Source organism: Dromaius novaehollandiae, chromosome 2 (genome assembly GCF_036370855.1).
Source record: "Dromaius novaehollandiae isolate bDroNov1 chromosome 2, bDroNov1.hap1, whole genome shotgun sequence".
In the NCBI taxonomy this organism is placed as follows: Eukaryota; Metazoa; Chordata; class Aves; order Casuariiformes; family Dromaiidae; genus Dromaius; species Dromaius novaehollandiae.
This window is the reverse complement of record NC_088099.1, coordinates 45,588,354-45,660,442: the sequence shown is the minus strand read 5'-3', so window position 1 is coordinate 45,660,442 and position 72,089 is coordinate 45,588,354. Positions and strand designations below refer to the sequence as shown.

Here is a 72,089-nt window from a genome sequence, read left to right as displayed (position 1 = left end):
CAACTCCGTGATTCTATGAAATGCAATCTGCAAGTTCTTGTAGAAAAACTGAAGAGAGTAGCTAACAAACTATTGTTTTTCAGCTAGAAATAGTGGAGAATTTCTGAAGCATAGTGTCAGTGAAAACCAAGTGTTTTCATTATCACAAAAATATTTCAGAGAAACTTTCCCTTACTAACTGTTTTTCTTGTGTTCTTATATTTCTGTGCTTTTCCTAATTAATCTTGGCCTCAAGGCCAAGGGCATGCACTTACACTGATAGTTATATACATAATATGTATATATTTTGTGTTCGTTTCTTTCCCTCTATATCTCCAATTAAGCTTCAAAATAATTAATATCTATGACTGCATTTTAAACACTGCTTCTCATTCAGATTCTACAGTGTCCTGAGGAATTTAATTACATGTAGAAACAAATGAAAAATTGAATAGGTCAGAGAATTTTGTATGGGCTACAACCTAACTGGAACACACAGGAGGACAGATAATATTTTACAATAATTCATCTTGAAGTTAACTGGAGTGTGGTAGAACATCTTAGCGGCAAGTACAGTCTAAAATGTAATTTATTGTCCATCAAAAGTTTGAAGAGATGATGTCTACCTGTTTTGGTAACTGAGCTAGAAAGCTCCATTTCTGCAATTACAGAGATACACATAGTCTCTTTGGATTTCAGCAGAACACCTATATATCTGATTTATTAATATGTAAAGCAAACAGTAATGGAGGAAATAACAGCATTTTGATGGCAAAAAGGCAGAAACAGTGCTTGAGAGTGCTTGAGATGTAATCTCTTTAAAAAAAAAGGCAGCAGCAGAGATCACAAACTGGCAAACAGGGTCAAGCAATAAATAAAACTTCAGTTCTGTCCATGTTCAAGAACAAAAGTTGTTTAAACATCTAGCAAGAAATATGTCAAACTTCAAAGAGCTGGTGTCAGACATCATCCAAAGATATAAGGAAGGAAATATGACTCTGAACATCAACATGCAAATAACAAAACCGCAAGCTTTTTAGCTCCGGCTGTCAGTGGGCTTACTAAAGCTGCCTGTTCAATGTGGCACTTTAGTTATATTAGAATATATGGCCATCATTGATTCTGGGTATGTATTTCATTTCACTGTATTGAAAACTATTTGCAACAAAAGCTGTTTACTGCTGTTTTTTTTGCTTGCTTTTTCTCTATCCTGTAATTGAGTGAAGTTCCATGTACATGTGGATTGCCATATGCTACTAGCTGAGAGGCATTTTTCAAATCAAGTATGAAACATAGCAAAAAGAAGAGATTCTTAATGCAAGAGGAAAAGTTGCAGGAAAATGATGGCTATGATGGCTTTTGTCTTATCTACTCTTTGATGACACCCTATAACACCTCATTCTGGAAGTATTTTTTTGGCTGAATCACTGATATTTATTAATAAAAATGTCCAGTTTTAAAAGCTAGAGATATTTTAAAAGATCATGTGGCACAGATCGTCTGAGCTCTGGAACAGGTTGCCCAGAGAGGTTGTGGAGTCTCCTTCCTTGGAGACAGTCAAAAGCCGATTGGACACAATCATGGGCAACCTGCTGTAGGTGACCCTGCTTGAGCAGGGGGGTTGGACTAGATGATCTCCAGAGGTCCCTTTCAACGTCAACCATTCTGTCATTCTGTGACACATATGTATCTCAGTACTAACAGATATTGCCAGTCACAGAAGCTGACTAAAGGACACACCATGCCTGAATCTCACTGTGACACATATGTGGCCTTGAGCATATATTCTGCCTTGCACAGTTCTAATAAGAGGCTGTAGTCCCTATAACTCTTCTTTTTCTTCCTCCTGCCCATTCATCCATAAAAATTACTTGATACTATGATCAAGTGATATCCCATCATTTCTTAAGCAATGCATTGATCCTTTCAAATTATTTTACTTAGTAACAGTGAGGAAATGTTGGGGACAACACTCTGGAAAAGTGTCATCTTCATCCAAAGCCAAACTGATTAGATGAATAATGCTATTAAATATTACTGTAGATCTTTCACTTTTCATTCTCAGCTTCCTTTGCTTAAATGAGATACAAGAGATACAATCTTTATTATTTCTTCTATGTGTTCTTACTGTACTATTTTGGAAGGCAAATCTCAATAATTACACTAAATACTAAAATAGCTCAGTATCCACTGGCAAAACAACACCTTCTGCTGGTTCTTCAGTCATGTGAAGTTGCCAAACTCTCAGTGCCTTCTATCTTATTATCCTAGGTAATATTATTCCTTCTCTAGTTGGAAATGTGTACACTGCCAATTAAAAGAGCATACTTTCCTTTTGCTAATACCACTGCCCGTAATTAGAAGTTTCGATGCTTTTCAGAGTAGATAAGACAACAGTGCATCTGTTTAGGAAGAGGTTTATTTACTGTTGCATATGTGAGATCTCAGTAACTATGGTCATATGATTACCAAACAGCAATTGCCTTGGTCAAATGGCTCCTCTGTCCCTGACTGACTTCAGATGGTTGGATTGCTTCTTGATAGTCTCCTACTTACTTTGGTTTAGGAAAATCCAAATATTTTAGTTAGTGTTCTTTTATTCATAACCTCCATTACATATGCTAATGCCTGTTAGCTATCTAATTACTGCTCTTAGTTGCTATTTTAGTTAAACATATGACTAGAATTAATCTGTAACAATTTAATTACCGAACTAAAGTAATATGAAAGGGAAAAACTTGTTAATCTACCCCTTATTTCACATACCAAAGCCAGAAGCAAATTATACCATTTTCTTATTTTGCATATATGTCATTTTTGTGCAAGGCTTTCAGTGCTGTACTTTCAGTGGCTGAGATGCAAATATTTATAAAGACTGAGGTTCTGGCCTATGGTATAAGTCAGAATATAGTTAGAATATACAGATCTTTGCATGCATAGTAAAGTGACCACAATTCTGTTCTATTTTTCTATCACTCTTTCTCAGCTCTCTGTCAGGAGGTAGTAATTATTTTCTTCAGCTGGAGATATTGTTTCAGTTAGCCCTCCTCCTTTACCCCAGGTAGGATGGCTAGAATTGGGTTTAAATGTCAAATCTATGTGAAAATTTTGTCTACTGAAGAGTACAGTTTCCATTAATTCAGTAGTGCATATGAAAAAATTACATGTCATTGGTGATTCACACATTGCCTTTGACTTCTGGTTCATTTTGTAGAACAAACCAGTGTATTTATCAAATAAAAACATGGTCCAGAGCAAAGATATCCATTTATTAAATGTGATTATATCATCAACTGAGACATTGTGTATACAAGGCAGTGACAGTGCAAATTGAGGCAAGAGGGCAGGTGATCTTGGTGTAGTTGCTTTGCTCCTTGTTTTAAAACATCCAAGTTTTCTCTGCCTTCAGAAAAAACCCCAACCCTAGCAGAGCAACATACTTTCCAAAGTTTTCTTATAAAATAAATGTTAATAAGATAATGGTTATGCTAATAAAAATCATGTATAACAGGATAGTGTCTAAAAGCTGGACTTGAAGTGTTTCTGTGGGCTGGCTATCAGCACACTTCAGTACCTTCAATTCTCTATACATTTTGGCTAATATGAATGTTGGTCCAATATATTCTTATTAAAAGATATTACTGATATTACTGTCATACATTTAGAATGTGAATACAAAAAATGGGTGCACACACATGTATGTACGTCCTCACCACAGCTTCACATACGCGTAATTCTAGTTCCATGAATTTTGAATCAACTAGACCATCAAAGCTGAATGTCTGGAATCAGAAACAGACCATTTTTATTAATGCAAACAAACTCCTTCTGTCTTTGGAAAATAAACCTATAAAGACCAAACTGTGTAAATACACACTTCTGCTCCTCCAGATTTCAGCTTAATTAACTTTTTCCCTGCTCTTCACTGATAATTACCCTCCGTTCCTATTATAGAACCAAGGAATCTCTATGAGCTGTAGCTCAAGATCGCAGGCACCACGTGATTGTGTCTGTGCTTTAGCAACTATTTAGTGACAAAAGGAGTAAGCACAAATGCTTTTAGGTGGACAATTAGGATTTATTCATTTTCCAGTATCTTTACATGTATCTTTGGGTTTTTATTTATATTTCTCATCACAGTTACCATCCCATTTATATTTATATAATCCAGACCATTCCTGATGAAGAATGGCTTTCAGTAATTAATCTGTTATTAGTGGTTCTATGACCATATGGAGTCATCTAAGATTCCCATACAAAAAGCAGTTCCTCATTCCAGTTCACCATCTGATCCCACAACCAATTGTACTGATAAAAATGAGGGTGGCATCATAGTCCAGAGTAAATAGCCTGGAACAGAGGAGACCAGTGCTGCCCAGTTTTGTGCTGCACATCAAAATATGATCATGCAGTCGGCCACCTCATGACATGTGTGACTTATTTGCTAAAGGATCAGTAGAACATCTTGCAGATGATCACATGTAAGTCATCAGACCATACCAAAGGGGAATTATAAATTGCTGTGTTCAGCCCTTGTCAGAACAGTTCTCCCCACAGGTAAGTCAGGGATTTTAGATGCCTTTAAACCATTGGGTAAACCACGAGCTGCTTATTTTAATAGGAACAAATTAAAAGCTTTTTGGTCACTCATCTTTCCTTTCTTTTTTCTGAAATGATAAACTACTGAAGTAAAGGAGGCAACTGCCAACCAAAATCTAGATCCTTAGATGGAGTTAGAACAAGAAAGTTCTTCCAGGTGTAGGGAGATAAGGGAAACTAAACTATTCACATCACAGCCTATGTACATTGTTGTTGTTGTTAAATAGTGAAAAAAGAATTCCTGTACTGCAATCAAATGCTACAAATATTATCTATGAGAGTGCAGGCAGGATTAGTACCTCAGAAAGCCTTGCAGCATATAATCACGCTGCAGGCCTCAAGATAGTGCAGCTTTAAATGAGTGAGCTCTCTATACTGTATGGTAGTCTGCAGTGTAGACATAACCTCAGTCTCAAACTCTCTACAATATTCACCAGTTCTGATGTCCTTCTTGTCCTGTTATTTCTGCTTCAGATACCATTTTATTTTGCGTAACGATGTTCATTTATTGAAATATATGCATTCTCCTATTACCAAATGCGTTAACGCCATATCGTGAATAAAAGTGATTCAAGCGATGCTTGAATACACTGTTAAGAGAAATCCTTCTTTAATAACCTGCTTATGCCTTGCACGTCACTCATCTGGCTCTATTTTAGTATGCTTCCAGTATAGAGGAGCTCTATTCTCATTTCTGTTATAGGGGTGCTACCTCCTTTCTGCTGCCTCTGTATTTCTCCCCTCCTGATAGTGATTACATTCTCTTCCAATTACCTCAGTACTAGCCTAAAAAGACATCACTATTTTCTCTTTTTTGGAATGAGTACATTGAAAAGCATGAAAAAGAAACCTACGCTGACAAGAAGACCAGGTGTTTCTGTCAAGCTTTTTCTGTGAAACATTTTCAGTTTCAGCAGAGCAAAAACCAGTCATTTAAGCCTACCTATTTTTTTGCCATTTATTTTTAGAAGGAGGGAAGGTAAGGAATTGGTTTGCAAGCCAAGTCTTATAATCAATTCATCTCCAGCTTATTCAGAAAGACACCACAAAAAGAGGAAGAGGGGATACTGTGAAGAGCTGGAGGAAGCAGGAAGACTCTAAATATGGGTACATCTTTTGCATCTTTTCTATTTGAAAGGTTTTTATTAACTCTAGTGTAGGCGTAAAAATGTTTAAGCGAGTCAGCACTTCCTTCATTAAAGATTAGCAAAGGAGAAAAGTGGATGAGGAGCTGCTACAGCATTTCAGCCAGGATTAATCCACAAGTCTGTCCTGCTTCTTGTTGTAGCCATAAGACATCACATTCACCATTATTTTGTTATTGTATTTTCTTCCATTAAAAAAAAAAATCATATTACTCTCCAGTGAGTGTACCTGCTAATTCAGTGCTACCTTTCCTCAGGATGATCAGTTTTCTTGAAAATGCCATCTTACTTTCCTTCACCTACAACACAAAATTTGATCTCTGAACAGTTACAAGCATTTCTTCTCAAGGGTTCCCTCCCAACCCCTTCAAATCCATTCATAGAGCAAAAAGTAGTGCACTTACTCCAGGAAGATCCAAGATCCATAACACATCCATCAATGCTTTCTTGGGATCATTTTTTCTCGAGGAAACAATTCAGTGTTAACACAGTCTATCGTAAGATCTCAGCCGAAATTGCACGCTCCCTTGGTACAAGTGGACTGCTCATGTAGGTCCACAGCATGGCTTCTCTTTCTACATACCTGTCTTAAAAATTCCCTCAGATAATTTCTTCCTTGGGTTCTTCTGTTGTAAACCTGGCAGACATAAGGTCCCCAGCATACATCCTTTCTCTTATCCTGAATCTTCTCCAATATGGAAATTCTGAGCGTGTGTGTGTGTGTGTGTGTGTGTGTGTGTGTGTGTGTGTATGATGACAGAATTTATAAATAAGAAAAGATTAAGTGTGAGGGAGGAAATTAATATGTCTATATACATATATATGTGCATGTGTATGTATATATACATTAAATCAAATTGATGCTGATGGTATTCGGCATTTCTGTAGATAGAGATTCACATGCACAAAACACATATTTGAATTAATGTAGATCAACTCCAACCTGACGCAGCCAGTTCAGAACCTGAGAAGTTACTTTATCCTCTATTTGATTTTTACTTAGTTTGCAACATCTTTTTATCCCACAAGTAATACTATTTTAGGTAGAAATGGGGCCATTAGTTTGCTTATAGAATGCTAATAAAAGTTAAGAACTCTTAACAATAATACCATTTGCTGGATGAAAAATGACCAATTAAAGTTTCCATCATTTTTCCCTTATGTGCATATGGATATGTGTGACCATCCCAGTGTTCAGTAAAAAAATGTATAGAAAAAACAACAATGAAAAACATTTTAAATCAATGCCATTCTTGGATAAGAAATAGAAATAAATTGATTCACTCACTTTCCTGACAATATCCATATGTAGCCATAAGCAGTAACACTTTATTTACTGCACTCTCAGATAGCGTTTTAGAAAAGGTTACTGACTTCTGCAGTGATACTATCCACTAATTTTGAGCACTGCAATACAAATTCAGCCTCCCAGACTGCCTGAACTTGTTCTAGTAAGCAGGCCTCACTGGAGTTCTGTGTTTATTGTATACAATTTTTTCTACTTCATTAATTTTTTTTGATCATTCAGTGTTATCACTAGTTCAAATCTGGCAGACAGAAAAGGATGAGGCTTTGCAAGTGATACAAAATAACTGAGATACACCATGAACCATCACCTCAGTTGACCTTTTTAAAAAATAGTAATGTTTTATTCCCTTTGCCCCACCTCACATGCTAGAACGTGATATACAGAACTAGAAATTGGCACAGCAATAGGGGCAGTAACACATACAGATAAAACCATATTTAAGACTTTCATGGGGACTCTTGTTTATCTTTCCTAATCTCTGCTGGTAAAATGCTTTCAACTTCTTACCTCAACCACTGTAGATGAATGCATACACTTGCTGTATGGTGTCCAAGATGTGCTTATTTGTGTGTAATGAAATGGGCTGCAATACTTGGTACATAATGCAGGTTATGGTTTTGATGGGTGTTCTAGGTTTCTGCTTTCCAAATGTATGAATATGTGGTAAATAACCAACAGACTCCAAGACGGATTAATCCATCCTCAGGAAATGAACATGGCTCTTGCCGATCTCTTGGGATACTGGCATTTTCGTAATGAGATGGGAAAAAGGTCTAATTGATAAGCGATGGCCTAGGGAGGGCGCATGGAGCATGCGACACTAGGAGGTGGCTTCAGCAACACCCTGCACCTTTCCCATGCTCCAGAAACCCTCCGGCCAGGTGCTTCAGGAGGGCCCAGACTCAAGCTGAGCCCTGTGGGGGCCAGGGGACCGCAAGGAGGCTGAAGCACTGAACATAAATGCAGTGGAAGGAAGGGCAGGAGCCTCTGGCAGGATTGCACTGCATGTGGGACGGGTAAAGAGCAAACCAGCCCTGAGACCTCCTGTCCTCTAATTTTAGCGTTAAAGCCATTTGTCACATATATTTGTGGTACCACTTTCTATTGCTTAAGATCTTCCCCAATTTAGGTAATTCTCTTCTGCCAGCAAAGAATCCTACAAATGCTTCTCAAACATTGAAGTCATTTGATATTCTGGTAAAATGTCTCCTGAGTACTCATTTTCCTTTTTGAGGCACAGATATTTCATTTAACCCTGTTTTAAAATTATTTTCACTGCTTCTCCCATTTTAGGACATAATAGCTATAGTATTTATTAAGCAGTTTTGCTTTGTATACCCTTCCATAACTGTCATTATATCTTTTAGATATGATTAAAAAAAGCATTATAAAATCATTTTTGGCTCATTTTCTCATCGTAAGTATCCTACTTTTGACTTATTTATATTACCAACTGTGATCCCTCCTCCTTTATGTTCTTTTGCATTTTTATGTTCTTAATGCATTTTTAGTATTGAATTTGCAAAATAATGTTTCAACTTACAACATTTCTTTGTACATGTATTATGAAGACAAAAACACTTTTCCTATTATTTTACTCAACAAAAATCAGGCAAAACAGAAACATCTTCTCTGGGAAGATGCCGATGTACGTGATATGCTCTGCTACTTTTCCATCACATATGTATACATAATACTTTTTTTTCCCTCCTTTTCTTTCTTAGATCTTTTTGGACAGCTTTTCTGTTATGTCTAAATTACTGAATTACTTCTAAAAAACTACAGAAGAAACCACTACCTGCCTTCTCAATCCAATATCTGGTAATGCACAAAAATCTCAGGTATATTTTTCTCTCTCTTGTACTGAAGAAAATAAATGTCTTTGGAACTAGCTTAGTGGTAATGCATTCAGATTCTCACCTTTTGCTTTATTTTGTGGTGCTATTTGACACAAAGCAAACAGCTGATAGGATAATATAGCTTCATAGCTGGAAGAGTCATAGCTGCAAGGGTCACTTAGGTTAGCTGACCCATTGCAAAAGTTGTCCTTTGTGAAACTGAGTTTTAAATGTCTAAAAAGATAGGGCTTCCTTTCGAAAACTGGAGAATAGGGGATTGGAGGACTCAGGGATGGATTGTTCTTTACCCCTGTTCATATGCAATGGGATGTCATATAACAGATTTCACCTCAAATTTTTCTTGATATCAAGGTACATTTTCCCTTTATGAAATTTTGTTTGATGCTTCAGAACTCCTTAATTTTTTTTTCTTCCTTTTTCTTTCAGGCTTCCAAATTGTTTCTGTGTCTCTAACATGGACACATAAACACATTTGTGCTAATGTGTATCTACACAAATACATAGATCTACACAAATACACACACATTTAACCTAAAACAATGACAACCGGGGGGATATTATTGCTTCCCGTAAATGAAGCAAAGAATTAAGCAAAAGTAATGAAGGCTTTTTCAAGCTAAAAGAACATGTTGGCTCAAAAAAAAAAAAAAAAAAAAAAAAAAAAGTACCAGCTATCCTTTCAGCAAGTTATAAAGTTGGGAAATTAGTATAGTTTTGCCTGCTGTGGGGAGCCGTACCTTTGCGAGGCTCTTACAAAAGCTGCTGGCACCAGTCCAAGGATCAAGGTGTTGAGTACCTAGGACTCAGACACAGAATGAAGCAGATTTTTGTCAAACTCTGATAGTTAGTAGTTACAGAATAACTAAAAGTTCCATCATGGAAGGCTTAGAGGTACAAAAAGCAAATAATCTAAAAAGCAAACAATTCAGTTGGGTGAGGTCTGAGCTACTGCCATTTTGATACTGCTCCTCCCATATTGATTAAATAATAATGAATCATATAATGTCTGACTGATGAAATAGAGACAACATCTCTGCTTTTACCTTTGCCATAGAGTATGGTAACCAATGGCAAAGCTTTTGTGAATAAGATTCTTTGTACCAATAAAACTGTCCCTAACCAAGTTGGTATGTTCTTGATCTTTTCTACTCCTGGGAACTAAACCCCCTCTTTGGGACTCGGATAGAAGACCACCAGGAAACTTTAGGTATCAAAGGCACAAGCCAAGTAGTCATGACTGAAGTCTAGATGACAAAAAGCAAGTGAGTAAGAGAGCTGTCTTTGGCCTGGCTTGCTGCTACTGTTGGAGAAAACAGAAGAGCTATCCCACCACTTAGAAAGCTTCATAACCTCAACTGAGATGCTTTTGACCTCTATGTTCTCTGAGAATGAGGACTCCATTTTTCCATCTCTTGATCTTGCCCAAAGACTCAACTGACTGCCTTTATATCAAAAATAAGATAGAGGAGCCACAGGATATATCCTCTGGCAATGTGCAGGCAGCTCAGGGTTTCCAGAATCACAGCAAAGCACTGCCTTCTTTGTAATATGCTCTGATATACACTAGTTGATGATATACACTAGTTTTACCTTCACGAAGCAGCCTCTGCATTCAAAATACCTAATGAAAATCATTTGAGCAATAATCCATCTTGGGTAGATTTCTATTATTGTTGGTGGCCTGCCACACAAATAATTTTAACCCATAAACTTGAATAAACACAAAGACTGCATGTGATAACAATTTAGATAAAAGCTCCAACATTTAAGTTCAAAGATTTAAGTGATGTTATTTGCACAAAACATATTCATGAAAATATATACTTGCATATTATGTATTTTTACATACATACCTAGCCTCACTGTGGAATGCATTTTCCCATAGTAGTAACCTTCTTGTTACAGTCATTTTTGTAGCTTTCAAAATTGTATCACATTAAATGCCAGACTCCTAGTGTTCATATTTTTGTAATTTGTTGTCTTAGGCCAATTCCTTCAACTTCTTGCTTTTTTTTGTTTATAAACCTCTAAGGTAAACTGTTGACTTCAGGTTTTGATCGGTGGTGGTTTGGGAGGCATTGTTAATATAGAAACCATTAGAAAGCCCAATTATGGTCCATTACTCATTTTTAGCACATACATTTTCTGAGTTTTGATCACAGAGGGTTTGTAAAAGTAGAATAAAAGACCTTTGAATAGGTTGCTTGGTGGTACATTGTAAACTTCAATTATTCGTTCCCAGAAACTTTTTTTTTAGTAGAGAAGTGAAATCTCTTTTAAATGCAGCATGATTCAGAAACCCCTACTAAAAAGGTATTAAACATTCCTTCATTAATAACAGTAATCTGGAATCCCAGAGTGCACTGTCACTTTAAAATGTAGACCTAAAGATTTTTTTCTTTCCCTGCGGTCCATTATTAAGCTGAAGTCATTTTATAACTGCAACATTGTAGCCACCACCTCTTCCTGAGAGGGAGGAGGACAGCATGCTGTTAATGCACAGCTGTCACTCACAAACCTGGCTGCAGAGCAATTGGACGAAAGCATTAGTCTGTAATACTCAGAGTTTTCTTCCTCTGTAATTTTTGGCAGAATCTCTTCTTGGCTTCTAAAATACAGTAACCCACCACAACCAGTTCATGGTATAACCATCAAAACCAGACAATTCTCTTTCAGAGGCAGAGAAGCAATTTTGTTTTTCATCTGAGCTTCCCTCTATCACACACAGAGACTGGTAGACTCTCTCCTATGCGTAATGGCTTTTGACAGCCACTGATTTCAGAGGGAAGAGCTTGATAACAGTTTTCCTCTCTCCAAACGTGCCAGTTTTCTCAGCCAGGCAGAGGTTCACAGAGAAGCTGGCAGTCTCCTTCTCTGTTGCAATTGTATTTTGTAAAGTGAGATCATCCAATGTACTTGAAAAATCTTAACTTCCCCGGCTTGGAGTACAGTCCTAGTTCTGAGTGTCAGGGTTTTTTTTGTCCTTTTATTAATAGCTGATGACTGTACTTTTCACCAGTATCAGAAGAGTGTGAGGGAGAGCAAGATGGCAAAAGGTCAGTCAACTGATTTGTTGAGATTCTCCTCTGTCTGCAACAAAATTCTTCTGATTTGGAAGTTGTTCTGAATTCTTCCTATAAGAGCGCGAGTTTGCTAAAAGGACCACACTTCTGCTATCACACACACACACACGTCTTCACACAAATTAACTATTGTAAATACCTTATGAAAGTCCATTTTCTTCCTACCACATGCGCCTCTCAATTTCTAGCTTCAGTGAAGACAGAGTGAGAGGAGAGAGAATGAGAATGGAAAGCATGGGGGGTGGGGGGGCTTTTGTTTAAAATGCAGACAAATCTGCCTTTTCTGCTTGATGGCCTGTAACATTTCCATGTAGTGTACTTTGCATGGCAGAATAGCTACTAGTAATAGAATTTCTCACAGTGGAGGTTAATTACTTTTCAGCTACAGCTAAATAAATTTCCTGTCAAGCCCAGTGACAGGAATATGCCACTGTCACCATTTTTACCCACAGTTTTAATTCACTGTTAATATCTGACACCAGCTTGCATTCAGGGGGCTGATCTCCTGAACGGTAGGGTTTCCCAAAGGAATAGGACAGATTGGCACTAATGTAGTATCAAGATATGTGGAAAAGAGTGCACTTCGCCTCTCCCTCGTGTACTGCAAAGAAGATTAACTGACCTGTCTCTCACTTTAAAGAACAAAAGAGAACCTCACACTGATGAAATAAAAATGACATGGTAAACTTAACCTTAAAATACAGGGTAGAATAGTGAGGTGGCATATCTGGTCTAACCTTATGCTAAGCAAACTTACATAACACACCACCTCCTTTCTCTTCTCCACAGCAATTTTCTTCTGGTCTTTAAAAGCCCACATTTTGAGCCTGAAAATTTTGCTGTAAAAACTGAACTCAGACAATAAACCTTATGTGACAGTGAATGATAGAACTAATTTCTCCTAATTGTCTTCATATTTCTCCAATTAATTCTTTCTTTTTTTTCTTGCAAGAAATTTCTTCTGCTGCAAACAAAATAATGCCATATATCAAGTGTGATATGCATTGAACTACTCTCTTATTTAATCAATACAGAGCCTGATGTGGAATCACATTAGTAATCTTTAAGGACAGATGGCAAAGAGTCGTAACAAGAGCATGCCTAGGGTTTTCTAACCTCAATTCAGGATAATCAGGCTAGAAGGGAAATTCCTTGACTCATTCAGCTTCCCTGATCTGAAGTCACATTTTCTAACATTTTAGTGATTTTCATGATTCTGAGGAAAGCTATATTCTCCTAAATCTGCCTGATTGTGCACCTGAGCTTAATAAAGTATTGTTTTATGCTTGAGACCTAATTATCTAAAAGCATCGTTCCCATTGAAAGTAGTGACTTCAGATGGAGCTGGGCAGTGTATAGTGCATTTAACAGCTGGGTCTGTGATGACATTGAAGATGGAGTCTATGGAAAAGGGAAGAGGAAGTCTAGAACACTGCTTCACTTTAGGGACATATGATATTACAAGAAAAAACAAAAGATAAGTCACAGCTTCTTAGGTATGAGATATTTCACTTAATTCACTGTACTGTTATTTAAGAATCTGGAATGGAATTTCTGGGTTTTTTGCAAGCCACAGGAGGTATCACAGTTTTCTGAATCTCTAAAAAACCCCTCAAAATCCTGGCTGGCAATGCAGTTAAAACAATTGGGTCAATTGAAATAGCTTTTTTCAGAGTATTAGGCTCAATTCTGCCAGTTAAAGCAGAGATGAACTTTTGGCTTAGAAATGAAGTTAGCCCAGAAGGGTGCTATTCAACATAGTTCGAATTTTTGATTCCCTTTCCGAGCTATTTGAAACTGCTTTATGTTGCTTGACTCATATTATTCATCTCAGTGAAATTCTGTATTAGTGAAATGTCAGCTCCTTTGTGGTAGTACATGGGCTTTTTAAGGTGTCTGTAGGTTCATAACAATATTAAAACAGGCACCTTTCTCTCAGAAAAAGTTCCCATGGTATAGCTTCAACCTTTCACAAAAAAAGCCCCAGGCAGCAGGGTACAGCTCATAACTACAACATTGAAAAGATCACAGTAGTGTCATTCAGCAATTTAGAATATGCATGTATACACTTTGGTTTTCACTTAAACAGCCATCAACAACACCTAAAATGTTGAAGACGGATTCTTAATCTGCATTTTGAGCTCTCTGCTTTTCATTATGCTGTCATCCATTGCTGTTAACATTTATATTGAAGCGAAAACTCCACCTACATTCTATACCTTCTGCTTGGAACCTCATATCTTGATTCTGAAGCTTTTATGAGGCCTTAAAGAGAAAACTATAACATCACACAGAAAACAAACAGCATGACCAGATAAGCTCTTGAGAAATCAAGTCTTAACTGTGAAAATACACTGAATTCCATGTAAAGTAAAACAGAAGGTATGTGAGCTGCCTACAGATGTAGGTATGTGATCTTACCAGCTGTTTTCATTTTCCTCCTTAAGCTTCCTCCACAGCAACTGTTCAGAGTAGGAAACTACCACAGAAAGATGTCATCTCAATTTGTACTGTGGTAAGTTGAGTCCTACCTTGCCTGGAAGATCAGGCACAGCTTCCCAGGAGATCCTGCTGCTGTTGAAAATAATTGCCTATGGCTAAAGTAATCTGTTATGAAATGAGTTAAATGCATCATGTGGTCACCTAACAGCAATACAATTTACATATATTGCTTTCATATTTAGCTATTTCAACAAAGTTTAATTAAGACTTCAGCAAATATATACAATTTCTATAAATGAATGAGAAGGAGGCTACATTGGGCACCTAAAATCTGCAAATGCACAGCAATTTGTTTAAGAGAGGAAATAAGAGAGGCAGGGAGCTTTGGCACCTATATTATAGCCGTGGGACTGTAACGAAGCAAAGGTAACAAAAATCTGTACTTGTGGCTTAGAAAGCATCTCCCAAAGACAGTGGTTTCTCTTCATTTTTGATCTTTTTTATTTTTTGTGATTCCACACATGTTCTTATTTCTCACATCTAATATAGCATGCTAAAAAATTATTAATGAGGAAGTCTATCTTCTAATCTTGGCTGCTTTAAAAACATTAGCAAAGGCTGCCATTTATCATCATATTTCTTATTAAAGCTTGGAAGAAAGAGCACACAGCAGTGCATCTTGGAAGTCATAGCTGTGAAGAAAAGCACTTTCTGCTATTTTCTCACTGATTGTGGCTAATGTTAAAATAATTACTGGTAAAGGGTCTCCCTGCTGCTTGATTGCCAAGTTCCACAGTTCTGATGACTTCAGGTTCTTCCCTATGTTAAAACTTTAGTTGGCTTAGTTTGGGCTATTTTATGTCTCTGTCTGCATGTTTTCAGAATCCCTTAACACCTCAAACTCTCTTTCACAGAATCACAGAATCACAGAATGGTTGAGGTTGGAAGGGACCTCTGGAGATCACCTCGTCCACCCCCTCCCTGCTAAAGCAGGGTCACCTAGAGCACGTTGTACAGGATCATGTCCAGGTGGGTTTTGAATATCCCCAGAGCAGGAGACTCCACAATCTCTCTGGGCAACCTGTTCCAGTGCTCTGTCACCCTCACAGTAAAGAAGTTTTTCCTCATATTCAGATGGAACTGCCTGTGTTTCAGTTTGTGCCCGTTGCCTCTCATCCTGGCACTGGACACCACTGAAAAGAGTCTGGCCCCATCCTTTTGACACCCTCCCTTAAGATATTTGTATACATTGATAAGATCCCCTCTCAGTCTTCTCTTCTCCAGGCTAAACAGGCCCAGCTCTCAGCCTTTCCTCATAGGAGAGATGTTACAGTCCCCTAATCATCTTCCTAGCCCTCTGCTGGACTCTCTCCAGTACTGCTATGCCTCTATTGCACTGGGGAACCCAGAACTGGAGACAGCACTCAAGATATGGCCTCACCAGGGCTGAGTAGAGGGGAACGATCACCTCCCTTGATCTGCTGGCAACACTCTTCCTAATGCACCCCAGCACACCTTCTTGGCCACAAGGGCACATTGCTGGCTCATGGGCAATTTGTTGTCCACCAGGACTCCCAGGTCCTTCTCCGCAGAGTTGCTTGCCAGCAGGTCAGCCCCCAACCTGCACTGGTGCATGGGGTTATTCCTCCCTAGGTGCAGGACCCTGCACTTGCCTTTGTTAAACTTCATGGGGTTCCTCTCCACCCAACTCTCCAGCCTGTCCAGGTCTCTCTGAATGACAGCACAGCCCTCTGGCGTATCAGCCACTCCTCCCAGTTTTGTATCATCAGCAAACTTGCTGAGAGTGCACTCTGTCCCTTCATCCAGGTCACTGATGAATAAGTTGAAGAATAAGACTGGACCCAGTACTGACCCCTGGGGGACACCGGTAGCTACAGGCCTGCAACTAGACTCTGCGCTTCTCATCACAACCCTCTGAGCTCTGCCATTCAGCCAGTTCTCAATCCACCTCACTGCCTGCTCATCTAACCCACACTTCCTGAGCTTGCCTATGAGGATGTTACAGGAGACAGTGTCAAAAGTCTTGCTGAAGTCAAGGCAGACAATATCCACTGCTCTCTCCTCATCTACCCAGCCAGTCATCCCATCATAGAAGGTTATCAGGTTGGTTAAGCATGATTTCCCCTTGGTGAATCCATGCTGCCTACTCCTGATCACCTTCTTTTCCTCCACATGCTTGGAGATGGCATCCAGGATGAACTGCTCCATCACCTTTCCAGGGATCGAAGTGGGGCTGACTGGCCTGTAGTTTCCTGGGTCCTCCTTCTTGACCTTTTTGAAGACTGGAGTGACCTGTTCTCCATGACCTTTCAAAAATGATGGAGAGCGGCCTATCAACAACATTCACCAGCTCCCTCAGCACTCGTGGCTGCATCCCATTGGGGCCCATGGATTTGTGGGTGTCAAGTTTGATCTCTAAACGATCTCTTCCTTTCTCCACACTTTCTCTCTTGTCTCCAGGATCTGGAATTCCTGACGGCTGGCTTTAGCAGTAAAGATTGAAGCAAAGAAGGCATTCAGTAACTCTGCCTTCTTGGTATCCTTCGTCACCAGGGCATCAACCCCATTCAGCAGCGGGCCCACATTTTCCCTAGTCTTCCCTTTGCTACTGATGTATTTGAAGAAGCCCTTCTTGTTGTCCTTGACATCCATGGCCAGATTTAACTCCAAATGGGCCTTAGCCTTCCTCATCGCATCCCTGCATACTCTGACAATGTTCCTCTATTCCTCCCAAGTGGCCTGTCCCTTTTTCCACATTCTGTATACTTCCTTCTCCTGTTTGAGTTTTGCCAGGAGCTGCTTGCTTATCCATGCAAATCTCCTGACCCCTTTGCTTGACTTCTTACTCACAGGGATGCACTATTCTTGAGCTTGGAGGAAGTGAATATCAACCAGCTCTCTTGGACCTGCCCCCCCCCCCCCCTTCCTTCCAGGGCTCTAACCCATGGGATTCCTCCAAGTAGGTCCCTGAAGAGGCCAAAGTTTGCCCTCCTGAAGTCCAGGGTTGTGATCCTACTTATTGCCCTGCTTCCTCCTCGCAGGATCCTGAACTCCACCATCTCATGGTCACTGCAGCCAAGGCTGCCCCCAACCTTCACCTCTCCAACCAGTCCTTCCTTGTTTGTTAGTACAAGGTCCAGCAGCACACCTCTCCTTGTTATCTCCTCCACCACCTCTGTCAAAAAATTACCATCAATGCTCTGCAGGAACCTCCTGGACTGTTTGTGCCTGGCTGTGTTGTCTTTCCAGCAGGTATCAGGGTGGCTGAAGTCCCCCATGAGAACCAGGGCCTGTGATCGTGAGGCTACTTCCAGCTGTCTCTGGAAGGCCTCATCGACTTCCTCTTCCTGATCAGGTGGCCTGGAGTAAACACCCACAACAGGGTCACCCATGTCAGCCTGCCCTTTAGTCCTTACCCATAAGCTCTCAACTCACTCTTCATCCACCCCTAGGCAGAGCTCGATACATTCCAGTCACTCTCTCACATAAAGAACAACTCCACCACCTCGCCTTCCTGGCCTGTCTTTCCTAAAAAGCACATAGCCATCCATGACAGCATTCCAGTCATGCAAGCTATCCCATCATGTCTCTGTAATTGCAGTGAGATCATGGCCCTGTGACCACACACAGATCTCTAATTCTTCCTGTTGATTCCCCATGCTGCATGCATTGGTCTACAGGCATTTCAGAGAAGCAATCGAGCATGCAGGTTTCCCAGGAGGGGTGCAAAAGGATCCTCCGTAGTCATGGCCCATACGCACTTCCCCAGCTGCAGGCACCCGCTGGAGGCATCCCAGCTTGAGCCATGTTTTGCTGACTACCCTGTCTCTGTAACTCTCCCCTTCCCCCATCTTTCCTCCTTACCAGGCTGGCCAACCTGTTGGCAAAGACACATGTGCCCTGCTTAGTGAGGTGGATCCCATCTCTCCCCATTCAGTTGTCCATCTTCAAACAGGGTCCCACGGTCGTAGAAACCAAAACTGTGTTGCCAACACCAGCAGCGCAGCCAGTTGCGAACTTGGAAAATCCATCTACTCCTCCTCCCATCCTTCTCCCTCACTGGCAGGCTTGAGGAGAAAATGACCTGACCTGGGCTCCCAGACCCTTGACCACCATCCCCAGAGCTCTGAAATCCTGTTTGACGGTTTCCAATTTGCCTTTGGTATCATTAGTGCCCACATGGAAGAGCAGCAGAGGGTAGTAGTCCGACACGTGGACAAGCCTCGGCAGTCTTTCCATGACATCTTGTATTCAACCCCTGGCAGGCAACAAACCTCTCTATACAAGAGGTCAGGTCAGCAGATAGGTGCCTATGTCCCCTGCAGCAGGGAGTCACCCACAACAACCACTTGCCACTTCTTCTTGTGTTCCTGCATGGCACAGGGTCTGTGGGCCCAGTTGCTTCCCTGCCATGCTCAGCTCCTCCTCAGCCTGGAGGGCACGAAACCTGTTCCTCAATTTGTTCCTCAGCCTGCTCCCTTCGTGAGGGACTTGGCAAAATCAAATCCTTAATGAAGACGCATTGTGAAGGAGCCTGTGCATTCTGGTGATTTTCCTTTCTTTTAATAAAAAAAAAAAAAAAGGATTGGTTAACGTTGATTGAAAATAAAAGAGGAAATGCTATGTGCCAGCTCTGGACTTTATTCCTTGTGCTGTTTTACCACAACCTTGTTACTGGGAGCACTCTGGGAGCAGCACTACTTCAGCAAGGAGCAGCAGCCAAGAACTTCTTCTAGAGAAGCACCCATCCACTGATTTCTGCTTCTGAGAATGTTTCACATTGTAGCTTGAGATTTTTATTTCCAACTGACAGTACTGGATTTTCTGTCTTAATATTGGGGGCTTTTCAAGAGGCTTTTCTTTGACACTCACTACAGTTGTTACGAGCCAAGTAGCAGGAAAAGTGCAACTCGCCCACCAAGTTAACTAACTAATTAATTAATTAATTGAGTCAAGATATAGCAATAATGTATGAATCATTAAGCAAAGTCTCCGAAGGATGTATGTAATTTTCACCAGCAGGCAAATGCTAGCATTAGGATTCGCACAGGTTTAATCCAGGCATGTGATGCACATACTCCCTCTCAATTCCTTCAAAAATGTGGTATGTAGAGGGAATGAACATACAGGGCACCCCTCTCTGTTGAATGTTTCCTTGTTCATGGTGATGCTACTTGTGGCCATACTGCCTATCCTGGGAATACATGTTGGGGCAACATTTCTAAAACCCTCTTAGCTTCCCCTGCTGTCTAAATCTGCAGCTGTTGATAAATCTTAGTCACAAATTGTATGTGTCCAGCCTAGGTTACCATTATTTATTTCAACAGAAAAAATGGCACTTTGCTATGACTAGCATATACTATCACAAAAAAATTCTTAGTATTTCAAACTATAACTATGTGGACAGCATGCACTTTGCAGCAGCTGTTATTTTTCGGTGAAATACCACCACCTATAGAATGTAATCAAGATTCCTGATATAATGTAAAGTGGAAATATAAAGATGGTTGATTATTTTGTGTTAGGTCCAACCATTTCATTCTATCACCTGTCTTTTTTCATCACCTCCAGTGTGACATCCTGGAATGGAGTTCCTGACATGTAATAGAAAGCTGTGGTGAAAACATTAATATGTTCCTTAGTGCAAGCAGTCCATGTTGTCTCAGAAATAAATGGAAAGTCTTCCGACCTTTTCATTTACTTCTGAGACAACGGGCTAGAGAGGAAATATTTTGCCAGCTGTTTTAGTTTTAAATTACAATGCCATGATTGGTTTCATTTCTGGGTCACCCATAGCAACCATTACTTGAAAACTCAAGAACAGTCCTTGCTGCATTTAAAACTCTTTGGGGTTAAAGTCCAAATGCTATAATTTATCTGACACATTTGTTACAACAGTCATATTCACTGCTCTGAAAAATTCTGTTCTTCCTTCCACTGTCTCTCTCTTTTCAATACATAATTATGTGGGTGCTTGACACGAAAATGTCACTTCTGTACCCGGTAAGAGATCAGTCACTGCACTGAAAAAGGTAATTCATGTCATGTACATGCAATCAGTGGCCAAAATAGTATCTTCAGTGCAAATGTATCTTAGGCCAGTACAGAGGTCAACAAAATTGAATTCACTTTGGTCCAATGCGGCAGCAGATTTAGTTTTATTTCAATTTTAATAGTGGCCATCAAGTAACCTAGATATCAGCTTAGTCAGACTATTGTGTGTAAGGGAATCTGTCTGAATCTTATTTAGGAGCATGTAAGCTGAATCTTAAATTTCTTGCATCTTCCTATGTAGATGGGATCATCTGTATATGCATAGCAGTTTAAAGTGATGAAGTTTGTGTGACAAACTACCCTAGAAACAGATGTCTAATTGACTTCTGCACCTATGGCTGGATCCTACTGGTTTTCCCTCTAGAGCCAATTGTCTAAAATAGTCAGGATTTGCCCCTGCAACTGACGGCAAGTGACATGGCAGAGCTTGCAAATATGGCTAAATTCTGTTTCATGTGACACAAGGCGGCTTTGTATGTACAGTCTGTGGGGATCAGCCTACGACCTGTGCTGTGTCTCAAACTATGCCCAGGCACTGTGTGAAAGAGAGCTATTTGGCACAGGCCGCAGCCAGGCCAAAGTGCGTTTTGGCAATTAAACAGTACAGATGATCCTCCACTGGAGCTCACGCCTGCACCCTGACCTTGGTTAATTTGCTAGTGTAGACAGAGCCGTAGAAGCCAGGCAAGCCCCTTCTCCCATCCTCTGTGAGATAAAGGAGGACAGCAGGCAGGAAGAAAGTAAAAACAGGCAGAGAGGCAAACAGGGTAAATTTGGTCCTAAAGCCGAGTTAGTGCTGCATCTTCTGTTTAAGAGGAAAGATCCCATCATGGATCAGTATTACATCACTGGACCCTTAATAAACTGGCAGGAAACAGAAAGTGATTGGATTTCTGTCACAAAATATTCTAGGACAGAGAATCACAAGAAAAAAAATGAAAACTGAGGAAGAAAATAATAGATATTTTTTATGATCATCAAGAAAAGAACACTGATATGTCCTCCTGTATGTTATATTAAGTTATGTTTGGCTGTAAAACTTGACATCAGTGTACGTGCTAATTGTTCTTCAGTTTCTGGTATTATCACTAAAGCCCCTAAAGAAAAGGTGTTCACTAAAAATACTAGTTAAAATAAAGAATGTGGGGAGAACAAAAGTAGAAAAAATCTGTTTTTTTACTATCAGCAAACACTCACGAACTTCCATCATCAAACATTCCCTCACTAAAATACTAAAATTTCTGAATCCACTGAAGTGGCTAACATCATTGCACATTGCACTAAACTAGTGCATAATGGCAATTATCCACTTGCAAACAGTATTATTAATTTATCAAAATATACTTTTTCATTTCTTCTTGAGAACCTCAAATATGTAAACATACAGAATAGACTCCTTCTCCCAAATTAACATCTAGTAGCATTAACTCGGGCTAATACCTCAAGTTATTTCTCTCCCACCACATATGTTGAATTTTGTGAATACTTGGATCAACTCACTCCTTTCCAAAGTCCTATATGTTTCTGAATACCATGACTGAGTATGATCAGCTACGGTGTAATTTTAAACATCAAAGCCAAAGTCTGTCAAGCATAAATTTTTCTTTTATTGAAAAGTTGGATGTGTATCTTAGTTAAATTTCAAGAAGTGCCCTCATGATAGGACACAAAGCTAATGTCAAATCTGGCTGAAGAAGAAAAAGGTTTAACAATAGCATCAAAATAGAATTGATCAGCAGACCTCAACATAATGTCTCCTATCACATCAGCTGCCACAGCCTAGCTGCCCTATATGAGCCACTTGACAGTCTGCCACTGCAGTTACTGCAATATTTATAGCAGCACTGTTTATGCTTCTACAGTTATAGCTGTGTCAGCACTTTAATTATAAACCTTATTTTCCAAAGATTTACTACTAAGCAACAAAAAATCACCCTCAGCTGCAAGTTTGGATGTGAAGTATTCTCAAGTGTACATGTGTAATTTGTACTTAGGATGTGTTAGGCCAGATTCAGTGCCTATTGAAGGCAATGGAAAAAATAAAAAGCTATTGTGTATGTATAACTCTTATCATTGTTCAAGTAAGAACGAAATAAAGAATTTTGGATGGAAAAAATACCTTTTATCTTATATATTTGACTCTAATATTGTAATGAATTTGCATAATAATAATCTTAATTTAATATCATTAACATATAGCCAGTATGCAGTATATTAAAAGTTAAGTTCATGTACAGTAACCACCAGATATTACGCTATAAATATTTACCACAATTTTCTCCACAAAAAGCATTTATCTATGTTACCCAGTGCTCAGAACTGTGCATTTCAGGACTGAATATTTCAGTACTTGTCTTTCTGTTTACATTTTTCTACTTTTTACAATTTGGAGTCATTTAGAGGCAAAAACAATGTAATATTTTATCTTCTAACTATATTTACAAGATTGAGAAACTGATCTATTCAAGAGAAGACAGGATCTTTCACTATTTCATTCTCTTCAATGTTCCATGAAGCATTACAAAACCCTATGAAAAGCATAAACACAAATAGACACACATACAAATGAATAAACACGAATACATGAATACACATACCTCTTTTAAATGATCTGCCATGTGTTTATAGCAAAGTTGGATGAATTATTCATTTAGAATAATTTATTTGACTAATTTTGACATTTTTCTTCAGTGTAACCCCACTTATTTTCCCCCTTCTCTTCTGTAAACCAAGCAGCAGTACATGGTTGAATGATGTTTGACAAATTCTTTGACCTTTTTTTCCTTCAGTTATTTAATGATTTGTTTACACTTGTATGTTTTGTTCACCTAGTCCTATATAGAAAAGATTATTATTATTCCAAGTACTATTGATAGCATATGGGCATATGTTTCCATATAAAATATTGTATATAATATTACCTCATTTGGATTAATATTTATTTATTTCTTGTGAGGAATTAGGACTCTGGCACAGTATTGCTGAAACCGGTTCTTTATGCTGACGTTCTTATAGTGAGATTAATCAGGTACAACTCAAACAATGAATGAAACAGATCTCTGTGCAATTTCTCAATGGCTGGGTTCTGTGCAGTTACAGGAGGCAAGACCATTTGTCCATGAACTGCATGTGAACGTAGACTCTGTAGCATTATCCCTTGCCAGTTACCAATTTTTTATCTTCTGCTGTGGTGCCTCTATGCACAAGCATATCAAAAGCAGGAATTCCCATTTAACAGGTTCCAAGACAGCCAAAACCATTATGAGTCTCTCATAAAATTGTCACATTTGAGTTCACTGCCAGGCATCCAAAGCGAGTAGGAAATGCAAATTCTCTTCAGAAATGGTCTTTCCTGCTTCTTCTTCTGTAAGGTTGTATCTGAGGTTCACTTTGCTGAGATATATGCCCCACTGGGATGTAGCCCATCTGCAGTACCATGTAAAACATGAAGCTCTGAAAAGAATGCTATCCTATGTTAAAGGTACAGGTCTCTGCAGATTTATTCCTGTTCCAACTAGTGTTTCTCACCATATTTTAGCATTAAAAAAGGTGATTTGGTGTTTTATTACCTAAAAATCTGAATACCTTCTGGAGAACACTTCAGAATCCTTTCATAAACAGAATTGCATTGAGTCAATGGAGAAGTTAACATCAAGCTTTCCTGTGACCCATATTTTTGGACATGAATGAGAAAGATTTCCTCCCTTCATCTCTCTTTAATGTAATAAAGAAAATTCCCTCAACTGAAAAAATATCTGAGCTTAAAATTCTGTTTGGGTTGCTATCCAGCTGCCGAAAGACAGGTAGCCAGCCTTTGGGTAGACACAGCTTCCTTCAGTCATTGCGCTCTTTTCCTTCATATTGGCATCGTTCTGCGATTGGGGGTCCAAGCTTCAGCTCTGAGTTTCAGATCTTCTGTCACTTTGTGTCAAAACATTATTTAATTGAAGTTCCCTATATATCTATATATAATGATTTTTCTATAACACTGCCTACAAAGAATTGTCTTCAATGTACCTGACAGGACATTTGGAAAACAAATGGTCACTTAGAATAGTTAAAAAAAGTGAAAGAGCATTATGCAAAAAAGCTATTCACAAAGGGTGAAGTAGCTGAATTTAAAACACTGAAGGCTATTGAATCATTACGATGATGGATTGTCTTTGCTATCTACAAATAATACACTGATCCTCTTGTCTAAAATAGTGAGTTTGCTGTATTTAATCAGCAATACTGAAGAACACTAATCATTACCTCAGTTCAGATTAGGTTTCAGAAAATATCTCTTAAAAAAAAACATGCACAAGGGAATAAAAAGATAAAATGGCAGCTTTTATTTGGCGTTTTATCTTTGGAAAGCAGAAGAACATATATGTTCTTAAGTAAGTACTCCATTCACAATACAAGTTTTGTAGGGCAGTCATGGACTGATTTAGCTACTAAATAGCATAACAGAGCATTTTTTTGAAGTCAGAATTGTCAACACTATCAGCAACAACAACAGAAACATAATAGTAACTACTTTCAACATCACGTGTGAAAATTCTGGAGAGGCAAACAGGAAACCAAACAGAGACCTCATCCCAATTTCGGGACACGTTAGAGCGGTTAGATTGAACCCCTCACCGTTCTCTGGCTGACGGATCCCTGCAGAAGGGAAGCATACAGGGATACAGCAGACTGAGTCATGAAACTCATAACCAACATTATTTTATCTTGAAAAGATTCTGACTATAAGATGATGCACCTCAAACTAGTAGCACCTCATTCTGAATCCACTTCTTGTGCCATGCAAACACAGTTTCTTTTAAAACATGTCCTTCTAGCAGAGACACCAGAGGATGTTCCAGTTGATCAGGACTCTTCAGTAACTTCTTTTAAGGGGAACAGATATGAAAAAAAGCATTAAGAGGAGACTAGTCATCCAGGTCAGGCAAACTGGTAGAGTAGCCTGGAGATCTCACACTACCACTAACATCACTCTACTTCTTAGACATTGTATGCTCTGATCTCCTTAGAAGTATGCTTTTCCAATTCTGACACACCCCCACCCTGGCTCCACAGCTCTCACACACACATAGTGAACTGGCTGAGTAGCCCCACACTACAGAAATCATGAGGAGCTGAAATAGTGTGTATCAGTGAAATGGAAATTAGGCCCTTGTTCTCAAGAGGTGCCCTGGGAGACACTGATGTAGAAACATTGCAACTGTGGCTCATTAACGCTGCATAAGAAAAACGAAAAACCAAGTGGCTTGAACTTGGATTAGGATAACAGCTATCTATTTTTTTGGTAGTGTGGGTACTGATTGTTGGCAAGCTACTCAGAAACCAAAAGCAGCCTTTAGGCTGGCACAAACATGAAGACCTGATCTTGGGGAGACCAGAAAGTTTTTATGCAGAGACGCAAAGGAGCCTGACTTCCCATGCGCCCTCGGAGCCCTGCAGCGTAACCTGTATCACTGGACATGCAGAAAGCCATTCTCCCTGCTGCCCAGTAAAACCATGCAATTTGTAAGCTCTCTGAAACACTCAGCATTGAATTTTATTTTGACAAGCTCCATTAAACTCTAGGATTTTAACTTTATCACGAAGAGAGAGGTTCCACATGTAGGATTTCTGATTTAGACACATCTAAGAAATAACTTTATTACACACTTTATTAACTAGTCATTACACAGTTTTTAACTGCTTTAATTAAAAGCTATTGTATTCCTCCTGAAGACAAAGGGATTACTGAAAAACAGATTTATGTGTATTTCTAGTTGGGGTTACCACACCATTCATGAGGCAATGAAATAGTTCTTGTGTGGTGACTTTCTACCACGTCACACTTACACTGTGGAAAATAATACTCTCAATGTAATGTAGTCACTAATAATACAGCTCATGCTATTCAAGATATTAAAATCTATATTATAGTCATGTGACAAAACAACAATAAAAATAAAATATTTTTATTATTTCCTTAATTACATTTTAAATAAATTTCATGAAAGCCCTTGTTTACACATATGATTCGTGACAAGTACACCCCAGTACTTAAAACAGTAAGTATGCTTTGCAAAACTAAATGCTTTGTAGAACCAAGACGGTAATGTTTTATTAGAAATAAGAGGTTTCTGAGTCCCATGGCCATTTTTTTTTGCTGCTATTTTCAAGGTAAATATTCACTTTTTTTTAATTGCAAATCTTAGAGGTAAATTTTACCTTTCATCTTCTAATGAATTCAAAGTCAGAAGGGTCTTTAGCACCTAAGAAAACCTAACCATTATTGGCATATGCTGCTGACTTTGACAAGAGTAAAATGATGAGATCTTAAGTAACAGATATTGTCTCTCTGAAGAACATTTCATACAGTTTGGATTTCTTCCAAGGAAAAGTCATATAGCATAGTTAACAAATGATACTGACATCTGCCTCTCACAAAAAGCCAAGGGAGTCTTGTAAAGGTCACAATGCTAAATGGCAGAGCAACTGATTAAGATAAGCCTACATATTGTATTGCACACAATGGCATATTGGGAAAGAGGGAACAAAACAGAATAATTTCACTTTCTTCTGTGTGTGCAGAGATATGTAGATTCTGGTAAGGACTGAATCTGAGTCTTCAGCTGAAGGTAAGTGTATTATGTTATATTTACAGAATGAATTTTTGATATAAACAATGCCAGCTTTCTTTGCTAACACAATGTCTGGTGATGAAATGCAAAGTTCCATGACATTTATATTGTTCTTATTAATACACAAGTCTTCATTTTTTTGGGTTCTGTGGGATGATTAAAACTTTCCAGCTTTGGATTTTTAGTGAGTATAAATAGCAAACACAAAGAAAACTCACAGAGAACTAAACACCAAGGTGGGTGTTCAGCATGCAAAGTGGGACACAGAGAGACTCTTTGCCCTCCACCCTTCTAATTCTTCTTTCTCAGCTTCAGAGACCTCACATCTATCTTTCTCCCTGCTACTTTATGCTAGCATAATTTCTGTTGCATCACCTGTGCCTTACACTGGTAGAGGCAAGAATAGTTTCAGGTCAGGCAAGTATAAATAGGATATGTCAGCCACTATCACATCTGTAGCAAGCCACCCTGAGGGAGATGAGTAGCTGTAGAAAGGGTTCACTCTGCCCATACACCAGGAGAACCAAGATGGATGAGTGCTTGCTATGCCTTTTTACCACGCGATTAGGAATATCCAGTTGTTAAGCTTTGCACATGGATAATAAACCTGACCATCCCTTTTGATCAAGGTTTTTTAATCAGCATAATGAAGCAGATCTTCCCTCTAATCCTACTCTTCATCTCATCAAGGGACTTTTCAAGAAAGCAACAATGACATGATCTTGGTGCTTTCTTCTGTCTGTAACAATAGATGGTATCCAGAGGCATAGAGTGACAGATCCAGGCTACTCTGCAGCATCTTCTCTACCCTTTCTCTATCCTATCCTCAGTGAATAAAAAGTACAAATTCTATAACCAGTAGAAAGCCAAATATTTTAAAGTGAATGTTCGTTGTGGAATCTTCATTGGTCCAATGGTAACTCTAAATAACAACAGCATGATTATTTGAAGAACAAACTTCAGATCTTTTAATTACCCCAAAATTTTATGAGTTTCCCTGTTGTAAGACAAGACAAGGCAAACTGCATTTGTGAGCAAAGTCTCTGAAGAAGCATGTGCTCTTTTTTTCTGTTAACAATGAAAACCTTTTATGCATTGTTTATGTTACTATAGTACTGAAAAACAGCTTGGCACCCTCTCTACAAGGAAGAAATAGCCCTATCCCAGAGAACAGTAGTGTCTGAAAAGAAATTATATGTAGTTGAAGCTCTCTTACAGAGCAAGAAAAGATCTGACACACTGAGCAATTTTTGAAAGAAGAGGGGAAGGGCTGTCATAATAAAGCCAAGAGTATTAAATACTTTAATATTATTTTCAACAGTATGGGGCCTTTTCATATTAACTGCTTCTTCTAAGCAAATATTGTTCTGCAGACACATATTTTTATACTAGTTATTTTAATTATACAGTCTGCTGGAAATGTACGCTGAGGCTGGCAGTTCTCTGTGCCAAATTGTTTGTTTTTATAAATCTGTATTTTTTTAAAAAATAAAACAAAGATATGGGTTTCTAAGCATTAGTTTGCATGACTCACCAGGCACAGTGCAATTTGTAGTAGTCTGGGCTACTTGACACTGTAAATAAGTGTGGTGCTTCAACCAGTAGCAAGGAAAAAACATTTTTTCTTGAGAAAATCACAGAACCATTTACAAGTTTGCTTTTTTATGTTGATCATCAGCATTGTGTTATTACTTGGGGATGGCAGGGCTGAGCAGGGCTGAAACAAGCGAACACAAAAAGCAATAAAAGTGGCACATTTTGAAGAAGTTACTGATAGGAAAAGTGAAGTATGTCAGCCTGCCTACAATGTTCTGCAGAGAAGTAAGCAGAATGGGATTACAACAAATCCACAGCCAGAATTATTTTAAAGATAAAGAGAATATCCAGGACAAAAGAAGCATTTTTCCCTGTTTTTTGCCAAACTACTGAGAAAATTAACCATTTCAACACTTGCTGAAGTCCTTGGTGAGATGAGGAAAAGACTGCAGTGCACTGCAATCTGGTGAAGCCATTCACTGAACGCTGTCACAGAGACAAGCTATAAAAAATAGTTCTACTGTCTGTGTCTTTAGGGCATCTATCTCAGTTTCAGTCTTTAGACTATTAAGCTAATACACTTTTTCAGTGTATTGTACAGTTTCTAGTAAAAGCTTATATGAACCCAAATCATGTCTTTTCTCTGCTATTTCTCTTAATAACAAGTAAATAATTGTATGAGTTCAAGTCAAATGTTCCATTTTCTTACATTTGAATCTGGCCAAAATGTATCTTCCTTTTTAAAAGTGGATGCAGAATTAAAGACTATCTTTCCAAACAAGTGAGCCCTAGCCATTCTTAGAGAATCAGTTATAGGAGCTTGTAAATCATCATCATTTCTTTTTGCTACTTTTCCAAAGAGATCTTACCTTGCGTTTGGAATTTTCTACTTTCTGAAATTGTAAGTTGATGATCTTGTAAAGCAACTGCTGTAGACAATTTTAACACACAGTGCTTTATTGACTTCAGTGGGATTGCAAGAAAAACTTTAGACTTCTCCTCTGCAAGATGTAAAGTCAATGCGCTTTTTTTAAGGTTAGACAGGACATAACTTTGCTGAACTGTAGTCCCACTTTTTCACTTTCATCTCCCAGAGAGAACCATTGTTGGATTATGTTTTCAAATGTACTATTTGCAAGTGAATGAGAAGAAATGTAACTATTTCTGAAAATAGGGATCAATTGTAAGGTTTCCAATAGTTCAGAATGGAAGCTAAATACACAGGGCTGTACCAAAATAATACAGTTTGAGTGAAGCTACAAATCTAATGTATTCACACAATGTACTTTTTAAGGATGCAATATTATATGCTGAATAAATGCACTAATCATGTATGTTCTCTGTTACTCTACTATTTACTTCAAAAGGTATAATTCAGCATTTTTCAATAGGGCCAAATTCTCTATGCACAGACATTCCCCATTGGTTTCAGTGGCATAGAAATTAATAGAGTAGGCTTGATCAGCCATCAAAGCACATTACAGCTAAATGAAAAGGAAGTTAAAAGTGAAATTTTAAATCAAGAAAAGTGGTACATTTAGTGATTAAGGAAAATCAGTTAGAGATGTACTTCATATTATTAAATTTGGCCAAATAACTGTTCTCTGTTATCTAGAAGGCATGGTAGGCCTGTTCTGGGATTTAGATTTCCATCTTAATTTTGGGATTTAAACTTCCACTTTTTTTACATATACTTTTCCACAATGTGGCAGAATTAATCTCTAGTTTATTAACCATTTCTAGAACACAACTGAAAAGAAAGCAACTGGAAAAGTAGATCCGCTAATGTTGCTTGGTCTTCATGTCTCTCCAGAGCATCAACAATGCAAAAGAAAAATGACCATGAACAGGTTGTCAGACGGATTCATGAACAGCTTTTTTGCATACCAGAGACTTGAGGAGACAAAAATAATAAAAATATATTAAAAATAAAAGATTCCCCTTATTTTGGAATGATCAGTACTTTGAGGTAAACTCTGAAAGACTTCCTCAGCCATCGCAGAGCTGCAGTGGAAGCGCTACTGTCACTGTACTGGGAAAATGAAGAGGAGCCCTACAAAGGAAGAGCATTTATTCTTCTTGGGTTTCAAGTTTATTTTACTGAACATACGCCCGTTTCCCTTAAGAAAATATTGTGAAGACTGTCCCTCAAACAGAATCACTGTAGAAATTTGCTCTCTTAAACACAAACACTTCTGTTTCAAATAGCAAAACCTTTTATAAAGCTCTAAGAACTTGTACTATTCCTGAAAAGTCACAAAGGAGTCTCCAGTTTCAGGGACTTCTCTATACCTCTCCTTCTTAAGCAACCAAGATCTAGTAAATGATACCAATTAGAAAACCTGTATTTGTTGAGATTTTCAATTCCTGTCTTTCAGTAGCAAGCAGCAAACTCTACCAATGAATGCAGACTTCCAGCTGAAGGGCAGAATATGCATCATTATCCTTTCATATGTTTAGTTTTTCCAAGTAAGGATTGACAAATGGTCTTTTCATACCATTGTACACTGCAGATTTTTTCTGTGCAGCTACCAAAGAGAGTAAGTCAGAGTAAAGTAACTTCACCAGTGACTAATGTCACTGGAACGGGTCTTAGCATGATGATCAACAGTGTTCTTTATTTGTGGCAAAGTGCTTAGTCCTGCTCCTTTTAATCCTTATAGCAGAGCACTAATGAGCATTCTAGTGCACTTTTGGCTTTGTTTTATATAATACACTAACACTGAGAGTTCTATATCTCTTTTGCATCAAAGATCTACAGTGTCAGTCTCACTTGCAGGGAAGAAAAGTGAAATTAATTTAACCGAAAACTGCTTAATTGGTAAGAAGCTCTGTCTTCTGAAGACAACACCTGTCCACATCTGAAAATGATAGCTATGCTTGTGTGGCAAAGTCTTCCTAAAAACAAAAATTGTCCCTGAAAGCAAGAGGCTATTCGTAACTCTGGTTCATTTCCTCTGTCTGGAGAAAAGGATAAGCCTGAGTTTTACCTTTTAGATTTTTTTGTGTGTGTGTGCAAGTTATTTTCCAATGTAGGTGGCTGCAGAAAATTTTTTTTTCCTGGAAATGTTGACTAAATACAATTTTTAGAAATAGAAAAATAAACAAAACAAAACAATATAATACAATACCATACCATATAAGATATAAAGGGATGGAAATATTATTCTGAGTGCTCAATGTTTTTTTTTTCATTTATTTTCATGAAGTCTCAATCTAGAGTAATGAGGCATAAGAGTACACATCAGATTCTATTGTCTGCCAAGGAAACTTCTCAAAGAAGTTTTTTTTGTTTGCATCAGTTAGTTAAAGGAAACTAAGGGAAGACCTTTTAATATAGCAAACCTGGTTTATACCTCTTAATATAGCAAATTCTACCACTAGAATTTTTGAGGAGACTTGTTTGACATAGAATTCATGATAGCTGGATTATTTGATCATAACTTTATGAATAATATTCAAGGTAATAGTATGCAGCTGTCAAGACTGAGAGGAGAAGTGCTGTCAGGTGATGAAACAGCATTGTTCATATACAAGAATGTGCCTCTTCTCCTTCAGCAGGTCTTTCTTGTTCTTGCAGATAACCATAGACCAAATAATACAACACTGGTGTGCTGCACTTCTGTTTGACATAAATGAGAGAAAACAGTTGTGTTTACAAGATTTGGATGTAATTTCCTGCTGCCAGTTCAGGCTCCAGTTGTTGCCAGCTTGCAAGTTAAAATTCAAAACCAGAGTACTACTTTTGGCACAGAGATCCAAACACGTCTTTTTTGGACCATTGGCTTTTGTGTTTTTTGCACTCCACCTAATAATCTCTTTCTAGTTTAGTTCTTAGAGTATTATTCACCTAAGTAAAATGGTAGCAAAATAATTGCTTCTGGATGAACTTTAGTAGAACAATAACATGAGACCATGGCTTCTACAAAAGTGCTGACAATAAATCACACCAAATAAGTTTCTCTCTTGCATGTGTTGGACAATTAAAGTAAATTCTGAAGATGATAGCTTTAAAGCTTAATAAGGGAATTCAATATTGGCATAATTTCCACTGAAAACAAAAGCAAGAGGGTGTATATACCACATGCATCTTTGAAACATCTCTGGTCTTTAAGGACCATAAACTCATCTTGTATACATGACAGAAATTCATAAGGTAAAGTTTTGGCTTTAGTTTGTCCTCGTGTCTTGTAAAAATAGGTCGTATAAACAACATGTTTTTTTAAAAAATCAGATCATTTTGGCTATAAGGCCAATACCTTATGTAAAAAGAGATAATACACAAGCTTCTCCAACAGACTACAGAACTGGGATCTAAACATGTCAGAAAAAATCTTGAGAGAATCACTTTCTCCATGTAAGCATTACAGGTACTGTATGTATTTAGACATAATTTACATTATATGGTATTATAGATGCTCAGCCCAATGTTGTTACAAAGAACAGAAAAAGATTGCATTACTAATAACCATTTATAATGCTATAACACTCCAGCATCAGTCACATTTTTATATCCCTTTCCTGGATGACTGTATGATTTATGGTTTGCTCCCACACCTTGAATGTAAAGCAAACCGCAGGCTCCCCTTTCCTATTCATGACAAATCTGAACCCAATGTCTAGGTTTTATCTTGCTTTTTCTCTGAGCAAACTTACAAGTACAGACTTTGATTTTTAAAGATGTGGGTGCCCACAATTGCTTAATTTTGGCCCTAATCTGGAATCCTCATTCACCATGAGAAGTGCTTCTGTGACCATTCCCCAGGAAAAGTGCTATAGACTATAACAATAGTGAAAACTTAGGTCTTTAACATGGACAGATTTCATCTGCACACGGATACAAACCCCAGCAGAGGCATTCATCTATTCTGGCTTAACTTACTGCAGTAAATTATAGAAGACACACCAAAAAAAACAAAAACAAAAAAAACCCAAAAAACAAAAAAACAAAAAGAATGAACTTAAATGCAAGTATAATTCAGGGGTTAATCTATATTAGTGGAACTTAAATGCAAGTATAATTCAGGGGTTAATCTATATTAGTGATCATTCTCTTCATCAAATGTCACTTGATATGAACCTGCCCATTCTAGATTTGCCAGCCTGCCTGTGTCCATTCATGTTCATGGACATAATTGTTACTGGTATACCAGCAAAGATGGCCATATAATAAAACTTACAGAGCTCACATGCTCAAGACTAGTTTCTCTTCTTCCAAAATAAGTAATACAACATTGTTTCCTTAAGTCTTCAGTGTCCTCCTCTATATACAATTAACAAAAATTTAATTTTGTTACAGTGCTGAGCTATAGAGCTTGACGTTCAGTACAGGTTAGTAGAGACTAGAGACTAGAAGTCACTCTTGGTGTCCTAGCTAAACTGATAGCTATCGCATGAGCAGACATCAGCATGAATAGTTGTGAGATTTTGATTTCAAAAGCTTCTTAGTGAAAAAAATCATTTGGGGTGCCCCAGTCTAGCCTACTTCAAGGCAAATTTATGACCATACTCAAACGAATGTTCGCAAACACTGTGTTGCAGCATTTGACCCGTTTCTAATCACATCACTTCACTCTCCAGACTATACCATGAATTGGAAAATTATCTGAATTTTTGCTTTCTTCAAAGCACACCCTGGTACCAGGAAAAGCTGCTACAACTAAAGAATTCACTTAATACTAAGAAAAAATCCAGAAAAAGATGACCATATTAATCAGGAAAAGCTCAGTTCATTAACATTCATACTAATTACAGTTAAAAAGGCTTTGCAGAAAATGCTAGAGACATCCTTGCACCTTTAAGTGTGTTTTAAGTGTGTGGGTGTGTTGCACCCACATAAAAGATGGAACAACTGGAAACTTCATATGCGAGAGGACAGGTTTCTTTCTTGATCATTTATTTCTTTTAACAACTCAGAAGTTCATGCGCATTGTTAAGGAATAGCAAACTGAAACTGTCTAGAGGTAGCCGCTTAGCACAACTTATATAAAACTTGCTTAGCATGAGTAGCTAAATTTGCTGAAGCCTTAGGCTGCACTTAGATAAAATAATGAGCTTTTACTTAGTCCAGTAAGAAAAGGGCCTCAGAGCTGGTTCAAGCTAGGAAGATAAGGAAGTTACAAGCAATCTGCATTCCTGCATCTCACACTCCGAAAGGCAGGATGTCAAGGCTTTGAAATAAGACCAGTGCAGGGCATTAGGACCCTGAGGGACAAAGCCTCAGCTCACTGCTGGGGCAGTGTTAATTGTTATGATTTAGAATCTCCTCCTCCTTCTCCTCCTCAGGACCTTGAGAGACAACAGTAAGACCCAACAAGAAACAAAGGTACAACCATCAGCATAAACCGCAACAGTAAAGATAAGGGAGAAAAACAGCCTGCCTAGGAACAACGATGAGACCCAGTAAGGAGCAGGAGACCCCAGACCTAAAAATTACTATTGGTCTGAGCTACCATGTGAGGGGTGGGAAACTTAATTTGGAAAAGCTATAATTGCCCAGGGATTTCTTTGTTCTGGGTCCCTCTTTGGAGGCACCCAACTCGAGCTGTAATTACTGCACGCGCGTCATTAAAATTTAATTATTTAATTTGCTTTGATTTGGCTCTGAACTTTTCTGCGGGAACCTAGGGTCAGGCCCTGTTATGGTGGCCAACAAGCCTAATTTCCACAACACGCATGTTTTGTTTTGTCTTTTCAAAACATTAAAAATGGCTTAGTATTATTGTGTGTGTATCTATACATATGTATACTTATAAAAATCAGTTTTGCATTTATTTGGATCTTTTTTCCTCTTTCTTTCCTTTTTTGCCCAGGCTTTTTCCAGACTTGCTTTCATCAAGTGACTTAGGGAGAAGAATTTGACCTTTCACGGCATTATTAATACTGCAGCATGGTAATTACAGTCTTGTGATCTTGGAAAAAATGTTCTTTCTATCCAGCCTGGAAAAAAGAAAAAAGAAATGTGCTTTGCTTTGCTCCTCTCACTGCCTCATCATCCTCCCACAAACCAACTGACAGTGTACACTGAAGGAGTGCTAGTATGGAAAGTACGCAGTGACTTCTTTGCATGCTTGTATTAGGTTAACAATGTTTGCATTTACTTTCTTTCTCAGTACAGAAAAGAGGTGATAAAATTTGTTGCCAGTGTTGTAACTAGAAATACACTAGTGGGAGACAAAGATGTACATAATGATCATTTTTGTTGGGTGCTTCCTAGGTGTATAGTCCAGGGATTGAACATAATTTCATTTTCTCCTGCATTTCAACTATAATAGCAGATGTCATTTTATTATTATTATTTTTTTTTTTTTTTGCTGATGGTGCTTCTAGGTGAGGGGGGTTGACTGACAGGTCAGATGCTTTCTGTTTTCCAGGAATTCTGCAATCTTTTTACTTTTACATTTTATGATATTCTATTACATTTTCGTGTGGCTTTTTGTGTTTTTTCAAACCTTTTTTGGGGTTCTGCAAAGGCTAAAAACAACAATTTGAAAATATCACAATTAAAAAATTAAGTACTGGCTGAGCAGATTCATGATGATAGAAAGAGACAATGCCAATATGTTGTTCATATGAATGGGTTGTTTGTAGATAGTTTTTAATTATAATAAGGTTCCATCATATATTGCTACACATCTTTAAATTTTATTATCATATCATTGTAGATGCCAACTCATTAGATTAAAGTTCTAATGCTGTTAGTCACGCTGTGCAGGTGAACATCTGTGCTTGGATAGAATGCCTAAAAAAATGTAGGCTAGCCTCACAGTCTTATTGTCAGTAGTCAGGCACTCAGCTTTACAGGTAGCACAGGGAGCATGGCTGCTTCACCACTCTGGAAAAGGGATCAAGTTATGCTTCCTCAGAATCAATGGACACAAGTTTGAAGATAAGGCTTAAAGCATGCTTTTTCTTTCTTTTTTTTTTTCTTTTTTTTTTTCTCTTGCTTCTCTGGTCCAGTTCTGCAGAACAGCAGCCCTGAGAGACCCCTGGGTGTCAATGTGTATGGATGTACATGTATATCTTCTTATGCCAAGACTACCACTGTATTGAAAGACCCATCACAGGAATGTATGGAAAGGTTGCTTCTTCTTTTACTCCTTTGTCATGTATCATTTTATTGCTAAGACAACTATGTCCAGGAATGACCTAGACTGTTGTCTAAAATGGACAAGTCACATTTAAAGAAGCAGAGGTATAATCAGCAAGATGGGGAAAAGTGAACACACTAGCTCTGACAAGTACATCAAAAGGACCGGGAAAGAAATATTCTTTCTTCATAAAATTCTTTCAAGGTAAAAGGGAATTCTACGTGGTTCAGAGCCTCTAAAACACTCCCCCTCTGTCAGGGTCTCTGTGGAAAGGCTCCAGGCACAAAGCAGCTATGCAATAGAGAAGGAAGGATAGCACAATGACTAGTGATTAGGGGAAGTATTGTTGAAATAGAAACATCCAGTGTAGGAATTAAGAGTGTGTATAGGTGAGATAGCGGAGGAAACAGCAGTTTGTATGTTACATCATTTCTCTTTTACTGTTTGCTTTTTTTGCTTTTTTTACTTGCAGCTGTGTCAGATTCTCTATTTTTATTCAAGCCTTTCAGCTGAACAAAGCAGAGCCTCAGACAGATTTGCAGAGCAATAATACGATAGTAACATTTTACAGGCGTGATTCATTTTCAGTTTGCAATTTTTAGTTGAAAAGACTTAGGTATTTATAGAAAATATGGCACACATCTTAAAGAGGTATAAAAATGCATTCTGTTTTGCTTCAGAAGAATCATGTATGGACTTCACAGTTTGCCTGTCTCAGTTCACTACAGCTACCGTATTTACGGTCATTCTTATGGAATACCTTTTAATAAGAAGAATATGAGATAAAGAAAGATATTATCAGGTTAAATTCTGTTGTTGGTTATTTCTCTGCAACATTATTTTGTCCTGGTACCTATTTGAAACAGAAATTGAAAGTGAAATTGATATATGCCTTTTTACAATAGAAGCACTTAGAGCTGGCTGAATAGCAGAAATCTCATTTGTGAGTAAAAGAGCTGAGTTAGATTTCCTGTGACTTTTGTGGTCATGCCCTGAATTATTTGAGAGACTGAAGATATATGATACACTCACGGAAATGTTCATGAACCTTGAAGGTTTCACTGACATCACCAGAAGAACAGAAGACTGGCCATGCTGGGTGGGATCAAGGTTGATCTATCCCAGTATCCTTTCTTTAACCATAGCCATAAGCAGATATCTAGGGAAGAATAAAAATGAAACAAATGCATATGGTACTTTTCCCTCCTACTCTTTGAACTCCAATTATTTTCAGGTCAGATATTTTGTGAATTGTACATGTTTCTACACATTCCATAATCCCCACTAGATTCTCTTCCAGGACCTTCTCCAGTCTCTCTTTGAACTTCTAGCATGCAAAACTTCTCAAAAGGAATTTCACAGGTCAACCTGCGAAGGTAAAAGAACCACATCCTTTGGATTTTCTTTAAACTTGACTCCTACTTGCTTCATTTGACATTGATTTGGTCTTTTACTGGAAGATACAGTAACCAGATGTGATTATTCTTCCCAAATTGTATGTGTGCCAGTTATTTGTCACCTAATAAGAAACAGAACAAATGTGTTCTGATTCAGGTAAACAAGCATACAACCCTAATAAACGGTGAACAGAGGAATGTTGAGCTAGAGAAAATTTAATTGCCTCCAAATAATTTAGTTAATCTCTTTTAGATAATCTTGAACAATTAATACTTTTGAAGAAGGATATAACGGCTTCATACATGACTTGCAGAAGAAGACTGCACTGTGGCGGACATCTGCAGTGAATATTTCAAATACTGCAAACCAAGTTCAGCAAAAAAGCATTCTGAACCTTCACACCAACTTCTTACCAGACTCAACGGGGAGGTAAGCAAGAAAGTGAAAGAAATAGGAATAGTATTTAGTTGCAGCTCTTCATACTCTCCAGTCTTGAATTTTTGTATTATTGCTGCATGAGCCTATTACAAGCTGATATTAATCAGAATGGTCCCTTATCACTATCGTGAACTAAAAAAATGCCAAGGTTCAAGTAGTGGTTAGATAATGACAAAAAACAGCCAGTTAAAAATATTAGCAGTACTTTATCAAAGGAATTTTCCTCAAAAAAGGAAGATTTAAAACTAACCTGACCATTTAGAAATTTCTGCAGGCTTTAATGCAAACTTAGCATAGCTTCAAAATCATGAAAAAAGCTGCAATGATTTGAAAGTCCAAGTAAGAAAGTAAACTATTTATATTTAATATGTTTTGCTTTATTGATTAACAAATATGTAATAAATTGAAAATAGGAAGATTGATAATAATGACTATAACCTAGTATTGATAAGAAAAGAAAAATGATCCATAAGGTTTCATTCTAAGGTGGATAATATTCTTTTAATATATAACAGGAACCCAATTCTAGAAATCCTGTGTGATCGTTGCTAGAGAGAGCAATGAATGTTTCCATAATGAGGCAAAAAGGCCAAAGTGGAAAACAAGCTTTCCTATATATATTTGAAAACTAACATAATAGTGAATTTAAAATGAATAATGAAATTATTACTTTTGTTATTAATAAAGAATTTTAAACACTAAATATTGGGGGAAGAGGAGGTGTTATGGTCAAAAACTTGAATCCATGAATGTGCAAAAGGGTTGATATAGATTGGTTGTAGATAAAAAGATGGACAGAAAATATAATCCCCAAATTACATCATAAAACAATGCCTGTCCAGTGTTATTTGAATGGCAGACCACAATGTGAATGAATAAATGAAAAACAGTCAATTTAAGATGTTTCTGGAGAATGGATGTGTTTGGCTAATCCTTTGTCATGTCGCAGATTGTTAAGATGTTTCTCTCTTCAAGCAATAATGGCATATAATTTTGGTGTCTATTTGGGGAGGAAGGAGTGACTCTTCCTGAAAACTGAGCAGGATGATCCCCTGATCTCTAGCTACCTCCTCATTTTCCTCTTGCATTGCCAGCAAAATGCCAGCTGCAAAACTGATTTTGCATCTAGTTGTGATTTCAGAATTAAATGCAATGCAATTAGTTCCTTTTATATGTTTGGTAATCTTGTTAAGACAACTCATTAGGTATCTTGGCAATTGGAAATTACTAGGTTTCAGAACATGTGCATTTCCTTTGTGAATACCAATTATTCCTAAATGAGGCAATTGTTCTTTAAAGGAAAAGGAAAAAGGGAGTTCCGAAAAGTTTTCTTGAGCTTATACGTTGCCCTGACCTTTAAAAAACTCAATGTGGAACTTTTTGTGCTTTCTCTATAAAACTTTACATATTTGTAAATACTTCAGTGATATTCTTTTCCTATGGAAAATCTATCTAATCATGTCAAAAGCGTGAAAAAAGAATACCTAAATTGCTTAGGAGAAGCAAATATTTTTATCCTGGGAGCATATAAAACCTGACTAATACAAGTTATGTAGATAGGATTTCTAAATCTTACCATTTACAAACACAGGAATATTATAGTATTTCCATTTAATTCATGCAATTCTTGGAGAATGCTACAAAGCAAACAGTTGATAGGAAGTAGCTCCAGCTGCAAAAATCCGATCACAGAATATCGTTAATTTTTAAAATAAATGAGTCATTTTCTAAGTCTTAGGCAACTTTTATGTATCATTTCCACACAGTTCATATTTTCAATCCTTTTATCATAGCTAAGAAGCTAGAAGAAAGCTGACAGTCTAATGTCTCCCCCAAGGATTCAAGGTCTATGCTAAGTAATCTATTCTATATATGCAACAATCTAGGTCTCTTTAAAAGCAGAGGTTTTCCCCAGTGAGTAAGAGCACATTCAAAAGAACTTAGCAGAATTAACATGTTCAGTAAATGTTTTGGGGAACTGGAAAATTCCAGAAGTTCAATTTTTAAGTTTCAGGTTTAACAGAAAGCCAACATTGTCAAGTTTACACAAAAATACAAAAATTTGATTTTTGTAAATTTTATGGTATTTTATTTTGTTATTTTTAAACATCATATAGTAAAGTTCATATATACGTAAAGATAACCACAATATTTTAATATTTCATTTTATTTTCTTTTAATATTTCAAGACAGACCAGAAGAACACCTCTCCATATTGAGTTCTCATCTTCCTGAGGAGAATCAGTAGCCAGAGCATATAAAATTTGAATTAATACTTCTATTTCATTTTACAGTTCTCTTAAGACCTGACTATTGTTTCTTAAGTAAGAGATAAGTCAGAAAATCATGAAAGAAAGAGGAAGTAATTACAGTCATCAAAGAGCAAGAGAGGGCTCTCAGGATCTGAACTTATATCACCAGACATGTACCAGTTCTCTCTTCAAGAGAAGATCCTGGTGTGATTCTAGGCTGATCTCATAAAGCCCATATCACAAGTGACTGCGGATTTCACTCTGAAAGCCAGCAGTAAAGAAAATTGAGAGAAATTTTAAGACTATTTACATTACTTTTAAAAATGCAAGTGCAGAACTTTCTGTGTTGGGCACCTTGGCCAACAAACTTCCAAAATGAGCAAAACGCGTGATCACAAAGGTCTAGTTTGTTAACTGAGAAGCTGTGAAGAGAAAATGTGAAAAATAAAATGTTGTGTGCTGAGAGAAATGTTTAAATGAAAAGATGTCTCAGGAAAAGTTTATTTTTGAGTTCCATATGTCCCTTCAGTACTTTACTGTTGATACATCCAAAATGTTAGTCATAACACCAGTGCTGCTGGGAATTTTTTCTGACTTTTTTCAGCATGACTACTTTTTTAATGCTTAGCTATCCTGCTAAAAAGTGTGTGCCAGTACTACTGAAACAGAAAAGTTTGCCATAGGAGATGCTGAAAGGTTTTTAGCTAGGTTTTTAGTTCAGCATGTGAACAGAAGAAAAGCATAGATGGCTTTGGAGAAACACATTGCTTTCATCTCTCTCCGCTTTTGGCCTCCCTGGCACAGCCCTCACCTCCTTTGTCCTTCTGACATTGTCTGTTCCTTTGCAGTTCAAAACATTGAGAGCCTGAAAACTGCCTTTATTGCCATAGGCACACTGTATCAGCCAAACCAGCAGTATCCTAACTTGGCTCTTTGCTCCATTATCAAGTACAACAGCATGAGCATTTTCAGGCATTTGCAACTTGCTGAAATTGATGGAAAAAAAAAATTGCAAAAAATAGCATGAACAGAACCTGTGAGTTTGTACTTCTTTAGAGCTGGTAAAGATCTAGCTAGCACCCACATCATGCTGCAAAACATAGAGTCAATAGTCTAAGTTTTACAGGACAGAGATATCTTTACCAATAATAAATCTAATCAAATACAAGCCATCATGAGTAATGGTTGCCTGAAATTTGGTTTCCAAAGACAAGGCTTTTAAAATATCCAGTAAAATCCAGATGTGGATTTACCCATCTGTAATATAGAGTATATTATAAAGTTGGCCTACCTGGGCATATGTCTGCCTTCTTCCTTGTCTCTCCCCTGCTCCAAGCTGCAGTAGTGACAGTCAGTGATGATCCACATCCTTGAGCCACTCTGGTGCATAACGCAACCTGAGCCTTCTAATGAACTGCACATCTCTCAGATCTGGTCTAAGTTATGTCCAGAGGGCTGAGGGCAAAGCATATTTGGGCAATTCTGAAGAAAAGACCATTCAGATCATGCAGTAGGAAGAATTGCCAGCACTTCACAACTGATTCTAAGAATGACTTTATCCCGACTGGAAAGACAAAAATGGTGTGTTTGAGACCTCAGCAAACCCACTGTTAAAACACTGAAAAAGTGAGTCATTCTAACTGAAAATTGTACAAAACCTTCCATTTGAGACAACATTAGCTTATCTCAGGCTGTTTTGTCTAAAGAAGATTAGTTAGGATATGCCTAGAACAGATGGACCCTGGATCATCCATGTTCTACCCCCACTGTTGTTAATGTAGCTAGAGGAGAAAACAAGGAGGAAGAGAAGGAGGAGAAGGACTGGAGCAACTACCCCAGCACACCAGAGGCCTTGACTCAGACTGGGCTCACTTGAGTGGCAAATGGAGACGTCCAGGAAGGGAAAGGTTCAATGCTTGTGACTTCTGGCAAGAGGAGGACATCTCTATCTGCAGAGCTGCAACTGCAGAATAGACAATAGAGTGCACTGTCATCTAATTTGCAGATGACAACAAATTGGAAAGGATAATTTACATGCTTGAGAGCAGGACTGCCATTCAGAGGGGCCCAGACAACCTGGAGGAATAGGCCAATACAGACTGGATTAAATTCAGCAAGGACAAATGCAAACCCTGCACCAGGGGAGGGGAAAAACACCTCCTTGCAATCATACAGGCTGGGGAGCAGCTCTGCTAAAAAGGCGTTGGGGTTGTTGGCAGACAGTGAGCTGAGCATGAGCCCGCAGTGTGCCTTTGTAGCAAAGTCAATGGCATCCCGGTCTGTATGAATGGGAGCACAGCCAGTAGATGGGAAGTGAATGTCCCCTGCTCTGCTCAGCACTCGATACACCACATCTGGATACTGCATCCAGTTTTGGGCTCCCTACTACAAGAAAGACATCAGTAAACTGTAGTAGGTTCAGGGCAGGGCCACCAAGCCAGGGCGGCCTGGAGCACTTGCGCTCTGTGGAGAGGGCTCGATCAGCCTGGAGAAGGGCCGTCTTCGGGGGAGCTAAAAGCAGCCTGCCAGGGCCTGCAGGGAGGTCATCAAGGACTCAAAGCCAGGCTCTTTAAAGTGGTGCATGTCAAGAGGACAAGATACCAAAAGACATAAATTGAAACACCAGAGATTCTGACTGGATGTAAGGAAAAACCTTTTCTCCACGAGGACAGTCCAGCAGTGGAACAGGTTGCCCAGAGAGACTGTGCAGTCTCTTCGAGGTTTTCAACACCTAGCCGGAGTCTTGAGCAACTGAGCAACTTAAGCCCTGAGCAGCCTGGTCTGATCGCAAGGCTGACTCCTGCTTTCAGCAGGAGTTTGGACTAGAGACCTCCTGAATTCCCTTTCAGCCTGAGTTATTCTAGGATTCTAACAACCTCAAGCATTTACCTGAAGGTGACTGAATCTGACTCAACAGACTAAACCCAGAATCGGTTTTCTATTTGTCTTCTATTTAACGATGAGTTAATAAGCTAGATTTGTGACTAGAAAGTGAAATATTCATTTCAGAGGTTCTTTCTTTGGGGGGTGCCCCCCAAAATCAGCAGTTTATCCTGGAACCCAAATGACTCCATAACACTGGAGATTTATCTGTGGCTGTAACAGTCTGCCCTTCAACTAGCAGGGGAAACACAATCTGCTCAGTTTACCACCTACTCAATAAAAGGCCTAAAGTATACCAAATCCTTGGCATTCTAGCATCTAGTATTTGAGTCTGGGGAAATAACAACAACAGTACAACTTGTCCAGAAGGTTCATGTATCAATTCATTGACATCCTTGCTAATAGAAAACAAAATACTCAAAAATATATCATCCATGGATTACTTGAGGCACTGGGTGTGATATTTTCCATTTACCCTCAGTTTCTCTGATGTTAAAGATGAAGTATAATTTGTCTGTGGATCAGCAGACATAAGCATCCTAAAATTTTGTTTCTAGGGATAATAACAAGAATTATCAATTTTGTGTGTGTGCGTGTTTCTCTCTTTGTAACTATCCACTTTGAATTCACTATGGGTAAAGGAGTGCTGTTCTTGAAGGATTGATGGAACTAGTGAGTCTAATCCCTTTTTGATACAGAAGTGGAAGTGGTAACTACAGAAATCTTTTTCTAAGACCTAAAGTAATTAGAAGCGGTAGTATGAATATGTTACTTAGAACTCTTCAAAACAGTATCAGCTTACATAGGAAAAATGATATATATGAAGTCTGCTCTTTCAGCCTCTTTTTTGCTATCTAATCTAGCATTCCATTTTCCTTCTACAGAGCTTTCGATAATCACTACCTTCCTGATCATGATTGCATGAGAATTTTCACAAATATCTATAAAAGGAACAAAATTCTTGAATTTGGGAAAGGGGGAGTGTACGAAGCTATGAAGTTAAGCTTTAAGATCCAAAGACTGGATTTTGGAACTCAGCAAATTTAGGTTAGTTGTAAATTGTGTAATCTTAAACAAGCACAGATAGCCAGCTGAATCATTTATCTAAGGTTATAGTTTGGTATCACTGACAATTTGAAAACCAAGATTGATTATTATTTTTAAACTTATACAACAGTAAAAACATAGTTGATTTGCACATAAAGGAAATTAGGCTGTGTTATGGTGCCTCCCATAGATGCCTAAATGGAAAACTATACATTCAGGTAGCCATGTGTTATTATCCTAACATTATGTGGCTTTACAGCTTTAAGCAAGGGGTGATAGTTTCCTGTAGTCTCTGTGTCTTATGAACAGTCAGCAAATCTCAGTGGATCGGTGGTGGGCCAGAGATGTAGTTTTTATTCAGTGACCTAATTTGCCTTTTAAGCCTTTATTATTTTGATTTTTTTCAAGCTTCTCACTTCCATAAAGGCTTCTTTTGTCATTTATAAAACAATGTTAATCTCTATTGCTGCAGCATAGATAGCGGAATACAGTGGTTATGGTGCATTGCTCTTAACCAAGCCTATTTGTTTTCTTTCCCATTTGGGTGGCACGAGATTTCCTCCATAAAGAATGGGCATGGAAAAAAGCTTTCTGGAAGAATATAAAATATCTCACAAAATATGTCATTAAAAATTATGTTTTTGATAATTTAAAAATAAAAACAAACTCAGTTACTTTTTAATCGCTATGAATGGAATCTAGCATAAGGAGGAATCAATCTGGCTATTTTGGAGAGGCCTTTCATTTTTTAATTTTCGAAGTTTCAGCAAAAAAAGTATTTGAATTGTTTTCAGCAAAGTGAAAACTTTCTGTTCTTAGTGTTGCTAGAGACGTTCTGCTTGGTCTCAAGCTGCAGAGATTGATAGGATGCATGGCTTATGCCCACTGTGTTTGCAGACAGTCCTGAGGACAAGGTTCACTGATCTTCCTTCCATATTGCAAGCAAATGCATTTGCACACTTAAAACCTCCATGTGCCTAAATGTCTCTCTCACACATATTTGCTCAGATCCTACTGGAAGTAGCAAAGTGAAAAGAAAGGAGGCAGAACATGGAATATGCCTCCCACAAAACTTCTCTGGAAGGCTGCACTCTTTTACAATACAAAAATATCCAAAAATTTGCAGTGACTCTGTAGTGGCAGGATCAAGTTCTGGCTAAGCTGCTGAAGTTAGAAATTAATTTATGGTCTATCATTTTGAATTGTCTGAGGTACTGACATGCTCTTATTCTCAAGTGTGCCTGCTGCTGCCAGAACAAGATTTACAGTAATAAAAACTGCACACATACCTCCCAATAAGGTGCTCATGAGGCCAGTAATTAAGTCGTTCATACTCTGCCATTTTCACTAGTCTACAGCTTGCTGTTTTAATATTTTAAGCTTTGTATTTGTTGATGACTCTTTCTGCAGCCATGCATATCCATGTCAAAAAAATTATCATTAATGCAGTTTATCTGTCTCCAGTGTCTTTTGTGAGTCTGGACCTGAGAAAAGCCATGAAACATTCTTGTGCCAATCTAATTGACCTGAACACTTCATGCACCACTGGGTGATTAAATCAGTTCATGGTGCTAGGAGAGTTAAAAACAATGGCTAAGAAAATTAGACATAAGTCTTAAATTTACTGATAATTTTGGGAAAACAATGGAAGGCAGTTTGTATGTGGCTTTACACACTATACTGTGCTGGCTTTTAACATTTACTGACTTGTTTTTTCTCCAGAACAAATTATTGGCTTTACCTTCAGTGAAACTATCTGTCAGTGTAGGATTAGATTAAATAAAATAACAAGCATGATGCCCATAAACTTAGTGTAGTCTAAGTATACTTAAAACATATCTTCAAAATTTGCATTTATACCTTGGAATATACATTGGTGATATTAAATGTGCTCAGTAAGCTAAGCAAGAGTCTATATAATTAATAAACATTTAGTGGCATTGATTTTTATAGCTTGCTTTTTTGAACGTCTTATCAGCATTGAGCAGATGGGACATAACTATGAAAAATTATATTTTAAACATGATTACTATACTTGAATTATATTTGAAAAATTTTGTTCAGTGAAGCATTTACAAATACAATTTAACTTCCAGATGAAGACCCAAAGTTAAGGTATTTCTTCTCTGTTTAGCACAATGATATTTAAATGATGCTTGTAGTGCATAGGAAAAAAACAGAAAAAAACTAAACAAAGCAAAAAATCCACTGTTTTAGAAGAAAGCTCCACTTAAGATGTTATTTTGTAATAAAATGTTTGATTGATTCTCTATTCAGTATTTAGCTAATCCTTTTTTAATACCAGCCTTAACAATGTTGTAGCAAGGATGATTTTAGATTGAAATTTTGGATTACAACACAGTAACACAGTTTGTCCATTGCAATTTGTATACTTAAAGCATAATCTTTTCATATTAAACTTCCTTTTGTAGTCTTTGAAATTAAGTTGAGGGGGAAAAGATTCACATTTTCTCCATAATCTACTTTTTGAAAAAATTATACGTCGATAGGAAGAAAGTCATGAATTGGATCAGGGTTAAGGATGGAAGCATTTGGGCATGAACCTACCCAAGATATGTCTGTGTAAGCATAATTGAGGTGCAACATTGTAACTAACTTCCAGTTATCTGTTTTTTATGAACTTGTTCTGTTTATTTTTAAATCTTTAGGGAAACCCATACTTCACTGAAGAGGAATTTAAGTCCTTGAACATAAGTGTCAATAGAAAAATGAGATTATTGGGACACCTGTGATCTGTTTTACAGCACAAACCATATGTCACCCCCTCCTTAATCTCAAATTCACACTATTGCACTATGGCAAAGCTATGAGCTGCTTTATCTTCTCTAGAATTTCATGTCCCATTTGTTAAGTCATTGGGTTTGGGTTTAGTGTTCTTAATATCTGAGAGAAAAGTACTATGCCACATACTTAATGTCCTTCTCCTTTAGTCTCTTTTGCTTTTTCTTGAAATGCAAAGCTGAACTCTCAAGGTCTCATTCATCATTATCTCACAAGGTTGCAGATGATCACACCTGTGTCTCATAGATTTGAAATGTGACCAAATGAAAATAATAGTTTTACATGTTGCATTGGTGTAAATGACTGAAAAGGTGCATGGAAAAGAAGAATCGTGCCTTTGTAGGAGGACAATTTTACAATATAATGACAATGGATAACATAATATAATTAATATAATATAATATTCATATGGACATCTGAGGAGAGGTAACTATCTTCTCAGATGATCTAATCTCAAAATCTGTACTTGAGTAAAGCTAGATAATGGGAGCCATACTAGGGTAAAGATTTGACCTAGAAAGAGCGACAATTTTTCAAGAAACCCAGAAGGAATTAAATCAGATTGAGGAAGAGAGAAATGAAATCACAGCAGTTTATTTAATTTTTCCTTTATACAATGCAATTCCTAAACCCTAATTTATATTCATTTTCCTTAGAGAGTGTTGATAATAGTTATGGTTTGATGAAGTGCCAAAGAAGATGGTTACAACTGTACATTTGTTTATTCATTAGGGTATATATATATGTGTATATATTCGAAGCAAGCAAGTTATACAGACAGCTAGTCAATTCAAAGATTTTCTTACTGCTGATGCATTCATCCACTTCTCTCTATTTTTCCCTTCTTTGTGACTTTGAGACTTTCTTCTTCTTAAATTAGTCCCCAGACTTGTATCAAGAACGGGAATACACAGCTCTGTGGCCATTTAGAGTCATCCTTCACTCTTTTCTTAAGAGTTTCTAACAGTTACATAGCATTCAAGGGTCCAAGTCAAAAGAGCCAGATGGGAGAGAAGAGCTACAAACCTCTGTGGGTAAATGCATAATCTTTCTGCATAAGCGATGCTGTATTGATTTTCATGGGAAGTAAGTTAGGAATAGTTCTGAGGTCAGCAGAAATCTAGCAAGTTTGTGGTTAAAACTACCAGTCTGTAAAAATACCAGTCTTGGGGCCTTTAGCTGTGTATATCATGGGGAAAGATATGATATCCTTCTGTGTGTTTTATAGCATCACAATCACTCACTGAGAGGTTATTTCAGTGAGCTATCCAGAAGACTACTACTAACATACATCAGGGCCTGAATTGTGTCCATTCCCTTCTGCTTCCTGCAGGGAGGGATTTCTGTGTTGACATTATTTTTCACAGGGGCTTAACCTAAATAGCAAGCCTCTGAACTTGTTCTCACCCGGCACCTCACCTACTCATGCACAGATACACATTGTAGGCAAGACTGGCCCTAATATTCCCAGGTAGAAATGATTTGTATTAAAAGAAAACAAAACACAAGCCGAGAGCAATCATTTCAGGGCTGCAGCAGGCATGATCCCTCTCTAGGATGCCACGAGATACGATATTCTCTCAGGGCAGGTTAAACATATATCTTCTTATCCTGTGTTATTCTTAGAGCAAACTCTCAGGCTTTGGGAATGCAGCTGGGGCATCTGCGTATGTCTGACTCACCTGCACTGCTGCCAAGGAGGAAAAAATTCTGCGTTACACTGTGGGACATCTCATCAAAAATTAGGAACAAATTATCTTCCAAATGTTTTTTGCCTTTTTCACAGCATAATCCTGTATTACAGGGCTCTCTCAAACTGTGATTCTTCACCATAAGCAAGGCATCAATTCTGCCGTACCGGTACAGTCCTGGTTATTTTCAAACAATACAGATTTCACAGATACTGAAATATATTGTAGTGGCGAGGAGAGATAAGGAGACAGTGTCTGAGGATATTGTCTCACAGTAAACCTACAGCTTCCTTGTTTTCTCAGAGAGCCTTAAGTATTGCCATGATATGTACGTGAGAGGTTAAGAGAGAGTACACCTTTTTTGCATAGAGCTAGTTCTTCAGGGGAGAGTGAGAAGGTTGCTACACAATACTAGATTTGTCTACTCTTAGGAAGAAAGGGAAGCAACGTCGTTTTAAAAGAAGGGTGTGCAGTACTGCTAATGCTTTTCCAATGCTCAAAAAAGGAACGCAGCTCTAACAGGGGAGCAATAGCAGTTCTCCCCAGCCTGCTTTCTAAGCTGCTGCTGCTGCTGAAATGCTGAAAAACTGGAGCTCAGGAAAAACTGAGGAGAGCCTGGGTTGAAGAGGAATAATAAAGTGCTTGACAAAATATGAAATCTGTATGTACGTGTGGTCTTTTAGACAACAAAGCTATTTTCACCAGGGCTGGTAGAGCTACTTGAGAAATTGATGTATTGGCGCCTTCTGCAGATAATTTCAATAGGCTTTATACATGCAAGCAATCAAAGCCTGTAATATAGTGCAGTTCAAAAACAGTATCAGGATGTAAGGTGGAAGTATCCTTCTGTTCAAAAAAAAAAAAAAAAAAAAAACAGAAGAGAAAAAAATTCTGAAGAGAAAAAAAAGCAAGAAACAAGCAGGAAGATCACTGTTCCCCTGGGTATTTTCCTTTAGCTTTAAGAAACTGTTATGCAGTTGAAAAGATTAGCTGGTGTTTCCTAACAAAGCTGGCTGGCTGCAGCCATCTCTCCCTAGAGATTCAGCAATTTTCGGAGCCCCCATGCAGCGACAAAGTGAGTGCCAGTGATGAATGGAAGTGACGTCAGCAATGACCTAGGAAGGGGGAGAAAGCGCAGCCCTTGACAGTCGTGGTGGCATGATGTGGACAGACAGCAGCATCAGGAGAGCCGCAGGCAAACAAGGTAACATGCCTTTGGAGCTCTCCTGTAAACATAGCGGAATAAGGTACTCATTTTCTGACCTCCTTGGCATCAGTGGTGTCTGAGGTGTACTATAAGCAAATGGAGACCCTCCCCTTCTATGAAATTTCAGACCAGAAGCTTGCAAGTCACAGATCGGTCCACAGATATTATCCCAATGACCTCACAAAAGTTACAGCTCAGAAACAGCTAACAAGTAGTAAACAGAAAGTATAGTGTAAAGTTGGAACCCACGTAATAGGAAAATTCCAGTCACAGGCTCAGTGAGACATGCACACGGGGAAACAGTTTCTCATGGTTCAGCTGTTCATGTTCCACAGACAGATGCTTATCACTTCTTTTTTATGGTTTACTACACAGTGACTCTACTCAGAACAGCATTTCAACTCAAAGTTTGGATGAAAGATTAGACTTTAACTGAATAAAATTTCTTTTTAAAGACACAATTTACAGGTTCAGTTTTCATATACAGCCCTGTCTGCTTCACAGAGTTCTGGTCCAACGGGAAAACATTTTTTTGCCAAAGGTACCTCTTCAAGCCATTTAGCTCAGTCATCTCAGGTTATGCTGCCTTTTTATTTTTTTTCCCTCCATCTCTTATATATTAGGATAACATTATTTGTAAATGATTTTTTAAACCACTGTTTTATGTTCTTTGTGTGTCACAGAAGATTTTGGAACAGTCAACCAAGTCAAAGTGTTTACAAAACAAACAGACAAATGGATTGTGGAAGAGAAATAATTACAAATTCAGGGGACAATCACAACTTCTTTTCTCTGTCCTACTTTGAGTGTTATTTTAAATGGTTTAAACCATATTTGTGTTGTCATATAAAAGGCATTAGTTAATGTGCTAAAGACGCCCTGCAGACTCAAGCTGTATCTCATCCAGTCCTTAAGGAACTTCTTTGCACTTTTGTCGCAGTGTCTTCCTTAAAGACTAATGAATTAGTAAATGTCAGAGTGCACAGAATCAGAGAATATCTCAGTCAGCAGCTTCTAAATGAATGACTTATTAAAGAATTTAGAGTACAGCTTATTTGCATGTGCAAATTTCAACTACTGCACGTGTTGGCTCTTCCAAAATCATTCAAGCAGCAGTTACTGGCTTAGAATCACTGGACAAAAAGTTATCTTTTATTTCTATAATATCTATATTTTTAATAAAAATATTTTTAAAAATCTCCTTCTTAGACATGCACATGAACAAAAAGGCTGTGTTGAAATAATCTCAAGTTTTTTTAAAAGCTTAGGAATGGAATCAAGCTTGTTATTTCTATAACAGACTGAATTATATCAAGGCAATGAAATATTCTTTCCTGTCTAAAGTTCCCATACTCTTAGAATATTTTTTATGATTTCTCTGCATTTTACATTAGTCATTAGATTAGATACAATTATATTTAACACCACCAGTGTGGTGTTAAATTTCACCCAATTGCTGCTATGCAGTGAGCCTATAGACAAATCAAACCCTAATCTGATCCATGTTAAATGCAAGTATAAATAACAGTGTCCTGTGACCAAATAGTCCAGATATCATTGACAGAGAGGAGGGAGATACATACTTTGAGCTGACATCTGATAAACACTTGATATAGATTTCATCTACCTCCTGAGTATCTCATCACTTTTTTGACCACTTTGCTCAATCTACCCAGGATATTTCCTCTCTACCTAGAATGTACCTCTTCCTCCATATATTCAAGAATTTACCTCCTCTCCTCCACTTCCCACACCTGCCCCCACACATAGTTTTCTGAAGCAAGCATCTCTTGTCTCCACATCCCTCTTTCTTTAGGAATAGTTGCAAGGAATCCTTCCATTTGCTACTGTAATCATTGTAAGAAAAACCTCATGGGGTTACTAGGAAGAAAAAGGAGAAAAGGAAAAGAAATGGCTAGAGAAGCGAACTTTAAAATCATCAACAATTTTAAGTCAGCATTTTTACATGACATGTTCCATTTCAGAAATGCCAACTTTTCCATTTCAAAGCACCTTTTTCATTTAAAAATTAATCTACATTAAAAGAAAGTAGTAGGTTTGTTTCTAAAGAATCAGATAAATAACTTGGGGGATAGAGAAAGGGAATTAAATACTTTGTTTTGAGCTGATCCAAACGAAGTTCACTATTTGCTATGGCTGTCATCATCATTAATGGCCAATTTAGCAACAAGCAAGCACCAAAGAACAATCTCTCTGGCTTGCAGCCTTTTTCTAGGTCACATCTTGTCATGACCCATACGCTAAACTAATCAGTCACTCCTGACAACCAGACAAACAATCAGCTTGTCAATGCAGTTTCCCTCTGCATCTTCTCCTTGTTACCCAGTTCTATTCCTCTTTTCTTTATACTGTATCCTTTGTCAGATTACGATCATATACCTGATTTATGCACAAACTGCGCTGCTTTTGGCCAGATACAGAGAAAAATCTGAAACCCAAAGCTGATTTCTTGTAGAAATAGTTTTACACGCATCTGCTCTTATAATGTAAAAGCATTCTACTCTTTCCGCTTGTGGGAATACTGTAATAAGCCAGATGGACTCAATCTATTTATTTACTAACACTGTTTACTGTTCTTACTTTAATAGCCTACAAGATTGTTTGGTAGAACACATGTTGTGCATTGTCAACATTTGATAAGATTTTTAAGATACTGTGATACTTAGCATGGTTTTTTTGATTGTTTTAACTGCTAATTTAAAACAAAATTGTTCCTTGTCTGGTGTTTCCAAAGACATAACTTTCTGTGGTGCTAGAGCTGCCATTGTTCTAATTAACAAAGCCCTGAAGCTTTGCTATAGAATTGCTTTGTAATATGTCTTACGTTTTAACAAGGAACAGTTGATGTATTTCATTGATAATATACAAAGAAACATCTCCTTAATTAAGAAGAGAATTTTCACATTGATGTTGTTAAAGGTTATAGACAAAATCCTCCTTCTAGCTTACCAGGAAAATGCGCAGTTTCGTACATAGTATTGTCTGTTCTACTACAGATCCTGTAATTCAAGCAAGACAAATTTTTAGCAAATAATTTACTTACTAAAAACCTGCTTTTAATCACTGGAAAATGATTTGTGAATTTTGGCTGGATACGCCAGATCTCAATCAGTTTTTCAAGGTTAGAGCCTCTCTCCAGACTGCAGGAGTAAGAGTCATTGCCCTTTGTCTAGCAGCCAAGTGGTTACCGTGCCTCACAGGAGACAGCAGCCAAGGTCAAGCTTTCACATGAGGGAGGGTGAAGCCTATCTCCACTGCACAACACTAATTATCACTTTCTCAGATAATCTCCGTGGTGGTGCTCCGGTCTATCCTACCAGTGCCATGACACTTTGCATAAATAATTAAATATTTGCTGGAAAACTTGTCCCACATGCATGTCCTACTTACCTGGCTAGGAAATTAATCGCTGGTGTGTGATTTTCCCTCATTTTTCTTCTAACTCCATGTATAAATAGTCCAAGAAACTGAAGCAATACCTGAGGTAAGCAGAATGTTTTTATCAAATGGGAAAAAAACTGTTTGTCTGAGCTTGTCTAGCTTCCTGTGTCTTCATGTTTACTTATACAAAACTGTAATACCTCAATCAACAATAAGCAGCTTCTGTTCCCTCATAATATACAGCATTGTGGTGACTAAGCCATTCTCTGGCTATATGGTTTCAAATACTTTCAAATGGGAAAAAGAATTGAATATAGATGCCTTACATTCAAGTGGATATACCAAACTTTGGGCTTTTCCTAGATAAAGGAAGAAAATTCCCTCCACCAAATTTTTATGTATTTAGCTCTAATTTTTGCTGTGCTTATTTGTCAAGTGCCCCAAAAATATTTCATTCCCTATGGAATGTTGTGTTTGGCTTAAAATTTGTGTTTCTTTGATTTTTATTTTTAATTTAATTAATACAAACCAAAATGTTTTTATTTAGAATTGATCAAAATCTGTTCCTCATTTAGAATCATACTTTCTAACATAGCATGTTTATTTTCCTGAGAAGTTTTGGCCTAGGATCTGACCATGCTCTTCTGCCAGTTTTGTTCATCCTTTAGCCCTGTCATTTTTTAAACCTTCATTCTGTACTAGATATAAATTTAATTTTTGGTTTTGGCTTTCTCTGATGTCTCTGGTTACTATCTCTATCCTCCATGCCTTACTCTAGCCTTGCCTTAATCGTCAAACCTGCCCATCCACAACTTAGTCATGTTTCTTTCCTCAAAGCTTTAGTTCCACCTCCTGCAAAGTGAAAAAGATCTATATCTCCAGTTATTCTAAGAGAATGTGCACAAAGTTAGAATTCAGCCCATGGTGCAGGTATACAATAAATTCCTAAAAGCTTGTAACATCCTCATTTCTTTTAATTTGTTATTCACTTTTCCTTCATATTCCTAATCCAACTGCTTACTGTGACAGTCAAGTCATGATAATAGAAATACATCCTTCCTCATTCTCCTTAGATGCCAGGAACAGTAATAGAGATGATCTTTTTGTAAGAAAATATGCTAGGAAAGGTGGTATCCAGAGTGTCACCAACTTAGCCAGGAGATGCCTTGGTTTGCTGGAGAGTGTCTGTAAACAGGGAAACCAAAGACAATAAATGATCAAAACTAGGGTCCTGATATTTGCATCTAGGTTTACTGGTTATTATGTAGGGTCTCCAAAGCACATTTTCAAATTTAAATAAAGATTTCTGAGAGACATATCCTTCCAAAGAGGATTAAAGTTAGCATTAGGAATTAACAAGACCAGTGAGAATACAGTTTATTTAGGAATAATTACTTGATTTGCCATACCAGGAGGTTTTGGTGAAGGGCAATTGTAAGAAGACCTTATTCACAGAATTGCTGGTGGAAAAAAAAATGGTAGATTTAAAGCCATGGTTGGCAATGAGACTTCAAGACCTATTTTGGAGAAATAGCATGGAAAAGCAGTCGGTTGCTATGCAAAGTGACAAATTATGCAATAACAACTTAGCACTTCTTGGAAGCATTTCTCATATGCTTTCTCAGTCAGTTTCTTTTCTCTTCTTCTTCTTCCAAGGTCCTGGCTCTGCACTTGACCTGGTGTGATAGCCAGCACTGCTCCAGGTCCTGCCGGGTGCTCCCACTGCTCCCGTGCGCCCTTGGCAAACAGGCCTGGACTGCCACAGCCGCTGAGACAGGACCCTGAATGGACTACACACCTCTGAAAGCTGTCCTAGAGGGCTTTCCCCAAAACTCATCCTGTTAAAGAGGAGGAGGGCCATCAGCCACATGAAACAGTAACCGAGGAACTGAAAGAGACTTTTGAAACAGTCAGGGAATCAGCTTGAAAAGAAGTAAAAAAGAAGCATGAGAATTCATCATACTGGGGAGAAACCTTGAAATGGAAACAGCAGCAGTCAAAACCAGGTCTGGCACTGCCAGAAGTTGCCCCACATCATCACAAGCTCTGCCGAGGCCACACGGAGCAGCCTCCCCGTGGGACAACGTGAGTGGCCTGTGCTGAGTGCCAGTACTGGGCACAACGCGTGGGGACCTGCTGTGGGTGTGCACGTGTGAGCCATGGGGGGCTTTTCTTACCAGTGGGGGGCTTAGCAGGCTGTTGGGAGCAACACGAGCACAGACAGAGCTGCAGCACCCACATCTCCCACGGGAGGGGTGCACAAGCTGGGAAATCCACTTTCCCATGGCCGGTGCTTGTGACCCACGTTTCCACAGACCCTGTGGGGGATGTGGGTGCGGCCAGCGCTTTGTGGGGCTAGTCATGGAAAGCTGCTCAGAAATCTGCAGTTGTATACTAACATTTGGTAAGCATCTACTGTTCCAGTTCATCTGTTGCACTGCTGGCATTGATTGTGAATGCATGGATCACTAATTGTTGGTTAATTACACGTTGTTAATTAATCAAACTGCTCTTATCCTGATTCGGTTTAAACTTAGCCTGCAACAAGTTCCAAAAGAAATCATTTTGTTATTGATTTGTATAGAGGCAGACCTCTAGGTCTCAAGTTACCAGGAATACAGAGAGGATTTTTTTCATTCTCTGTTCACTGATTGCCACATGACCATTAAATGATATTCCAAAAAAAGAGTTTAAAAAATTACAGAAAAAAGTCCTTTTTGCTCAAAATTGCAGACCAGTAACAGAGAAGAAGTAGTCATGAAATGAGTAAAATGGACACAAAAAAGATGACAGAGAAAATAGTGGTGAAAGGAATAGAGGATAGAAGGGAGGAGGGAAAAAATATTTGCCTTCTGTGGGCACTGCTATAGGTGTTTCTTTTTGTTAGGTATTCTTGAATCCATCTAACTGATTTCTATAGCAGAGATCTATAATTTCCTATTAATTTCAGTGGGGGGAAATACCTCACATTTGTGAAAGGTCATTCATATAAAACTTGACAGAAATGTTATTCCCAGACTACCTAAATATGAATACAATAAATACAATTACACCTTTACTACGTACTACTGTAAAGAAATCCAGCCAAAGTCTATATTAATCACCATTCTCACTCTCTGAGCTACTTGGTTGACTGAGGTGAGGTATTCTTTGTTTCTTGTTTGCTATGAGAATTGTCAAGGAGTTCATAGGGGGAAAAAGGATAAAATTAAGTGTCCTGTGCAGCAAAGATAGCTGATAAGTATTCTTAAATATCAAAAAACTTTGAGGGATTTATTTCTGTACTCTGCATTTTCTATCACACGGATGCTATAATAACCAACATACACAATTCTGAGAATATTTTTGCAAACAGAACATGAGATCTCAGACTGGTGGCAAAAACATAGGGTTGTTTTTAGGCTCTGTTTCTGCCTTTTTTCTTCATTTCATCTTGCAGCTAGTTAAAAACAATTTAGAATAGGAATTAAGCAACTGATCATGGTTAGTATTTCCAGCCTAGCCAATGATACCTACATTCCAGTTAAATAGCCTCAAATGCAGACAAAGTGAAACAGCTGAAGGTGCTTGTATTTTGTTGATGGTGCATGTTTGAAAGCTAACTTGTGAGATTTGCGAGAAAAGTTTTACTATCTTTATATAAAAATAAGATATGTACATATTAGTTTGTTGGAAGCTACAGATTTTATTACAGGTATATTTTTTGTAAATCACAGGCACAATTTTTTTCTTCTACTATTATTTCCACCCCGATTTAAGTCATTTAGATGTCAAGGGACTGGATAAGAGTACACAATTGCTACTTAGATGTTTAAATTAGCTAAATTGAGCCTGAAGTTAATTGCATTTGCAAATCACTTGCCCAGTAAAGGCCAGTTTGACAACCTGAGTGTATATAATATTCGTTTATACACCACATCCAATATTCATGCTTTCTTCCTCCATACAATTCATGCAATCTTATATCAGATTCTGTGAAAGAAACAACATCATCTATTCCCATCACAGCGTCCAAACATGATTACTAGAAAACTTGTTGATGAACATTAATTATATATCTATCTTGTAGTCCTTTAAAACCTGAATCCCATGTCACTTTCTCCGTTACTGCCCATGACTGATATTCAAGTAATCCTGCTCATTCTTTTGTAAACTTGCACTCTCTCCAGCAAAGTTCTCTCAGCCTTCTGGAGTTCTCGTGCTGAAAAAAAATTGACTGAAAATTAATATACATGATCTTCAAGCTAATTAATATACACTATCTTTTAAACTAATGTTTTCACCACTTCTGGGTGATGTCTGCAGGTACTGATACAAACTTTTCATGTCAGCAAAAGCAAAACATTTCAGTTCACATCTTCCCTTTTATATTGCTGTATTGTAGTAACAAAAATAATATATTTTTAAATCCAAGATATGAAGTCATCATTTTGAAATAATAAAGTATCTTTTGGGGAGGAAATGGTTAAAATATAACATTGTTACATTCCCTGTAAAATAATATTTATTATTTTTTATGAAACAAGTTTTGGAAAAGCAATTACAAATTTATGAATGAATGAACTTCAGCAAGAGTATTCTCCCTGGAAAATGATTTCATCATAATCAGACATATTTCCATGCCATTCTTTAAGAAATCTGGGAATAAATTATGAAATTCAGTTACATGATGCCAATAGTTTTGTTATAAAAAGACACTCTTTTTATAAAAAGTGCTTTTTTTCCAGAGCACTGACTTTTTTTCCAGTTGTCCTATAGCCTTCTGGTACCAATCACTATTGAATACAGAGTGAATACCTGGAGTTGTTGATTTTAAAAACTCTGTGTCAAGACTATTATAAAGGATCCCAAGATACTAAGTTTTCACCATGAAACATTAAATTGATGTTGTTGAAGACTGACGATAGGATTGTGATATCAGAGTTTTGGGGATTTCTTCTGGTTCTTTAGCTTGCCTTTCTTTACTGGTTATCCCCAGGCATGGGAAGACAGAATGACCCAATTTCCAAAAATGAGTTGTAATCACTAAGGAATTTTTTTTAAGACATTTCAGGATATATTCTGAAATCCTGATGGAAATAACAGTGAATAGCTCATCAGCCTCAAGGAGGATGAATCTGAAACATTTTCTGAGACAAAGACAAATCACGTATGTGAAAACCTGCACTGAGCTGAGATACCTGGGAGGCAAAATGTCTCTTATTGCTAACTAAAGTTTCAGTTCTGAACTCCATATACTGATGTAAGAGGTTTGAGGTTTTGAGATGTAAAATGGATCTGAGGCTCCTGGTATCTTTAAGATCAGGAAATGGGTTGAAAAGACATCTTGTTCAGATAGTGAGTGATAATACAAAAATATTGTGCTATTTCCCACTACAGACGTGGTCCTGAAGAAGCTCTCAGATGGAAATAGTTGATACTGCTACTGTCAAAGGAGAAACTGGAAATCTATAACAAAGCTCATCTTGCTATAGCTAGATAAACAAACTGAAGAGATGAACACAAATCCTTTCTTTGGGTATCTATTTCTGCATCAGGAGCCAATATTTCTCTCTAGGATTCCATCTCTAAACAATGAAACCCGTTGTAATATAATGAATGGCTCAGTATTTCTCTTCTAATCTTCTGAGTTACCATTACTATATTAGCTAATGTTTATACCCTGTTTTTTTTTTCTTTATCAAGCCTTATTTAAAAGAAAAGAAAAAGGAATTTTGACAGCTTACATGCACTGTCCAGTCACCTTTGTATTTTATGAAAATCTGAAAATCTGAAAATCCATTAGTAAATTTGGAAAACACATTCTTGTTTTGTTTTGTTTTGTTTTGTTTTGTTTTCCTGGAAAACAATAATATCTGCTTAGCTGGGCACACAAAAATAGGACTGGTTCTACACCGGCCATCATCATCTAATATTCCAAAGAAGCTATCCAATAATACCTAAGAAATTTCAGAAGGCTGAAGGACATAAAATACATGTCAGATTTCCCCTTCCTAATAGCAGCTACCAGGAGTAGCAGCCATTGAGATGAAAGGAAACAGGCAGACAATTCTGTAGATAATGGCAGTGACTGCTTTGGAGATCATGCAGCAACCACAGCAATAAACAGTGCTGAACAGTTATCCCACACTGGAGGTAACAGGATAAAACTAATAAATTTGTGGCAAATCGTTAATAAATACATCTGCTCATCCTATAAAGTGAATGTCACACAAATTAAATGTGCTACATCTTGTTGAGGACAATAATTCATACTAATTCACTATTTATGTGGAACAGAATGAGTATCATGTCAGATACAGATAGGGTGTATGCTTGATGCTGCAAGACAAAAATTGAGGCTAATATAGGTCAGAAAGGCAGGAGATTTTTTTTTAGCATAGAGATACCCCACACCTTTGGTATGAGAATCTAATACAGGCCTTTGAAGGGTTCAGACATCTTAGCTGACCTCTTGGGAACTACCTTAATAATTCATTAGAGTGGGCACACGCCAAAGGTAGAGGATTAGAAAAAGTTCATTTCTTCTACTACTATGAAAGAAATACCACTGACAATAAGGAAAAACAGTGTTATCCCCACCATGGATGTAAAGAAGCAGTTGAGAGAGGCTGCCAATGCAGCACAGACTGTTTTAGCAGTACTGTGTGTACACATGCTGTGTGTCACCAGCTCATTAAAGCAGCCAAGCATACGAATTGCTTTTTCAAGTCAGTCTCACTGAAAATAGTTTAGATTTTGTAAGCAGTGCAACCCGAAAACAGAGCAGGTAAATAGATTCAGGCAGAAATGAATCAGCCGAACCAGTATCTAGCAATTCAATGAAGTATGTTTGCCCTGAGGGGGTGCAAATGTCAGCAAAGTGGCATCTTTGTGAACAGGCTGACACGTGCTTCAGTGGTCTCGATTCTGGTAGCACCAGAGCTTGCTGCCTGAGCTATACTCCTAATATTTACTGTGATGTATTGAACTGAGGTGGGAGCAATGGAATCACCCGGGTGGATGGAAATGCATGATGGTACTAACTAATGAATATTTATATAGTTCTCTATTTAGCTTTGTATTTTACCAAATTCAAGTGGTTTATATTTGTTAATGCTTAATCATTAAGTACCTGCTAACATTTCTATAGGCCTAAAAATATCAAATAAACAAACAGGTTTTTATGAGAGTATTCATGCAGTTTAGTAAACCTGGTTAGAAGATTATTATGTTTTCTCAGCTCCCTGAATAGACAATCTTTTGGACCTAACATAGAAAGCTATGGTTTTTCTATAGCCTCCAGGAGGAAACTTGAGCACTTAGGCTGGCATCCTGCTCTGAGTATCTTTTTGAAGGCTTTTCTCATTATCTATACACAGAGCTTGTGGAAAGTCACCCCTTAGGCATGTTGACTGGGTAATGCGAGCACCCTCAGAAGGCCGTTCTGGTGCAGGGACATTGTCTTCATGGGTAGGGAAAGGGCAGCAAAGACATGTGAGAAAAGAGCTCACAAAACTCTGCTACTCTCTGCTACAGACAGGAGTAACCAACAGTTAATCTTGAGGCAGGCTAGGGCTCAGCCCAGCTTTCCACAGACTCAGACTCAGATAACGGGTGTTTGCAGACCTAAGTTAGAACAACAGGGCTGCTCACATGGGCAGGAGCTGCCAGGACACATCCTAAACTGGTGAGCTCAAATGCAATGGTTGAACTGTATGGAAAATATTATGCAAGGAAACTACTTGTACAAACTAGTGGGTTACCTAACATTTTTAGACAGCTAGATTTTTCATTGATTTGTAGCCTTCTTTCACTATAGATGGCTCTTTGCTGTACTATATTTACCCAGCAGGAGGGGGACTCATTTATCTTGCATTATCAAAGTTAGAAATCTAGCTGTCCGTAGCTTCCCTCCATAGACAATGAAAAGAGACAGCCCCTGTAGCAGATTATCTGGCCTGGATGAAGATCTTAATTGTCTGGAGATTTCTCCAGAATTTTCACTATTTACATTATCAGGCACTGGTGTTAATTACATTTCTAGCTGACAAACCTCAGTTAGCTAGACAAATCCAGGACTATATGGTAGTTTCCTCTTCATGGTTATCATGATAAACATATTCAGGCTCACTGTAGAGAACTAGAAATTGGGTTGAAGTACAGCAAGTTTTACTCAGCTTATTTGCAACACTGGTGAACTGCCCACTGCCACTCCAGATGAAATGGGATCTAATGCCCAAACCTATTAAACTGCCGTGCCGTCACTGAAGACTGTAAGTCTTTTCTGCACATGGCACCTCTTGTTCTCCCAATCATGCTTCTTAGCATCTGCTATCCAAATACACTAAATCACACAGGCACTTTAGCTTTTATGTAGTACTATATAAGCAACTAGACAAACAACCCTGTCTGCTACCAGTCATGAAAACCTTTTGAAATTCCTTCCTTCCTTCTTCTCCACAGATAGGTCCTGATCTAAATAAACAGAAGAGTAGTGCTGTATGTCAGTGAATTGTCTCATCAATTTTGTTTTATACTGCTCTAGTCTCTAAATATTGTTACATAATTACTTATCCTTATATTGTTGCTACCCTTTTTCTTATGCATCTGTGCTTTTCGAAGTGCAAGTTTCATGTTTCCTATATTTTCCTGTCTCCTCCCTTCAATATTTTTAAAATCACTGTGCATTTTTTCAAGGCTGCCCTGAGCTCTCTGAATTTTTCTACATTGCTGACTCAGCAATTAACATTGGCTTCAGTCTATACTGCCTGTTTTGGCTTTTGCATTAAACCATTTACAAGTGAAATTGTATTAGAAGTTCAGCCCAAGTCAGTTAGCATGGTGACTTCTACACAAAGCAAAACTGTTTTATTTTTTGCCTCTTTTTTCTTAAACTCAATCTTAAAACTACAACTTGACACTCATTTTCTGTGGGTCACTGTGCTGTTTTTCCTTTTAACAGTTGTAGTTCAACAAACAACAAACTGGAATTTAGTTTTGTATTTTAAAAATTCTGCTGCAGACTTTTTTTTTTTTATCCCATTTCTGATTTTATACTATCGGCTTTGCCAACACATTTTCACTGAGCAGCATCTAACAGAAACATATCTCATGAAAGAGCAGGCAAAGAAGGAAGGCACTTCAGGGAATTCTTGATGTAATTACACCATCTTTCATAAAATTAATAGAGAAGCTAACTTACATAAGACTTATTTGTAAAGAAAAGGTCCTGAATTTCAATTCTGAGTTAGGACACATCTCTAACATCAAATGTCTGCATTAGAGTAGTAACACTAACCTGGAGGCAGCACTGTTTCATCCTATTGCCTGTGCAGTATAACTGCCTGACCTTGAATCAGGTGAATTTCAGTCCTTTCATGCCATTATATTTAGCCTGTATCACCAGAGTAAAACCATAATCCTGACCCATGATAACTGTCCCTCCATCACAACAGCAGGCCCACAAAGAGCTATACTTTGATGCACCTTGTACTTCAGGTTTCTCATTTTCCTTTGTGGGAAGAACACTGTTTTGCAGGTGATAAACAAGAGAAGCAATAGTAACAAGTTAACAGCGATCCAGATAACCCCTTTGGACAGCTGCTAAAATGCCTCTTTCTCAGAGAGGACTTGCTGATGCTAGCAGTGGGTAGCAAATATGTGATTCCCTTAGCTTCTTCATCTCTCTTTTCAAGCTGGACAGCATCCTCTGAGGCACTTGTAGTTGCAGAGGGCTATTATTAGATTCAAATATATTCAGATATAGCATAGAAAAGGGGTGATAATAACACAGTGACCTATGCATCCAGAAGAGAAGAACATGGACTCTCATTTGTTGTCCACATACTGGAAAATTTTCAGAGGCTTCTTCTGTATACTCTGAAAAAGAAAACTCTTTATGGTTATTCTCAATTATGTCTTAGAAATGCGAATTAGAGAGTGCTTCTCCTGCACCTGAAAAAAATCCTTATATAGTTGTTCCTTTGTGGATATGGGATGAAGTTCACCATTTACATTTTCTTTCCTCTAAGCTTGGTGGGATATTGCAGCTTTGCTAGTGTTGTAGTATGGAGAGGCAGTCCCTCCTAGACTTCTTTTCCTCCAATATCGGTTTTCTGAGAAATGTTTCATTGGCACTCCTCAACCCATTGAGATTTGCTCAAGCCAGAATGAAAGTTTATATGAACAGCTAACACTTCTTAGAGCTGCTTGTGACACTTAAATAGTGTTAGGCTTAGAAGAGAACATGTCCTATAATGGATATATCAAAAAAGGGAACAGTGGCATTGTGCCCATCTCTGACGACTCCCATCTATTTGAATCCTCTCAATCCAAGGGGGAAAAAAATAGTGACAGGATGTTGGAACTGGATGGATACCACAGCTACAGCTGCTTCCATCCCACATGCCTTTTTAATTGACTGGTGCCAATACTAGAAAAAGAGAATACCTGGTTCCTTGCTCTGACTACAATTATATCATTTGATTAAGGTAAAAATGTAATCCCGAATTGCATTAAATGACTCTAAATATCGTAGTCAGTGGGGAAATAAGTAGGTGCCGTAGAAACCTGGCAATCATCTGGAATATGGCAACAAAAAGTATATATTCCTGTGCAAGCTTTGAAAAAGGCCTGGAGGGATGCAGGGTCAGTAGCGAAAGTTAGTTAGGATGTTAGAATACCTGTAACACTTCAGTGAACATTGCAGTGCAGAGGAGGTGAAAACAGAAAAAAGTCTCAGCGGGTACTGGCTCAAAGGGAATGACTGGACACAGCATCCTGTATTTTCCAATAAGGTTGAAAATTAGTAATCCTTCCTTGGCAGTTGTTTTTTTGATTATCATGACAACCTCAAGCAAACTACAATTGATGGTGCTCGTTCTTGTTCCTGGACATGTTATTGAAAGCACTAGCTTTTTTTCTCTCTCTTTTTCTCCCTCTCCCCTATTTTGAATGAAGAATTTGAATGAGTGTTTCCATTTATATCTGGTAAGTACTGTTTCACAGAGAGCTTTTTTTCCTCTGCTTTGTAATTCACCCACATCAAACTAAAAATACAATAAAGGCATGCTGTTCTTTTAAATCACATTGTGAGACTGGGCTAACTCCCATTGCCATTTTCTCTTTAACACAAGTAATTATACTCTTCAACTGCCCTTTGACTCTCTATGGACCAAGGGCAGTCCTGCGTGGAAATCAACTTAATTAACTCTGTTCACTGGAGTGGAGTCTCTTAACCATGGTGAGGCAGCTTGTTTCCATAGGTTTATGCTGTTAGCTGTAAGCAGTTAGTTTTATTTTTTCCTTTCTAGGTTGCTCATGTTAGCCCTGGTATCTTGTCTTTGTGAATGGCATGTTCAGTGTGAAGAATGAGTCCAAATCTTCATATAGAACTGAATGTGACTCCATGAGGAAACTGGCAAATTTTGCAGGTAAAAATTCTCAAATCTTTTGAATCAGCCTATGCAAATGATAAGGCCAGGGCCTGCGGCACAAGTTTTAGCAAAGCACTGAAGCACATGTTTATTTAAGCATGTAATTTGGACTGGCTATTTTCTTTTCAGAGTGTTTTACTGAAGAATGCAATTGTAATTCACCTAAAATTATTTGGGAATGCACAAATAATATGTAAATTGTTTGCAACAAATAGTTTTAGCTAAATATAACATTTCAAATATATATTCAGAAATACCAAAAAGTTATTTTGACACTGACAAACAGAAATACTCTAACATTCAAGTTAGATTTACCGATACAATCCAGGTATCATAGGTCTGTGCATATAGTGTTAGTTACCTCCCTTCACAAAAAAAGGAAGGGGATTAACTCTCTCTTGTCTGTATATCTTTGGCTGTTATTTTCAGGTTTTCTGATCAAAAACTGAGATTTGAACTCAAGAATAGGTTTAAACCACTGCTTATATATGCCATTTTGAAGTGAAGCAATTATATTTTCCATTCACTAATTAGATATTTATTGGTGAGGGTTAAAATGGCTCAAAAGCCCGGTGGTTATTACTGTTGCCTGAGACACTCAGGTTCCAGACAGTGCTCCTGTGAATATTTAATTATTTTATACACACAGCTTCTCAGTAGAGAATACAATGCACAGACATTCAGTCAAATGGTCACACAATCAATGGGCCAGTGTCTAGGGTACTCTAAGGTGTACTCTTAGGGTGCCCTTATGGCCAGCCACTCTAAGGCAGCTGGCCTCAATTCATATTAAGGATCAGAGAACAGATTTTAATTTAGTCTCCCTCATGTATGCTCAGTACCCAGCAACTGAGCTACCTCTGCTAAAAGATTAGGTTGTTTTTTCATCTTTTCTTTTTTTATTGGTTTCTATATTTTTTCTGGAAACAAATTTTGGAGGTGATACTACCATTGGGCATGGTAGTCACAATGTCCCACAGCAATAAGACATTCTGAGGTACAGAATATCTTGCCTCATCTTTCAGTACTGTCTGAAATCATGGAATATTTTTAGAGACAGAAGAAGCTGGGTCGGTTTTACATTTTCTCATGCCTACCTGCACTTTGGGGTTCAGAGAGGAAGAGAAAACATAAATCCTAATTTAAAGCATGAGTGATTGTTCTCATAGCATTTCAAATCCAGTCAGAACTAGAAGGTACTGGAGATCCCCCTGGGAAAGCCTGTTCTTGGAAGACTTGAGTCAAGTTTTAAGTCTGCACCAGCTGGATATCTTCTTTTTATTTTTATTTTTTAAATTGTCTACAAGGTACTAAACGTATTCAGGTCCCTATCTACAATACAGTTTCATTTAGGTAATAACTTTCTGATTTCTCCAGCTACACTCAGCGGGACTCTAGAGGATTAGGGACTTTACTCTGCTAGATTTTATACTCTATATCCATATGTATGATGTACATATAGGAGAAGGGCTATCATGCAGATTATGACAGCTTAGTAAACTATATAACTCAGTTATGTTAGAACAAGTGGTCCTCAGTTCCGACTATAATCAGACTTCTGTTCTATTACAGAACAATTAATGGACACAAAAAAATTAAATTTCTACTAAACTCATCATTTAAAAGAAATCTATCTCAGAGAAGCTGTTTTTAGATAAAAAGCCAACTTTCAGTACTGGCCATTTAAGTCAAGGACAGTGAAAAGCAAGTAGCATTCAATACAGGAATTCAAGCTTCAAAGGGTTATCTTGAATTGGTTCACTGACGGAGAATTATCCAAGCAAAGGTCAGGCACTCATTAAACCTTATCTGAAACCAAAGTTATATGTTATGGTTTATTGCCTCAAGTACCAATTAATAAAGAATTAAAGAAATGAAAAACCAGTGATTCATACCTTTGCCGGGAGAACACTCATACTTCAGCATAATGCTAAAATATTAATAGTCATTTTAGTCATGTAGTATTTTATTAGCCACTTAACTCTGTAGGTTTTATCAAAAGATATATGACATTCATTTTTAACAAAATGCTGAGGAGATTTGGGGAACATTTACTCAAAATCTAATAAAGTAGATCTGAGAGAAATTTTCAAATGGAAGCCTAAAACACAGGCATCAATTATTAATGAAGAAGAAATGCTTAATAATAGGGATCTGGTAGAGGCCATAAAGAAGTGTTGAAATATCACTGTGATATCAAGGGCAATTGTCTTCTAAGGAAGCTGCAATAGAAAACATTAAGTGCTGTAGCAGTGTACAAGAGCACTAATGCATTTCGCTCGGAAGAGGACTGCCATCAGGCTTCCTTTTATCATCACAGGCATTTCATTAGTTTGACACAGTCTAGACATTTCTCCTCAGAGTTCAGAGAGTTAAATGCTCCAGCTATAGCTTTCACATTCACCTGCACAACTGTCTTCAAAATACTCTTATTTGCTATTATTTTCACCAGCAGCATATGCTCCAAACCACCTAAGGCTCTGAACTGGTGCCCTTTAGCATGCTAAACTGAAAATATGTTTGCACCTGCAGATGCTGACAAGGTTGCATCTGTCACAGAGCACTTTCTATTGTCCTTGTTATCTGTCACATTAGGAGCTGGAAAACACAAGTCACTAGTGATTCGGAATGAAATAAAAGTGGCAAAACTAACGTCCAGCCAGAGAGAGAAACCTGAGACTGCAGATAACCTCCTAGGTCAGATAAAAATAACACTAAAAAAGACTCGCCTGTATCAGTGAAAACAGAAGAAATTGGTGTAAAAAAAATTCTGATAATTGAGTCTGTGCATGAGTAAACTTGACTACTTTGTCTGGTAACAGGACCCCTACATCTCTTAAAATTCTTTCCCCTCTCTGTTTATGCAAAGAAAGAGTTTCCCACCACTGTACCGACAGCTGAGCTCATCATGGAAAAGCTTAACATTCATGATTCCGTATGTTTTAATACCCAGTATATAGTCAACCACTGTTATCTTTTTCTTCTTGTCTGTGGAAAGGCACACAGGTCACTGCACAACAGTCAGCAAGCATATTTTCATGAGTATTTGGCTATTTCCTGCTTGCTCTGTTACATCCCCCTAGTCAGTATCTAATGAGATCTGGTGGCTTGCTCTCTAAAATTTCTTACCTTCTTTTCTCACATTTTCCACACGTGAATTCTTCTACAAGACAAATTAAATTAAATGCCAGCCAATTGAATGATGTAGATCCAAAGTTCTTTGAAGCTAATATGGGAATTTTCAATCACCTTTAAATCAGGTTCTTGAATTGTATTTAGACTGATCTCATTGCTCTGTACAGTGTCATTGTCATATTGGAGAAAATGTATTTTTAAAATATTGAAGTACTACATAACACAAAATCAGTGCATTCTTCCTTAAGTAACATCTCAAGAGTATATTACAAAACATTATCATTCCTCTTATTTCCTGAAGCACATAAATTGGTTCCCACAGCTGGAATGGGACTTTCTGTCTAAGCATTCTTCAGGCAGAACAGCTCTGCAGCAAATCTGGAGCGGCCTGTCTACATGAGTACTGAAGCACTGGCTGCTACAGTCATGGGTGGTGTCACACAGATTAATTAGCCACTGCATTACAGTAGCTCAGTGTATATTGCCTCAGGGGCAGAGATTTGACACAGCCTTTCACAACTAAGTTTAACTAAAAAATTGAAAGTAGGCTATCTTCTCATATGCAGCATCATGGTGCTTAAAAGCCTGGTTGTATCATGCCTGTTTCACATTACCAAATCCTGACACACCAGAGTACAACTTTGCATTGAAGCTTTTTGGAACTGAGACTTTAAAAGCAGTGAAACAAGTATGAGAGGGATCTTTGTCAGATGTATATACGAACCCCTGTGTTTGTCTGGTAGAAAGATTCATAGAGCTGAAGAACAGACAAGACGGTTATATAAGCTCTTCTGACCTGTAGTGTAGCCCACACGAATCTCTACATCAATCCTGTACTAAGCCCTACAACCTCTTGCTGCGGAAGAAAGTATTATTTCAAAATATAAGCAGGCTGCGTTCAGAGATCGCTGATAGGGAACTCTGCATACCCCTGCATACCTGACCAATAATTGCTCCTCACTGTTAAAAATGTGCTTTCTGATTTATTTGAGCTTGTCTGGCTTCATCTGTCTTGTCTTGTTCTGTTCCTTGCTGCTAGACAATGTCATTGACAGCAGTTTAATAAATAATATATCTGTATAAAAAAGACCATCAGCATCTTATACATTAGGGACTAATAATTTCAGTAAAAATTCCATTTTCAACAATATCTGCATGCCAGGGTTTATCTCTTACCATGTACCTGTGAGGTTTCCATCTCTATTCTGCAGAGAAGAAAAAGGCATGGAGATATGACGCACTTTTTCAGGCACTGAGTATAATAGGTTCTCTGGAAAGCTTGCCTTTTTAGGAAATTAGAAAGCTTTACTAGCCTCTTATGTTTCTTATTTTCATAGATTTTAAACAATAGGAAACAAATGTGCTTTTAAAGGAGGAAACTAATTGTTATATATTATCCTCTGAAGTGTGTTTAAATATTTCTCTTTCAATTTGTGCAATAAGGGAAGTATTTAAAAGATATAGCAGGGTGCCTGCCACTTCTGTCCTCTGTAGGAGGAAAATACATAGCAGCAGATGCCAAGCCTTATTCTCTTCCAAAAGCTAACATGAGCGGATGTCAAATCAAATCTCTCATAGAAACAGAAATGCAGCTGCAGGTATTATGTTTGGCAAATCCCTTATGCTACTGATCTTTCAGTTTCTGTTTCTATGTTTACTACACTTCCTCAAGATAATTAGCAGAAATTTGCATCCCAAGATATAGTACGGATGTATGCATGTATGCATTTGCATGCGTGCATGTGTGCAAACACTTTTTAATCACTGTATTGTAGCCTTTGACTAATCTGCCAAGTGTCTCGGTGAAAATAACAAAAAAAATCTAGAAAAAAATAAATGCATAAGATCCTTGATGTGTTTATTTTTTCTGTATCTCTGTTTTCTTTGTGTATGTACAAGCATTCCTTAGGAAGGATAAAAAAGTGAATTATGTTACAGCTTAGTCTCTGCAATGGATTTTCTTTCATATCATTTTCTGATTGTATGCAATTCTGTATTCTGTACTGTGACTTCCAGGACAGTGTATATTGGAATTTTTTTCATTTTCTGTCCCTTCTGGCTTCCAGTTGCTAAAGTCCTAAATTTTATTCCATCATTGTTTATAGAAACCTATCCAATAAATACTTTTTTCCCCCAGACTATTCTGTTAATGTAAAACAGAACGCACTTTATCTGCCTTACAAAATAGAAACCTGTGGAGCCAAAACAGCTGAATACAGATTGGTTTACCTTCTGGACTTCTCTGATTAAATCCCAAAGGAGGAGCTAGAAAGTGCTGTATGGTTTCAGAGTTCCCTTCTGAAGACAAAGGCATCCCTGACAGACAAGTCAAACTTGGGTATTCAGCACCAGGCATTTGCAGCAGCAGCAACTGGATTTTTGTTCTTGTTCCTCATTCGTATATAATTCCCTGCACATTCAGAGGATTACACACTGTTTATGCATCATGCAATCTCACTGAATCCTGTTTCTTTACAGTACTTACTCCTGCTGCTAAAAGGAAAATAGGCTCTAACAATCCTCTTTTGGTGCCAAAGCTGCTGCTACTGAATGAACACATCCTGCCTGCAGTAGTCTGATTGATCCCTGTGATCCCTGTGTCCAGCAGGAGTTCAAAAGGATTCTGCTGCTCAAAGGACTAAAATTGGTATTCATTTAAGATTTAGTGGCAAACCAAAGCTCCTCCGTGTAACAGCAGATGCTATTCTACCTTTCAACTCCACAGAACAGCAAAGCGACACTGAACCAGTTCAAACTTTGGATGGCCTTGACACCCACTAAAGCTAAAATCTGACATTTCCTAGCTCAGAATCCTCACTTAGCTCATGGGCAATAGCTTATGTCACTGAATTTAGCCACAGCTTGTAGCTCGACTCTGAGGCAGGGTGAGCATACTTGGGACAAATTCAAAATAATACTTTCTAAATAATCTAGCACATAGTAGCTCCTTGCGCAATTACTGTTAAGGCCAACTTTGCAGCTTGTCAAACCCCGCTGCCTTTAAAAGCTCAGTTCCGCTGCTACAGAGTACAAACCATACATCCATATAACCCCTTGCAATATTTGGTAGGCTAAAAAGATAGGCTTTAATAGATTGCTGTGAAGAGTGAAGAAAGGCTTTTCCATAACAGAAATCTTTGTAGGTGTTATACAAAGCCTGGGAGTATGACCCACCTTAAGATAAATAGATGTTTAGACTGGAGGGACATCATTTTTATAATTTCCTTTATATTAGAAGCCAGTGGTCCACCCACACACTCAAATGCTTCTTCTTCTCATTTTAATTGTCCCTCTCCTGGAGAGAGAAAGGACTAAAATGTATTATATGCTATGATTATCCAAAATACTTTGTGGCTGCAAAGCTTGAATACTGACACATTTAAGCATACCAGGCACTAGGATCTCCTGGCCCAGTGTTGGTCATGTTGCTAGTCTCATGCAACAAATCTTCTTTGGATAAGAACAGCTGAAAGCTAATGTTATTCTTCCGATATAATCAAGGCTGATTTTATTTCAACAGAAATGCTACATCTGAAAGGGTTGCCAGAAGGCTAATAGGTGTATGCAGATACTTCTCACAAATTAATTACATAGATAACAATACACGGTTCCATACCATTCTGGTACAAAATTGGCCCTTAATAAAGCTGGCAATACTCATGATTCTCAGTGTTTCA

At 37.9% G+C, this 72,089-nt stretch overlaps 1 long non-coding RNA gene across 2 annotated transcripts; it reads left to right on the top strand.

Moving 5' to 3' along the window:
- Positions 1-34,979: 34,979 nt before the first annotated feature.
- Positions 34,980-59,662, top strand: LOC112985983 (uncharacterized). 2 transcript variants are annotated; one of them, XR_010387659.1, is made up of 6 exons: positions 34,980-35,052; positions 35,463-35,542; positions 38,391-38,567; positions 50,275-50,455; positions 55,517-55,945; positions 59,240-59,662. It is a non-coding gene; the product is annotated as an uncharacterized LOC112985983 (long non-coding RNA). The 2 variants fall into 2 exon arrangements; XR_003259885.2 differs by lacking the exons at positions 50,275-50,455; positions 55,517-55,945; positions 59,240-59,662 and adding an exon at positions 40,766-41,311.
- Positions 59,663-72,089: the final 12,427 nt, after the last annotated feature.